The sequence below is a fragment of the Oryza sativa genome, chromosome 11 (assembly GCF_034140825.1).
Source record: "Oryza sativa Japonica Group chromosome 11, ASM3414082v1".
NCBI classification, from domain to species: domain Eukaryota; kingdom Viridiplantae; phylum Streptophyta; class Magnoliopsida; order Poales; family Poaceae; genus Oryza; species Oryza sativa.
Genome location: NC_089045.1, coordinates 11,444,293 through 11,516,065, shown reverse-complemented (window position 1 = coordinate 11,516,065; position 71,773 = coordinate 11,444,293). Strand labels below are relative to the sequence as shown.

The following is a 71,773-nucleotide window of genomic DNA, read 5'->3' as shown; positions in this document are numbered from 1 at the left end:
TAGTTTGATTTGATTTGAAAATGTACTCAGCAAGCTATGTCAACATTTGTAAGAATTTTGTAACAAAACTTTTGTATGTACATATCATTTTCCTTGTACTTTTGATCATGCATGCATGTAGATTAATTGGACGGAAAAATATGTAGTGCAAACCACATATGTAGTGGAAACTTGGAAAACTACCACTGATGGAGAACCCATTTTTACTCTCGGTTGGTAACCCCTTTAGTCCCGATTTTCTAACGGGGAGTAGCAATCCGGGACTAAAGATAGACATCTTTAGTCCCGGTTGAAATAACCGAGACTAAAGAGAGGGATCTTTAGTCCTAGTTGCTGTTAGTAACCGGGAGTAAAGAGGAATAGCGGCAGTACCAGATGGCCCACTTTTCTTTTCTTTTTCCTTTTTTTTCTCCCGAATCAAGTGGCATGTAAATCCCCAAATCAAACCCCAAATCCCTGAATCAAAGTAGCATCCCAAATTCACATCACCAAATCCACATCACAAATCTTAAAGTTATTTATACACATAAATCAAATATATCACAAATCCTAAAAAATTACACACAAATCAAATACATCACAGATCTTAAAAAGTTACACACAAATCAAATACATCACAGATCCATACAATAAATCTCAAATTTATACATCCATGTGAATCACAAATTATTTAAAAAAACAAACAAAGCCCCTGCCGCCGCTCGCCACGGCCGCCGCCTGCGGCCCCGCTGCCGCCGGCCGTCGGGCACGGCCCCGCCGGCCTCCGACCGCCTGCCCGCCACGGCCGCCGTCGGGCGCGACCCCGCCGGCCACCGGCCCGACAGATGGGAAGGGGAGGAGGGGGAGGAGGAGGAAGGGGAGGAGGTGGAGGAGAGGGGATGAGGAATAGAGGGTAGATCTGATTTGTAGGAGTGGAGGAGGAGAAGGGGGAGAGATTCGATCTGTGAGTTGTGATTGTGGAGGAGAGAATAAGGGATAGGGATTATATACTAAACGTTCAATTTTAGTCCCGGTTGGTAAAGTGGTGAGATCCTCAGCCTCCTGACATACATCTAACAGGGAATGAACCGGGACTAAAGATCATCTTTAAATCCAGTTGAGAACCCCAACCGGGACTAACGATCATAAAATAGCGATAGGGTTTTCAACCGGGACTAAAGATCATTTTTAGTCCCGGTTCTTTTTGGAACCGGGAGTATTGTGGTTTTGGGTCGACCCAGCAAAGATCATTTCTCCACCAGTGTACCGTTGGATCGAGAAATGGACATCCGAGATTCGTCTACGTCACCATGAGTTAAAATTTAACTCGCAGATTCACTCATGAGTTAAAATTTTACTGGGAGTTAAATTTTAACTCATAGTGACGTGGACGAATCTCGGACATCATTTCTGAATCCAACGGTAGTTTTCAAGTTTCCACTACATGTGTGGTTTGCACTAGATATTTTCCCTGAACCACACGTATTCAAGTAATCTCCAACTGTTAAAAAAAACTGTTTATTTTTTCCCACAAAAAAATGTTTGATGTTTTATTGTCACTAATGGTTGCAAATACCAACCATTGGAGGAAACAAGAAATCTGTAACGGTTGGTAATAAAATCCCGTTAGGCCTTGTTTAGTTAATTCTATCTCATGGGGATTGAAGTGGATTCAAAGGGTAATTGAAGTGGATTCCAAGGGGAATAGTTCCACATCTATTAAGGTTTGAGATACTACGGTGCTACACGTGAAGCAGTTTAATGTTACACAATTCTGCTGTTGAACCACTACTAATTACGCATACACACTACTCCCTCCGGCTCCATATTAATTGACGTTTTGGACAAGGTTAAGGTCAAACTTTTATAAATTAGACTATCAATAACTTTAAAAATATTTAGTTTAAAGGAACTAGAACAACATATATAGGTTTGTCTTTTAAAGTACTATAATAAAAGTAAACATGCATTTATTTATTATATATATTATAATAGAAAAATAAGGTCAAAGATGTATTTTGTAGACCGTGTCATTGTCTAAAACGTCAATTAAAATAATTAAAATGAAACCGGAGGGAGTAATTAATTTGTGCCGGTATATTAGATCGCAATCTGGCCTGAATTTACGAACTCCTTGCAGTGTCTAAATTAATGCAGCTTTACCAAATAGCTTCAGCAAGATAGTATACTCCCTGCGTCCAAAAATACAGTTTGTTTTAGTTTAAGAATTTGTCTTAAAAACCGCAATTTTAAGTAAAGTCCAGTAGAACTCTTTAATACTACGTACTTCATCATTTTCTTATGATTTTAATCATCCAACTAAGTACCCCATCCTTCTATTCACTTTCTCCCTCTCCTAATTTTTTTATCACATTAATATTGGATATAGTAGTATTTTAACCTCATGCTTAATATGTTTTTACTTCATCCGTTTCTAAATATTTGACACCGTTGACTTTTTAGCACGTATTTAACCATTCGTCTTATCAAAAACTTTTGGGAAATATATAAAACTATATATAAACATATAAGTATATTTAACAATGAATCAAATGATAGGAAAAGAACTAATAATTACTTATTTTTTTTAATAAAACGAACGGTCAAACATATTTTAAAAAGCCAACGGCGTCAAATATTTAGAAACAGAAGGAGCATTATCTAAGGGTGTTATCGGTTGCCGAAAAGCTTATTATAAACCGTAACGACTTATTAACGATCAGAAAATAATTTATGTGTAAAACTTTAATATATGTGTTCTGTGACTTAAAAGTCAATGGTAAAAAAGAAATTGCGTTAAAAATATCTCAAAATCAACATCAAAATTAAGTTGTAGAATTCAAATTTGGGCTTTGGCTTTACCTTTTTAGCCAACCGATGGGGCTCTAAAGGTGGGTTACATATTTTAAAGGAAGTCAATGCTTGTCAAAATTTCCGGGTAAAAGAGATTTTAAAAGAGTTTATCCATAAGGCCCAAAACGTGCCGCCAATCTTAACCCTAGCCCCCACTACCCTATTTGTCGCCCAAACCTGAACTCTCCTGCATCGGTGGATCTACTCTGCAGGTGGCGATGACTCAACTTCTCCTAGTGTTGTGTTCTGGAGGCAGCAGCGGTGGGGAGCGAGAGTTGAGGGAGAGAGGGGAGATAATGAGAGAGATGGTGGGCTCGAGATAGAACGCGACTAGTAAAGTACCCAATTGAAAAAAATAAAAGTAAGAGAGAGAGAACATGGCTCGACGGCTCGGCTTTATCAGTGCAAGGTCTCTTAAAAACCCGCATTGATGTGCCTCTGTTAACATCAGTGTTGGGTTTCTTAATGAACCGTACTGATATTTATTTCATTGGTGCCGGGTTTTTTTCAGAACATGCCGTACTGATTGTATCGTGTGGGGTATGACGGATGGGAAACCACTATCAGTTCTAGATGTAGTTAAATCGGCAGTAATGACGTTGCACTGATGTGCTGTTTTCTGGTAGGTAGTGATATTTATTCTTGCTGTTACATTATTCCCATTGTTAAATATTAGATTCTACTATTTTTAGGAGAAAGTTGATTTATTTGAATTATAGATACTTTGCACTAAAAAAAACCTTATAGATATATTTTTTCTCTCATACTATTATGGCACTTTTCAAAATGCCTCATAAGAGAGTAGGGGAAACAAAACACTTTACAGGACTGCAGAGGTATTTTCGAAAATACCTCATAAGTTCCTCTTGCTGAATTGTCTCTATGAATAAAGAAACATTTTGAATAGAAAGGCATTACATAAAATGTCTTGCCTTGCATCATGTGTTATTTTTTATGTTTATAAGAGAGCAAAGACATATTAAATTGTGGTACAAAAATGTAAAAAAAAAACAAAGTGAAAAGAGAGAAAAAAAATTATCCCCTACTTCCTTGAACTCAAGACCTCTTGAGTAAATCTTCTTTATCTTCAATGCAATAACAATCCCAACCTCATGTTATTGCTTATATATAAGTAATACAAGTCACACACACATATATATATAGACATGTGGTTGTATATTAAGATTGTGAAAAGTGTCTCTACCAAAGTTGTTGACGGCATGTTCGTGAGGGCCTTCGGCCGACCCTGCCGAAACACATTGCTTAGCATTGAGACGAGGCATCAAAGAGGCGGAGTGTCGAAGTAGCGTGGCATCAAGCTGAAGCGGAGCCAAGACCCCCTGTTGAAGGGGGCAAAGCAAAGAACCTTCGCCCGAAGGCGAAGGAGGTCGAAGCCCAACCAGACTAGACTTCTTGGGAGGATGGCCCATTAGGTGGCTCAGGAGGGAAACTATAGGGCGCAGAAACTGGGTAGATGGGCGAATTGTCTATGATTACCCTTGTAAACGTCCCAATTACAAGGGCGGTCATGTATATTCCCCAGTACATGAGAACCCTAGGGTTGTGTAAACTTGTACTGTGAAACCTATAAATAGACCGCAAGGTTGTGAAACAGGGGATCGATAAATTTTGAGCATTAATACATTTAATCCACCTTCATACCTTTTTGAGTGAAGCCTGTCTTCCGACAGACGTTATTGCCAATCGCCAACAAAAGTAAAATGGCTTTACTAATGAGGCAAATTGTAAAAAAATATGTTTCTATAAGTTAAAGTACAAAATGTGCTAAAAATAGTTTTAGAGTATCTATAAGGTGTTCCGGGTTAGACAAACTCCTTATTTTAGAGGTGATTTAGAAAAGTGCATCTACGTAAGGTTTTGGTTTAGTGTTAATTGGTGCCTATTGGCCAAAATGCCCCAAATAAAGAAAATATATAAAATGAAATTACCCAAAATGTCATTTTAGTTTTAAATTCAGCTGAAATTTCGATGTTGACTACAGTTTATTTACTATTTCACTTTAAATTGCATTAGTTGTATAAGAACCTGCAACTGGCACATGGGTACCACTTATCCAAAAATATAAAGCATAACACTTTTTAATCATGTTCCGTAATATATAATATTGGGTGTGCATACATAAATGTAATTAACTAGCACTTCCTACTCTCTTTTATTTTATTTTTTGAAATCTTTCGCCTTCAAAATCTCTAATTCTATTAGGTACCTTTAACCGTGAAATTCGGTAAGCACCGAATTCATCATTGGCCTAGAGTCAGTATCAGCTTCAGAGTCCTGTAATCGACCGTTGGAAATTATCAAGTTGCCAATAGTCGGATTCTTGCTATATTCGGTTAAAAAAATTAATCTATTCAAGGAAACTTATCCAGAAAAGACAAAGTTCAAGGAGGATGCGGTATGGCAAGTTATCTACTAATTATGAAGAGTATGTTAGTTTCCTTTTATCGTTAGGAAAGCGTGTTTAGTGTCCCCAATAAAGACTTTATGGTTTTCTTTTATCTTGAGGAAAGTTTCTTTCTTGTCCAATAAGAACTCGTATCTACCCATCGGTATAAATATGTACACCCGTGGTCATTGTAAACTATCTCAACGATCAATACAACTACTCTCACCGCATCGCCGCCCCCTTTACCGAGGTTTTCACTTATCATCCGGCAAAACTTGGCACCTAACATGAGGCTGCATCGGCTTTCGATCTCCGGCGAAGCGGTAAGTCCTATGTTTTGCTGGCCCTTGCAATTGTATTGGTTTCATCGGCGTCGTTCAAGGCTGCATCAGTACATTCGACCTCTTGGATCGCTCTGGTTCGGTTGATATATTTACCTACCTATTTATCACATAACTTTGTTAATTTAGTTTGGTAGCTTGATTTACTTGTATCGGCTGAGATTCGCTTTAGGGTTTATACCGGTATCGGCTAAATCGCTTTGCCAGATTAAATTAGCTAAGGTATCCACCACCCCAAAAATCAGTCAAAGGCTTGGTTGCCTAGATATTATGTTTCTTTTCATACTTAGTGATGCATCAGTTAAGTTTGATCTACTAGGTCAAGTTTAGAACCATAATCTCTAGCATGTTTCTTGATTGCCAATAAGGGTTTCATTGGAGTTTCAGCTGATGAGTTATCTGGACATTGCATCGGCTTATAAGGATTACATACAAGTTGGATTTAGCCGATCGCGATAAAGGTTTCACTGTTTATTCTATCGTGGATTTAATGACATCGGACCTCCAACCGATATATGCTTTAACCTTCGAATCAGTGCTTATTCCATTATATCATTATTAGCCGATTGGTTTCTACTAGATTATATGATTGTTATATTACATTATTATCAGCCGATTGTCTTTGTATCATTATCTACATTGGATATATAACCGATTACTTAAAACCCTGTCACTATCGGCTAGTATCGGCATCGGCTGGAACTACTCCATCGGCTTGTCAGTCGATCGGCTCATTGATCTACTATTTGCATATCTTGTCGGTTGCAGAATCAAACTGACTGGCACGCCCGTATCTCATCAACCTTTGGACCTGCACTGGAGCTAAACACATCTCCCAGGCCGTTGTATTCGTCAACTTAGTTCGTGCCAACACAGTCCCGGCACCATCGGCCGAGCGCGGATTTCTCGTCAACAGGTATATGCATTGTATTTATTGAAGTGATCTAAGTAAGTAAGGATGTGATAATAATTGTTTTTTAGTCTTTGCGTTGGAGATGGATATTCCTTATATTTTGGGATGGAGGCAATAATCGTCAATATTGACCAACGATTTGGCAACTATAATCACTAATAAATTTTAAATGATTAGATGATAAACAAAGTTTAATACTTAATGTAATACACTTCGATAAGATGAAATTTATTTAAGTATTTAGTTTTTTTTTGAAAAAATATGAATAATAAAGTTTAAATTTGAATAGTGCTAAGTGACAAGTATAAGGAAAGGAGGGAGTATTAGAACATAAAAGTCGAGAATTTTCTAATGCAGCAAGCAAAAATGACATAATCAGTACGCCATGATCGTTGAGTCATGAGAACTTTATTACGGAAAATGCGGATCGAATTTGCACGATATTTTGCAATAGAAGATAACTCTCGTGGAGCAATCCGATGAAAAGCACACGCAATAAAATGTTGTGTTGAATGAATAAATTGGTTGGAGTAATGCGAAGAACCGTAGCATTCATGATTAATATAGAATAAATTAGAAGAAATATACGAGATAACCTAGATTCAGGAGATTCGAACGCGGCCAGAGCTTCACTCCTGTCAGCAGCATTTCAGCTGAGCCATTCTTAAATCAAGTTGCAGGTAGCAGCCTTCTTTCAGCTAAGCCATTCTTAAATCAGATTGTGTTGCACTGTAACGATTGATTTTTAAGTTGTTGTAGTGTATTGCGCCGGCCCGTCAAATTATTACACAACCATAAACACAGTTTTGGTCGTTGTATGTACTACACTGTATATGAAGGAAATTAATTAAGTAATAAAAACACGCAGCTTATACTTGAACACGTCTCACTACAAACCAGTGTGGGGGCACCATTATTGTCTCCTCTTGCTCATACACAAGATATCCTGTCGTGCCATTGCATTACTGTATATCAAGATTAATTAGCTAGGCTTTGGTGTAATTAGTCCACATGATACACTCTGATGGTGATCAGCAAGTGCTGATTCTCTATATTTAAGACAAGGATTACGATGTTGGAGCTAACCCCAACTTGACGGACACACAGTAAATGGTTTCATTTTATTGTACTGTACTTTTAGTTTCTTCCTCACGAGTGGTTTGACCAAGAGCTAGCTACTATCTCTTTATCAGATCAACCTCACCTTAATTCAATTAGTACTAATTATGTTTGAAAATAAATTTACTTTTGTATATGAATTTATATATTATATTCAGTTTCATGTCGTAATTCACTTTCGTATATATACATGAATCTGAGTACAAACTGTCAGGACGGAGGCAGTATTTTGATGAAACTATTTTTTGGCTTGGGCTTGCCACGTCATCACATGCTTGTCACGTTTGCAAGAGGGAGTCCAAGTTAAGCATGTATGTCAAAAGGCTAACTAATACTTCTATTTCATTAAGCCATTGTAGAACATTTATATAGCAAAAGACAAAAGGCACCAGCCGGGCACCGGCCTTAATTTGCAATATAGTGACGTAGCTAAACGATAGATTAAGTGCTTAATTAATCTCATCCGTAGTAGCAGCATGCGAGTTGGTCGTGGACGTTTGTGCTCTGGTCTCCATGAACCTTATTTAGCTAATGCATGCTTGTTGTTAACTAGCCTTTTTTGAGGATTCAGAGAGACAATGATGATCAACTTATGTTTCAAAAAGTGGGGAATCCATCGCATTCATTGACCCACTCTTTTTCACTTTGGCTTTGATTTATTAATTAGTTTCTGGCGGGAATTCCACTGATTAATATTATTATGTCGAGTCGAGACAAACAAGTAATCTTAGTTCAGCAAATTAGACACAATTCGCCATGGATTGAATAATTAACAATCCCCAACTAGCTAATTTAAAACTTTTGACTTGACTCAGAGTAGGCTGTCCCAAAAGATGTTATAGCAGGGCATCCATAATATAGTGAAATAGTGGGTAATAAATATTGAATGTATCCTAGTACAAGATAAGATATATTGTGGGGATGGTAAACAACAACTACGAGGGTATAAGCTTTAGGGTATAAGCTTTATTAGCACTTTATGATAGGTCCCATCTTTTTTTTAATTGTGGCATGACTTATGTTCGAAGATGTTTTTAGATGCGTCTTACTCTATTACCTACTCTACACATACATACATTATGGTCTCTCTAACCTACTATTACCACCTGACACGAGCCCACCTTATTACTATACGTAGTTTTGCAATAAACATTACGGATGCCCTAAGAGTTTTGATGCACCGATCATCTGATTTAAATCTGATATAGGTTTTAATAGGCAAACAATATTATATTGGGAGTGTCATATGGTGACATATTTATTATGGGAGTGTCGATTTTATTTGGAGCTAGTGCTCTATGTTGGTCAATTTAGCATTGTCGTAATGGTATAGTTTTTAACCATAAAAAATGCCTAACATCATACAGGTTATCTTCATGTGTTCCAATTGGCTTCACTCTTGGTGTATGATGCTTTCACAGGAACAACAGGAAACTATGCGTAATGGTGCTACACGCTTGAAATTGATAGCCAAGGAACTTTTATTCCAGTTTGGATGACGTAGTACCTACAAAATTTCACGATAGAATCTACATGATTTTAAAAACATTATTTTAGTAGATCATATTATTGGCAGAAGTTGAGGGTTTGTCTCATCTCGCCTTTTTAAGCTCTTTTCTTTTCACTTCTGGACTTTTTGGCTGTGTGCTTACGGACAGAGGCCAGAGATGTAACCCATTTCCATTATCTAAAATATTTATTATGGGATTGCTAAATCGCATTCCCAAAAACTTGGGAGGGGGGGATTTCTTTCAGGTTTCGAGCCCTACAATTTTCTTTGCAATTCTTGCTCCTACGACCCTTTCTCCCCCACTTCCAGCGATGCCAACTTAGGGTTCTAGGTTGCTTATAGGGGTAGGAGGGGTGAGGAGAGGGGGAAGAGAGGGAGATCGTCATCGCCAGGCTTAGAGGGATGACGATGGGAAGTGTATACATGTGGGCAATGGGGCGCCAACAACGGCATCGGAACCATGAGGATAGAGGAGAGTGGTAGGTTAGCATTGGTGGTAGGGGCAAAACGAACTTGTAGTTACAAGGTGTCGACCAAGGACAGTGGACCCAACAGGATAGGGCACCTCTCTGTCACCGGCTTGAGGAGGAGGAAGGAGAAGAGACGGCAAGGGGGCACTTGCCAGCGCCATTGGCACCTTCTAGCCAGCTGCCAAGGCTGGGCGGTGGTGTCCTAGGGTGGGAGGTTGTAGAGGTGGTGACATCGATACCCACATTGAGAAGAGGACGGGAAGGGGGAAATAAGGTTCAGTTGTTGTATAGCATGAGTCTCAAACAAATCTGTGACGTCCAAAAAGTGACTGAGATCAGAGAGGTTTTTCTATCATATATGATATTCACTCCATCGTAAAAGGAACTAACTGCTGGATCTGAATCTGCATTATTTTCAGCTAGAAATTTGTTTTTACAGAGGATGCAGATAGTCCTTATTTATTTATAATTTTCAGTCAATTTTACACTGGCCATTCTAAGGCTATGTTCATCACGAACTTTTTCCAACTTATATTCTCTCGTTGCCCCCACGCACACTTCTCGAACTACTAAAAGGGGTGTTTTTTAGAAAAAAAAATATCTATAAAATAGTTTCTTTAAAATCATATCAATATATTTTTAATGTTCTTTTTGTTAATACTTAATTAATCCATACGCTAAGAACATAAGAGAATCCACAATATGCTAAATAGTGTTGTTGTAATTCGATATCGTAGAGGTAGGTAGTAAAGTGGATAGTAATAATATCAAGTAGTAGTCTACCAAACAATAATTACTAAACAAATATTAATCTCTCCTCTCTCTTCTCCATCCATTCATCATATCTTACTATATAAAGTTGATGCTCACTAACTACTAAAGTTTAACATGCAAGTGGGCCACATCATCACCCATAGCAATTATTATCTAGATTATCTTAAATCATATGCAAGTATGCCACATCATCACCCACTAGCAACTATTTTCTAGATTATTTTAAAGAGTAAAATAAATGGCAGGTTCTTAAACTTGAGCTCACTTAGTCCGTAAACTTGAAAATTGCACATTAAGGTTCATGATCTTGTTTTAATAAACCATAGCCGGTCTAAAGCGCGTTTGACCAGAGCTGACCATCTATGTGGCTCTCCACATAGGCAGCATTTTGCATCTAGCCCCCTCCGCATCTCGACGTGCCCGTAAATTTGTACTTACTCCCTGTTGCAATAGTAGTCGCCGAAATCCCCCCAAATCCCTTCGTCCCTTTGCATTCCTTATGATCGCCATCATCATCCTCGCCCTACTTAGGCCTCTCCCTCAGAAGTGCTTGGCGGATGCAAAGGGACGAAGGGATTTGGAATATTTTGGGGGATTTCAATGACTACTGTAGCAATAGGGGGTAATAGGGGGTAAATACAAAATTACCACCACGTCAAGATGTGGAGGGGGCTAGATACAAAATGTTATCTACGTGGAGCACCACGTAGGCGGCAACTATGATCAAACACACTTTGGACCGGCTATGCTTTATTAAAGCAAGTTCATGGGCCTCAATGTACAATTTTCAAGCTTACGGACCTCCCCCTCGCTATGTTAAGCCTCCATGCGTGGTTACAACATGTCCCTCTATTTAAGAGGAATCCGAGGATAGAGTCCGAGTCTTACTCTATTTTAACCGACTTTATACATATATTCGATACAAACTCTAACCGCTTGCGTAACATCTTCCTCATGTGTGGATGCAAGTCCATAGTGCTGCAAATTACATTTACACAGAGAATGTTGAAGAAACAAACATTTTCAAACCCGAAAAGAAAAAATCAGAATTTTGTACTACTGCTACTGCTAGTACTGACCCAGGAATTCGTATCGCACGGATGAGCTTGGAGACGAGGCCATCGGTGACGGGAGGTGGCTTGTGGACCTTGAGGCGAGTCCCCATCCGGACGAGGTCAACCTTGTTGCAGAACTCCCTGACGAAGTCCTGCGGCTTCTTGATGGGCATTGCCGTCGTCCTGGCAATGGCACTGCCTCCTGGCGGCCTTCTGCTCCCGGCTCTTGACAGCCCAGTCCTCGTTCACCTTCCTCTTCCTCAGCACTGTCTCCTGCACGTACAGCAGCTGATGCGTCCCCTCCTCTGCCATCATCGCTGAGCGAGCGAGGAAGCCGGGAAGGGTCGCCGGAGCCGAAGTCGCAGCGTTGGGCGTTTGGTTAGCTCGGTGGTTGGAGAGGAAGACTGAGCGATTTAGGTCGTGATTTCCTCTTGGGTCATTGGCCTCTTCACAAGGCCGCAAAAGGCATAACTCAACCCGAGGTGGGGCAGGAATCTTTGGGTTGCTAACAGATACTGTCTCCATAAAGAATATCTAATCTAATCTAATTTAGCCTACTTCGATAAAATGAGTAACTTTCCGATCGTCACTCTTGGCTTTTTTTTTCTCTCTGTTCGCGAGTCCAGCCACGTAGCTGGAGACACGAGAGACATCATTTTTGGATTTCTTAAGAGCAAGATAGTATAGCCAACTGCTGGCTGCAAATCATCTATAATCAACTTAACAGTCAATTCATACAATAGTTACCTATAAACATATACTACATAATTAATATCTGGTCCTACCTGTCATACATACATATAACTTGAGTGTTTAGAGCTGTAAATCTATAACCCGCTGCCCTTCTCTCTTCTATTTTATCTCCTCGAAATGTGTTTAGAGCTGGTTTATAGCCTGCTATTGTACATGCTCTAATCCGGATAGAAACCTCTTGATCCATGTGTGCTCCTCAGCACCATGGCATGTCAAACACCCATGCAGCCTATTGTTAATGGTCGTTAAGTGCAAACCATAACCATAAAAAATACAAAATATACGATCAAAGTTAGTGGTAGAGATCTAGTACTAACCATTTCCACTAGTATTGGTAAATATTAGTATCCTAATCAATATCAGCTTTATAAAATTAACATTGCCAAGTTATTTTATCATCGTTCTTACGAACTAGACAATTTCGTGTACTGTACTAAATCGTATCCACCTAACAAATTTGTATACCACCAATACAAGTTACTCATAAATCTGCTGCTGCGCTTTAGGATCAAGGGGCAACTATGGACGAAGGCAAGGACAAGACGAACGGAATCAACCCGGATTTATATAATCTTGCCACGAAGTTAACAAATATCACACATGGCATGCAACTTTGAGGTATAACTATCGTGCTAGGTCTGACTTATTAAATCTACTACAATAAAATTCTATGTACTCCCTCCAAAATGTTTCTATGTACTCCCTCCAAAATATTTAACGCTGTTAATTTTTAAAAAATATTTGACCATTCGTCTTATTAAAAAAGTTTAAGTAATTATTAATTTTTTTCCTACCATTTGATTTATTGTTAAATATACTTTTATGTTTACATATAGTTTTACACATTTCACAAAAGTTTTTAAATAAAACGAACGGTTAAATATGTTTAAAAAAATCAATGGCGTCAAACGTTTAGTAAATGAGGGAGTATTAAGGAAATCGACTACAATGCCAACTTTTAGGAAGCAATTTAACATATTATGCCATATAAGGTTTCTCTTTAACCACCACCCATGGGCATGGATTACAGGTGAGCTCCTGATTGCACCTGTAACATTTAACACGATATCTTGTAACATTGCAGCTTGAATTACCGGCTCAATCAATCACAAATGCGGATGAAAGCACGCCGAAAATCAGCAAAAATCAAAAATCATAGCTGTTAACGTAAAACAAATGTTAACATACAGAATACAGCTAACTACATGTCGTTGTTGACATGAGGTTTCTTTTTCTGCTAGCACTAGTATACATATATGAGCTGCATCAGGAAGCACATCGATGAGCTCAATCTGTCAAAACTTTGAGACGTACATGCCAACGTGCAAGCACATATCCATGACCCTGATATGATCATATCTGGTAGAGCTGTTCTGGCCATTTGGGGTAAGCGCGTTTGTAAAGGCTCATGCACACGGTATCATGCTGCTGGACGCTGCTATTGAATATGCATTTCATAGCACCTGTTAAGCAAGAGCACGGTGAGTGAAGGATCAGCGATGTATCAGACATGTCGAAATGGGTCTAGCAAACGTACCATGAGTGCCAACAGTCTCCTTGATTCGGCCACGTCGACCATGTTTCGTCCACAACTCTACAGGCTGCAAAACAATGGTGTTATTGACGTTGAATATATATGGAGCAGTGTATGAATTAGCTGTAAAACACTTGCCTTAAACCACTTGACATCTTCAGGATTGTAGAACATGTATCGCACTACTGCTTTCAGTTTTGAGACCCGTTGAGGATAACTGCATGAGATGTGAAGTCAGAAACATGACCGGCATAAGAAAGGACTAATCTTTTCCTCTTTCTCAAATAATGTAGTAGAATAACACTCAAACAATCGACACTTTAAGCATCAACATTATCTTCATAACACAACTTTGAGAACTAACTTCAATTACATATAAATATAGAACATTCTAAAATCATAATATTGCAAAAGAATTTTTCAAGACAAATCTACACCAATGATTTTTGTATGTTCATCATAAATATCAATAGCTAAATTTGTACAGATTTTGATTGGAAATCCTGAGTAGTTGATATTTTGTTTTCCTAGATATTATATAATCTCTGTCAGAACAAGAAAAAAGAGAAATCAAACTGGCACAAATTGTTGTAGAAATCCCCACTCCCCCACTTTGGCAAATCTGCCAAGTCAGAACAACAAATACCACCTTACAGAGCACAAGCACTTGTCCTCAATCCTAAGTTCTCTCTTTTCATTAATTCACCAACACAAACAACTGGCAAACAGCTGTAAGACAACAAACATTTTGTTGCGAACAGTATTATATTATTCCTTCGAATAACGAAACAACTTTTGAAGACTATACATGATGGGATGTTATAGCACCTATTTGAAGACTGTGATTGGATGTTATACATAACTTTTTCGATGCAAACAGTATTGTCATATTTTCTTCCAAATAACAAGATAGATTGTGTGAACATTATTATAAGAAATTTTTATCCACCAACAGTAATTATTTCCTAGAAAATATCGATAGAGCACATCAACATAAATTTATTGGACCAAAAAGGCAAAATGAAAATTGCAGAACTGTTTGCCTATTAAAGGATAATTCGAAACTTACCCAGTCAAAACAATTTTCTTAAGAATAATCCGGTCCGGATCCACACTTTTCAGTGAACCAACAGCAGCAATGGCAGGCTGCTCCCCATCTCTGCTCTTTAGAACAATAAGAGGGAGTGGAGGAAAGCAAATTGGAGCATATACAGAGGCAACAGAAAACCGCCCATGATGTAGAAACCTCTCCATCTTATGCTTATTGCAATTGATGTTGTCAGTTGAAAACAATGGCCTGTGATAGATTCATAAATAACCAATGAGACATTTCTCAATGAAAAGACGAGCATCTGTTTTTTCTGCATTAGCATGACTGAGCTTCCACTACCTACCTAGCAGTAAACTGCCGGAACCCAACATTGAAAATTAAGGAGTCCTTTGATTTGATAGGAGCTTCATAGGAGTCATGTTTCTTTATGCTGCAGCAAAAAGGAAATGTAATGAATGATCACATGATAGCATTATATTATTACTCCTTTTAGTCAAAAAAAAGAAATACTCTGGACATAGTCAAGTCATCTTTCAGAACTTTGAGCATCAATACACTTTTAAATATAGATATAGATTGGAATAATGGACAAATAAAAATAAGATGCACAACTCTTGAAAACTGCTTTCATGCATAACAGTTGTGTCGGTTCTACAAATATATAAAAATAGATTTTAAAATTACTGATTACAGATGCATTTTACAGACTTTGCTGATGTCATGGTTTGGAATACCACGGCATGAAAAATTCTTTTTTTAGAAAAGAAAACTAATTTTGTACCATTCTGGGTGGCAACACCGTCAAATGTATCTGCATTGAACTGCACCAAAATAATGTCAGCCTATTGTAATGGGAATTGGGCCAAAGGCCGAGGTCCACTGAGGCCAAGGAAGGGGCATAGACAGCCAAGGTGGTGCCTAAGGCACACAAGACCATGGCCAGATTTGGGGAAGGAGGTTTCCTTAGACATAGGATTTGATTAGAATGATTATTATCTATCAGATTGGATTGTTAAGTGCAAGCCCATAAGAGATTTTCGGCTAGTCTTTTGGAATTAAGTATTGAAGATTAATCTCATGCAGTCTCAGGTTCTTCACCCTCCACCTATAGTCCATATATGATCTACCAGGGATGAGAAAGGAAATGCAGCTCTCAATGATTGCCAATTTGGCATGAATCACAGAGCATAAGAAATCTTATTACTGATATACAGTAAAGAAACAACACATGCTAAAAGTTGGCCAAATATCATCAACTACTCCATCCGTCCCAAAATATAGCAACCTAGGACTGGATTAGATATATCCTAATACTATGAATCTTGGCGGGTCCATGTCTAATCTAGTACTAGGTTACTATATTTTGGGACGGAGGAGTACATCACAATTTAGTAGTGGAAATGACACCACAGCCTAAAACTAGATCACACGAATTTGTTGAGTGCAATGGGTAGGTGAATACCTGAAATGGAGAACCGATATTTTTGACTCATGTTGAAGAAGACCAGAAACAACCACAGGCAATCTCCTTGATGGATGAACAAGTTTTGAGGCAATCTCAGTAGGAACATTTTTCAGATGGAGCCTCACAAATGATCCTCTTTGAGCACAATCCTTCAAGGTTCCTTCATCTCGCTCTGCCATTTTAGCAAGAACATGCTTTTGTGTTCTTGTAAAGTTATCGAATGCAAATATTCTTGCATAATCCTGTGGCAGTGATTCCTACAGAAACAAAATGAAGAAAAAGAACCATAATAAATGACACGTGAAATTCATAAGGTCAAACTGCAGCAGCTAAAGATAATTCAATCACACTTACCTTTGGATCCCAGGATGATGTCCTAAATGACTTTAGCCCTCTGTATTTTGCAAATCGCCTTTTTGCTGGGACATCTAAGGGTGTCTCCACCTCATCGGGAAATTCTGAAACATTAAATGACAATTGAATATGATTCTTTGAAAATCAAATAATGCAAATGTACCCTATAGTAAAATCATAATATGTCCACTGAATAGCTATTGATTAGAAAATGAAGCATTTGAGCATTTCTAATTTGTAAGGTATATTCCATAAATAAATAGTTTGCATTTACGTTCTTCTCAGTAAAGTTTAAAAAAACTACAGATACTTGTCAAAACCATAACAAATACTCAGCACACTTACTAAAACCACTAATTTTTCCACTGACAGGTGGGTCACAGAAGTCAGCTAGAGGTTAGCCCCCCACATATAAGGTTTCTGTGCAGTTAGAGGAAATCAACAATGTGTGAAGTGTTACATCAAAGAATGCATATTGTAATGAAATTTAAAAACAAGGTATGTGTATTTCTATAAAAGATTACTGAAGTGAAACAATAAAATTTCTAGTAGCTATGATGACATCAATGTCATTTTGCAGAATTGATAAAACATGAAACTCAAAAGGCTACCACCAAGATTCCATGGCATGTTTTTGCAGAATTGATAAAACATGAAACTCAAAAGGTACCAAGATTCCATGGCATGTGTTATCAGGATTTCACCATTATTTACAGGAAATACTGGCAACAGCCAGCAATTAAGAATTAAGAAAAAAATCAGGAACAGGTTGTATTTCAATATATTGCACTTTTTGGACGAGTTACATCCGTGATTATTGGCACCCATACCTTCGTCTTCAGCGTTAGCTTCTTTTATTTTCTTAATCTCTGCCTCTATCTGCTCTTTGGTCAAATTTTCATCGTCCTGCCAATGTACAATGGACCTTACTTAAAGTTGAGACAGATTAAAGCATGCATATTCATCTCATGCTAGAAGAAGAAAACCAGATTATACAGAAAGAGAAGAAGAATTCGACATTGGATAAAAAAGCATGCCCTACGAATTTATAAACATTGCACAAAAGGCATATCTGCTATCTCACTACTCTAAGAGAAGGCAGTGGTGGTGATTGTTGTCAATCTGACGCCTCACTCTACATTGCATTTTTGTGTACTACTCCTGAAACACCTTCATTGCAGAACACTTTTTCCACATTTTTTTTATAAATTCCAAGTTAGCCTTAGTGAATCCGAATATATAGTGTGGGAAGGTCCAAGATGAATGAATTGCCAATGTTATGTAGTATAGAAAGCTAAGTTACTAGTATTAGATGTGAAAACATTGTAAGTGTTCAGTTTTCCCTATAGCAAAAACATTAATGAACATGTTCAGTTCCCAACAAAATGGAAATGTACATGATTCTTTTTATGCATAATAGCAGTCATTTAGGTGTCTTTTAACTAGTACAACTACACACTAGGGCAAGAAAAATCAAAATATAAAAATGATAGACTGCAGCTATAATTTCTCTGTTTTGCCCACTAATAAGTTCTTTGAAAGCAAATGCTTTATAATGTATCAGATTGAAGGAATAAGGGAACTCACTGCCATCTCGGTACCCCCAATTGTTTCTTCATCAAATTTCTCCGTAAAGTGAGATACCACATCCATATCTGAACCATCACCTCCATTGTCTGAGTGATCTTGCTCATCTATAACCATTCCAGCACCATCCTGGTTGTCGTTCTCAGAATCACCATCTTCATCATCTGTATCATCCACAATCCAAGCAGCCTGACAATAGCATTTGAGGAGAATTTTTCAATAAGTAATTATTAAAAAAAGTAAGCAATAGGTAATATAATCTTGATAAGCATTGTGAACCTGGTATTCTGAAGTGCCTCGAGGAAGCTTTCTTTTTAGCTTTCTCTGTTTGTTGTTCAAATAGGCTTCTTCCATCTCAGCTTCTGTCGGCCAAGTCTAAGATAATAATACAAAAGAGAACTTATTCTCAAATATAGATATATTGATATAATTTAATTTCACTAATTCACAAGAGAGCAAATAAGATTTGATAGGATGAAACAAACATAGGAAACATAATGTTTGGTTCAGTAAAATATGACAAATAATGAATGCAATCTGAGCCAAAAGAAACAGATTGACAGCAAAGGTTTCCATTAAGCTAAGCGAGTCTATTCTATCTGATGACATATGTTGTATTTTTAAGAAAGATACAGAGCTTAATGAGTATGTTAAAAGCAAACAAACTTCTGACTTCATCTAAGAGAAGAAAATAACACAGAACAACAGATGACAACACATTGAAAATAAAAATAGTAAGTCGTGACATCAAGAATATTACCAACATTTTTTTTTGTCAAACCAACACTAAGATGCTTCACAGTAACAATGATGAAACTTTTTAAAAGTCAATGTGCTATTATAGAAACTGTGCACTAAATCCAACTTTCTAAGAGTAGGACTATATGAAGTAATAGATAGACCCCTTGTATTTTCCCTTCAATACCAAAAGGTTTTGATACGACAGAACTCAAAACAATGGCTTGTCAACATCACATCATTAAGCCAAATGGGAGAAAGATCACCTGCTCCCCTTCAAGTGGATCTGGGGTGTTTTCAACAAGCAAAGGCTCTTGACTTGAAGGGTCTGGAACAAAGGTGTCAACAATCTGAAAAAGGGCCAAATAATGAGAAGTTTAAAAGGTGTTATCAAAATAAATGAAACTGAACATGTAAAAGATAACTTAGTCATTGATTATTATGCTTATTATGATACTAAATAGCATTACTTGCATCAGATCATTCTAATGTAGTTGTGAACAGTATAATTCAGTTTGTAAAAGTGAATTTATGATGTATAACAACCTGAATACCACTATCTTCAGAAACCATGGCATTGGAGTTTTTCCTCTCATTAATAGGAAAAGGATCCTTGAGGATATCAATTTGACCCAACTGAAAATCACCAACACCTGACAGATGGACCTTTTGAGTGGCAAAGGTGTTAGAAAATAGGAACAGAAAATCATAAAATAGCTCACTAGAAATAAAAACATAGATCACCTACAAGCTGGTTGACAGAAAGATTGTGGGCACGTAAATATCCAGACATAAGCAATGTGCACAGCCCTGAACTGTCATCAGGTTTTATGCAGGCCTGAAAACAAACATCTTATGTCAATCAGTTTTAAACTGAAAGAAAAGGCAAAGCCAACATGACTTGTAACTTGTGAATAATCACCACTAGCACTGAATAATGTAGGTTCAAAGCCAACTTAATATATCATTACATGGAAACCTAAGGTGATGTGATGCATGTGCTCACAATCTCGCATATGCCTTGTCAAAGATTTAACACACCTAGGAAAAGTTCACATATTATTTTAATTTTAGCAGAACCAGTCTTAATTGTCAAGCATACTGCACAGACAAATTTTCAAAATGGGAAACATGGATGTGATTTTGGGCCAAATATTCTACACCAAGATACAGCTGTCAACACTCAAAAAAGAGAGATAGAGTATCAAATCATTCAAACCTCCTCAGACATAACATAAGGCCTCTGGTTTCTCCAATGTGGACATGAAAGGTGCTGCTCCTTGAAAAGCCACATGAACTGAAAAGATTTAAGCATAAATAATTACATTACAGCATTGGAAGGATAGAAAAGGTGAAGAAAAATATAAATATCATTTCATTATTTAATAATATATGGTTCCAAAGAAAACCTTGTGCAAATCATCCTTTGTGTCAGCTGCATAGAACTTGCAATCCTCAGGTAGCTCTGGAGAAACAAAAGAAATAGCTGTTTTCTTCAATTCCTGCCTACTTTTGTTTTCTGATGGAAGATCCTGACAAGTACCAATGTTAAAAGATGGAAGTTGATAACAATTATACAATGTCTGGCATGACAAATGCTTATGATGGGAACTTACTCGAATGAAAACAGCTGTACTAGGTAAGCCCATGGCCCGAAAAACAGACAAGCATTGTGATCCAAAATCATCAATTGGACTGCTCGAATCACAATCGTATAATGAATTTGCTGATAGTACAAATGCTAGCAAATCAGCAACCTATGTAGGAAAGATATAGTTTGCAAGATCCAGATTAGAGGCAAGAAATTTCAACAAAAACAATTATGACAAATTGATTTTGATTGAATGAACCTTTGCCAGTTCCATGCATGATGTAAGATCACCATAAGGTGCTTCAAGTACCTTCAAGAACCATATGAATATAAAAGCAATGTTATCATTCATGTCGTGTGCAGATTCAATGAATGGAAATTAAGAAATTAACAGCAATATATATAAAGAACAACTAAAACATGAGACCAAGTGCTGATACAATGGTTCAAAGACCTATCTATAGTTCAACACATGCACATCAGAGAGATGATACAATGGTCATAATTTTTTGGTGAACGTGAAAATAGAGATATTACTAAATAGTGTGTCCTGCCTACAGGTATGTGTGGTACAACTGTATTTAAATTAAACTAACCGTGGTTCGAAGTTTATATGTAGGAGAAGCAACAGTGGAAGAAGTTGGTTTCTCTTCATCACCAGAAGCAATGGTTAAAAGGTCTTTGGCAAGTGATCTGACATTTGCCGACGAGGAAAGGCCAAAAAGAACCTGCAATAATCATCAGTTACCCCAAGGAAATGTCTATCATCTGACCGTAGGAAACAACAAAAGTGACAATCAAAGTAGGACAACAAGAGCTAAGTTCATAAATACTAACAACGACACGGGGCGCACTCGAAGATCCAACGGAAGAGCGCTTCTCCTTCAGCAAAGCAGCACGTTTCTGATCACGGATCTGCAACCAAGCAAAACCATTACAGTAAACAAGAAAAAACTGATGAGGCTAGAAAAAACAAGAGCTCTTAACAAACCAAAACATAATGCTCAGCGACCATATCAGTATATGTAATCCAAGTTGAGCAGAGATCAAAACAGAGAAAATGAATTAAAGAACAAATAAATTGGATGACAGTTGGAAGACATGCTTTGGAGCCATCATAACTAGGACAAAGGAACATAGTGGCTGCACGGCAATTTGCAATACTTTCCACTTTACTGTCTAGCATGAAAGGAGATGAATCAAAGAAATACAGAAAGAATAACTAACTATATGTTGAATGAATTTACCATAATAATAAAAAAAATAGTACAAAACAATGGTTTCTTCAAGCCAACCAGAAGAAACACTTTCAAGATCTCTGCATCTAGCAAACTATTACTGTAATAACAAATTTTCCAAGAATCTGGATGAATAGAGAATATGCAGAGATCAATCTGCCATCTAACATAAAGAAGGAAGTGATAGTTTTGTTCAAAATAAACATTAGGATACATCACTGATCATACAAAAAGCCCAGCCTTGCTGGATCCCTCCTTGCGTTGCAGGCCACTTCCTGTCTTGTGTCAGTCTAGTTCTGGAAAATTATCATGTTTCTATCTTCACAAATAATCAAGATGCTGTTAAAGTAGATGTTTGCACCATTGGCCTCTGACACCAGCCTATGAGGCTTGCTACCCAACAGTCAACAATGCTTCAGTAGATGAATGGTTGAACATGCTGAAGGACCTTACAACTAACAACACTGAGGACAGTGAACCAGGATAAGCAAAAAAAAAAGTACAAATTCCTGTTTTTACTTTGTAAACTACTTGAGTTCGTGTTGTAATGAAGATATCCATGTCCCTTGTCCACCTATCATAACACAAGAACTAAAATAGCAAAAGCTCATTTCTTGTTAGAAAAGTTTATATGTTGTTACACTCCAGTATAATGAAAATCAACTTCAGATGCAACACACAGGTGCACTGTTGGTCTTCTAAAATTTTATGGGAATGCTATAAGCTGTACAAGCTGAAGGTTGAAGTTCAGCTGTGTAAGCTGAAGTTTGGACGGTCCACTAGCCATCTATTTTTCAGATATCATTTTAGTCTGCACTGTCAAAGATTAATTGCCATTCACTCTGAGACTGAGTATACTGGCTGTCAGATGTGTTCCCTATCATGTCGCAGGTATTATTATTGATTTATTGGAAACATGTCTTATTTCTTGGAGTACTTAACAATTTTAATAAACATTTGTATTAATTGGCTGCTGGTCTTATCAATATGCTTTGTGCTTCACAAAATAAACATCAGAAGAAAAAAAAATAGCTCCATACAGCCACCCGAATCGGAATTAGCCAGCTTTGACATCTACCCAAAAGTCACAATCAGTCAAGCACATACTCTAGCTAATAACCAAGCACAAAAGTAAAGGTGCGATGCACTGCGAGAGCTGAAGCCTCACCGCCTTGCTCCGCTGGACGCGCGCGGCGCGGGCCCCCTTGACGGCGGCGCGGTGGCTGCCCTCCGGCTTCCCGGTCCTGACCTTATCTGCCGAACAACAAAAAGACGCCGCCATCCATCAGCGTAAGGCAACGAAGAAGAGGAATGGGATTGCCGGGGGCGGGAGGAGGACGAGGAGAAGGAGAAGGGGAGACCGCCATGGGCGCCGTACCGATCTTGTGCGCGTGGCGCGACGCCTTGGAGGCGAAGCGTGTCTTGTGCGGCTTGTTCACCTGCGCGCGCGCGCCTCCCATCGCGCGCCGTGTTCGCCGCCGGCGAGGGGGTGTAGAGGGTGGGGGGAAGGGCGGCTACGGCGCTCCCTCCCGCGTGCGGAGCGGCCCGCCGCCAAGCTTACGCACCGATCCCTCGCCGCGGCGGTGGTCGCCGTCGGCTGCTTCGGTCGGCGGCGGCGGCGGTGGCCTGGCTGGAAGTGGGCGCGAACAAAGGGAGGCGGCTGCGCGTGCGCGGATTGCTGGTCGGTACAAGGGGGAGAGAGAGAGAGAGAGGATTTTAGGGTTTAGTGCAACCCGTAGCTTCACTTTGTTTTGGCCCACTTGACGGATTGCTTGATGGGCCAACATTTTGAGGAAGAAAGCCCAACCCACTCTACGTATAACCCAGAAAGAAAACGTATACTTTGACTCCCTCAACTATCTCCCGAGTATGATTCATGTCCTCCGACCACAAAACCGGTATATCGACTCCTCTAACTATTAAAACCGGTGCAAACTATGTCCCTCGGTGATTTTGAAGATGGTTTTAGCTGATGTGGCGCCTATGTGGTGGTCTTAACTGGGTCTTTGTCCTATGTGGCGTTTATATAGCTTTAGAATGTATCTATCTATATCTATATACCAATTATAAAAATTCAAGAAATTCAAGGTGTTTTTGTCTAGAAATTTGTTACGACACATCCGTGTTAGAATCGATTTTAATTAAATATGTTTCCGTATCAGAATTTTGGTTTTATCTGTATTTGGGGGGGGGTTTGCCCCTTGGCGTAAAAGGGGTGAAAAAATGTCCGTAAAAAAAGAAAAAAAAAGAGCGAAAAAGGTCCCCAAAAGAAAAGTCCGATTCCCTGGAAAAAAAAGTCGTTCGTAAAAAAAATTAAAAATGCAAAAATAAGATCCGATTTGTATGCAACGATAAAAAAGTAAAAAAAAAAAGCAAAATACGTAAAAAAAGCGAAAAAAAGGCCGTCGGAAAAAAATAAAGACTGAAAAAAGGCTGTGAAAAAAACTATATCCAAAAAGATAAAAAGGCGAAAAAACAAGAAAAATAATAAGAAAGGCAAAAAATATGCCTTCCAAAAAAGAACATAACATTTCCGTCATAATCTTTACCTATCTATCAATCTATCTATTCTTTCTATTATATACTAAAAATCCATTAAACTTCCTACAAACGCTCCTAAATCGACATGTGGCATCCTATAAACGCTCTCGAGTCGCCACACGTCACTCTATTAAAATAGAGAAATCTGACTGTCGATTTTCCTTTAAATTGGTGGACTCATTAATTTTGATGGACCTTATCGTTAGATTTATCTTAAAAGGAAATCAAAATCTCGATCCATCCGTCCAACGCAAGTATGATCCCTCCGTAGCGTACGTACTATCCATGTATCCATCTGACCTCCTCCGTTTCCCCTTTGTGTGTGTACGCTTTTCTTTCACTTCTCATGCCGGCGGAGAAGAGAAGAAAAAAAAACACGTACACTATTTGACAAAAAGAAAATATGTACGTACCCAGTCACATACGAAAAATATAGAGAAAAAAACACACACACGTACGTACCCCCGGAAAAAGAAAAAAACATAACATGTACTCCCTCCATTTCAGTCTCCATTTCACAATGTAAAACTTTTTAGCATTACCTATATACATATAGATGTTAATAAATCTAAACACATATATATATCTAGATTCATTAACATCTAAATAAATATGAGCAATGCTAGAAAGTCTTACATTATGAAACGGAGGAAGTATACTATTAGACCTGTGTTTTGAAAATAAAAAAACCCAGTTATAAATAGCACTCTCAAAAATTACTCACTCCATACTGTAAAAAAAACTAATATATCAAAATGAGGTTAGTAAATTTATTATGTATTATTTTTTCTTTATTTATATATTATTAGGAATTAAATATCAAATATATTATTTTTACATCGTGTCGTTGTCATTTATCTCCTACTTTAAACCTCGTTCGATCAAAGCTTATTGGGTGAGTTTATTTAGGCACTCAGAATAATGCAAGTCATTAGCACAGGTTTAATTGAGTATTAAATATTAAAAAGCGAAAATAAATTTAGTTGATCTTTCTAAAAAAAACTTTTATATAAAAAGTATTTGCAAAACATGCACCATATAATATACTGTTTAGCAATTTCAGGAAACATGTTTAGCAATTTCGGGAAACATGTTAAATATAAATAAGAGAGTAGCCAATCCGATAAGCACTTTAGAACACAGTCTTAAATTTGTTACTTAGGGTACTAAACATATGTCCTCACTTATCTCCATATATAATTCTATATACAAACCATTGTCCACAAATCGCTAAATAATATTACTTACGAGATATCCATGCACAATGCACCGAACGATAGCTGATATATGAGCACGTGTGTCATCCAGCACCGAAGATAAAGGGTGATACTAAGTGCGCAACCATCAACAAATTATAGGTAAATAGAATATAAAAACAATATACTATAAACAAAGTTGACTACAAGTACATTACACCTATGAGTAATACTATTCCTACACTTCTACAGATACTCCTAAGATGCCACGTGATGCTCTAATAAATTAGAGAGAATCTATGAAAAATTATATAAAAAGGTAAAATATTTATCCATCAGTTTACAATTAAATCAATGATCCATTATTTTCAACCATTAAATTAGATATTCTAAACTAATCCCTATGTGTTAAAAACTATATAGTTCTATGCATATGTACACAACTCCTACGTAAGTATGTACATAAGAGATATAAAAAGAAAAAAAAAAGAGTGTGTGTATATTATCCGTCCCATCTGGTAGTTTTCTCTTTCTTTCCAGCTCTAAGATTTTCCTAAATTGAAGATATATAAATGTAGCAACTACTCCAACTGAGGTGGTAAAACAAGCCATGCCATATGCAACTGCCTTACGCCACCCTTTGCTCCACTCTCTTCCCATCGATTTTCTCGAAAGTATTCTTTTTACTAATAATTTAAAAGACAATCATATGAACTCATATAAATATGTGCATAAGCACACTTAAAGTACACATGGGTACATCCTATCCCTATGTTAGAAAAAATTTTGTCCAAAAAAAAAGAAAAAACAAACGTATGTATGAGAGACTACTATTCCCCCCCCCTAAAAAAAAACGTACACGTAACTACATTATATCTATTTTTTTGTTGTTCTCATCCAAATAGTGTTAACAAATTAGCACAAATTCCAACGTATATTAGACCCTACGTACATGCATAGGTGAATTAGATGTATAATACAAGTAAAAAAATATCAAAACCATATGTGTTAGCAAATGATCATCGCGAGAGCATGTATTTTTTACGTGATCCTCGCCACTGAAGCTATTAGATAGTCGAATGATCAACTGTGCTAATCTTTTTTAAACAATATGCCTTTACTACTAAAATTTAGTACCATTCATTAACATCATAAACACATTATGTCTACTCTATACATAAATCAACTCAAGACACAAAAAAAAACCTTTTTTTCATTACCTCCATCTTCTTTCACTCATTCCCTAAAGGGTGCCGAGCATGGATCTCAATTGGCTATGTTGTAGTAAGCTATGCAGGAGTATGCATTATTTGGTTGAGGTGGTCTGATTTTACAGGTTACCGTTGAAAATAGAGCTTAACTGGCTTGAGGAGCACGACTATATCAATACGAGACCATGAATTAAGGCATTAGAGAAAAACCCTTAACAGCTATAGTCGGCTTCACCCGATTGTTAGAGAGGCATTCTTATATAAGTTTAACGGTTTTATCCTATTAATTGATAGAAGCAGTATTTTTAAATATTTATATATAGATTTGGACACATGTGAGACATAGGCACTTGGGTATGATGTGGAGATTTAACTTTTTCTGGCATTAATGGTTTATTGGGTTTACTTTTAGGTATAACTGCAATTCTATCTATTAAAAAGATACTCATATTTCAAGACAATAATAATAAGTAGGGGTGATAGACGAATTTACATATAACTGGAACAAAGTGATTTTTTGTTTGGATATAATACACATTCTTATCATTTAGTATATCAAAATCTATTATCTATTTCTTATAGTGAATATAGTGAGATAGGGCTTCTTTTAATATTCTTTTTATAGACAATAAATAAATTGCCCGCACATGTGCGCGGGCTTCCTTCCTAGTTATATAAATTAAAGATGATTTTATACTCATCGTATTTTCGTCCGTTGTCCTTTCATTTTAACAAACCGTCCTATTCCGATTTAGATCCGTTTTTAGCGTTGTGACCATATTTACGTTTTCCTTTTTATATCCACATCCAATATGTTTTTGCACATATGGGCCTAAAATTGTAAAAGGTCCAAATTATTGCCCATCTGTTGACGCGAGGCTGTCTCGGTGAAAAACATTGCCCATCTTCTAAGCATATGTCACATACTATTTATTTCAGATTTGTTTGTGTTTATTTCAATAATTTTGCACACATGCAAATGCAAAACATACTAAATTTTGTATGGGCGGCTTTCATGCATGTCCATTTATTTTGTGAAAGATTCATCTAAGCATGATTCTTTTTAACATCATTTTTCAACATATGATTTCGTTCGGCTATTTAGGATTAAGTGATTTATATTATTAAAACTGAAGTTGTTTCCACCGATAGTTTTGGTACGTCGTCCGTATTTAAGTTGGTTTTAAAATTCGTTCGCTTTTAAAAATAGAAGGGCTTCAGATTGGATATCAATCTCAAAATAAAAATCCCATATACTTTTTAGACAAAAAAAATATATCTAACAATAATACAATTAAAATTAGACTTCACCCGTTGCAACGCACGGGCTTTTTTTCTAGTAAAAACAAAAAAAAATGTGAGACCCATATATCATTCACACAAAAAATGCATTGTGGAACCCACTAACACGTCGACCCCACATGTCAACCATTACTCTTCTCCTCCTCTCTCTCTCCACCTATCTAACTCTCTCCTCCCGTCCTCCCAATAGCCGAGATGAAGGGCCGGCGACGGACGAGGAGAACCAAAGGCGTGCGGTGGCCCTCGTTGGCAGCAGCGAGACAGGAAGGGGGTGGCGGTTGGCGGAGAGAGGAACGTGGTGGCTGACGGCGACGATGCTCCCTGGGTAGCGACAGTGTCCCCACGGCGAAGACAGCGGCCGGTCGTCGGGACGGAGAAGGGCACGGAGCTCGGACGATGGAGACGCGCTCGATCGGTCGAGAGAGGCGGCAGGGATCCGAGGAGACGCTACTCTCCCTAGGCGACGGTCGGGTCCCCACAGTGGCGCCGGTCGGCGAGCTTGCCCGCTCGTCGGAGGAACGCCTTCTCCGCCCTACCGTGGCCACTGTGCTGCCGTTCCCGACCGCTGTCCCCACCGCCACCACCGCCGCCGCTCTAGCCAATGTGAAGAGAAAGGCCGAGGGAGGGAAAGATAAGGGAGAGAGTGAGGGAGGGAGGAGGAAGAAGGGAAGGGGAGGGAGGATGACATGTGGGTCCCACAATATATTTGGTGTGAATGACATATGAGTCACACATATTTTTTTATTTTTGCTTTTTATTTTAATGCCACATAGAACAAAGACCCGGTCAAGACCACCATGTAGGCGCCACGTCAGCCAAAACCACCAAGAAACATTGATTGCACCGGTTTTGATAGTTGAAGGAGTCTATATACCCGTTTTTGTGGTTGGAGGGCATGATTCATACTCGAGCGATAGTTGAAGGAGTCGAAGTATACTTTTTCCCAACCCAGAATTTTCAAAGTCATTTTTCAAAGGAACAAGTTTACTTTAGGTTCTACTTGACGTGGAATTTGTCCTTTAACCGTAATAATATATATAGGTCCCCAAGCAGTACCAGTTAAGGATGGAATTCAAACTAAATGTCTAGATGAGAGACCTAAAGTGAACTTATTCCTTTAAGGAAACTAGTAATCGTGCACGTGCAATCCACGTTTCCCACAATACATAAACGTCCTCAAAGTTTAATGCATTGTTTTTCCAACAATATGCATATCACACCGCACATACAAAGTACTGATATAAAGTACTGAAAGTATAAAAAGAGTAAAGTGCAACTTGTAGGGTTGTGTCATCTAGGTCCCTAAACTCTCAAAATGCAGATCCAGGTCCCACAACTTGTCAAAGTGTATCATCAGGTCCCAAATCAACATAGCCCCTCTAGGATCCTATGTGACGATGATGTGTCTTGCCACATAGACGTGATGTGTCCTTTTCTTTATTTTCCTTCTTCTTCTTCTTCTTCTTCTTCTTCTTCTTCTTCTTCTTCTTCTTCTTCTTCTTCTTCTTCTTCTTCTTCTTCTTCTTCTTCGTTTTCTTTTCCGTTTTCTTCTCATTCTTCTTTTTGTCCTTTCTTCTGCTCAGGTCACGGATAAAGGAGAAGGAAAAAAAGAGGAGAAGAAAAAGAAAAAAAATTAAATGGGTCCCATTTGTTAGTCAAAATAATGCCACGTCATTTCTGCGTGGCATGCCACATCAAGCCACATAGGATCCTGAAGGAGTTGTAGCGATTTGGGACCTAGATGACATACTATAACAAGTTATGGGACTTGGATATGCATTTTGAGAGTTTAGGGACTTAGATGACATACCCCTACAAGTTTAAGGACCGCCCGTGCACTTTACTCTATAAAAAATGTCTCAAAATAGTACTTCAGTATATAACATTTACATGATCAATAGCAAGTGCTCAAAATAGTACTTCAGTATATAACATTTACATAATCAACAGCAAGTGCATATCTTCTATAGTGTGACCAGTAGAAGTTTATATGGTATGCAAACCATAGAGGTTTATATCTCAGTTACTCTTAGGACATTGTCTCATAATAGTACTCCAGTCAATTGTTATCGGAATAGTGCTCGACGTCGTTGTCTTAACTGAAGTGCAAAAAAGGAGATGTCGTGTGTGAACATGCTGGAAACATCTTAAAAATTGAAATGACAACTATGCATTTCTGGTATGGACTTACGGACCCCATGAGCATGTCCATCATCCTAGCAGTTGGGCACTGGAAGGGATTTCACACTGCACATGTCCATCATCCTAGCAGTTACTGCCAAAAAATACTGCTCAATCTCGGCTTCTAGCTAACTTCCCAGCCATCCGAGGGTGACCCATCGTAATGCTGGTTTAAATTGATTTATGAAATCTGACTTCAACAGAAATACTGTAAAAAAAAGCCACATCCTGTTTCTGGAAAAAAAACTGAAGTATGTGTTGGAAGTAATGTGTGGATCAGTTGATTTTGTTGAAGGAATAACAATATTGGAAAAATACGGAGCACAATAAAACTTCAGATAGAAAACATGATAGAGAAAAAGGATCGCATTACATTGGCTGGCAAATGGAAAGGTTTATGGAAGACAGCAATATGTGAGTATAAAGCTAACTGGATCTATACCACAGCTAGGTTAGTAAAGAAAGCCATGGCTGCATACATATAGAAACAAGTAAAAAAGTGGTAGCCATTACTTCATTCCTACATGTAAATGTAAAATATGATGGCAGAAAATAAAACCAATAAACTGCAGAAGTGAAATGAACAGTCCAGTTTAAGAACCTTGGTGTAAGATTTAAAAAAGGCACATGATTCCCATCAGGGAAGAAATATATTGCCAAATTTGAACTAAAAAGTAAATAAAATCATTAAAGGTGGTCCAGATAGTATTATTTGCACCCAGTAATCCTAGTTATCAGCAGGTGGGCTATTGGAAATGAGTTAAAGAACTGAAATTAAATTAATGGATTAGCATTTGATAACAAGAAACGATGAGAAAGATTGACAGGGATAGTTGACATTCAATAATACAAGAAACTGTTAGATGGACCGATATGCAAATTTAAAACTCTTTTCTAGCTATCTTAATGTGTCTTTTCTTTCTATCTAATTCCTGGACCTGTTTGTGAAGAAATAAAACCAGTCTTTTATTTTTCTTGTTGTCAGCCTGGATGCCCTTGTTTTCCTGTAAAATATTCGCTTATTTAATAGAAATGGGAGAGGCTAACCTCTCTAGTTTAAGAAAAAAAATCTAATTCTTTCACATGATAAGAATAGACACAAAAATTAGCTGCAGGGGTAAACAAGAGAAAAATATCCTGTGGTGCATATAATAGAATAAGTGGTTGAGCCTTCTACAATAAAAGGTTCAGATATATGGTGCTGACAATTAGGAAAAAAAAATCCAGATATTGAAACAAACACTTATACAACTTTGGTGATAAATGTACTCTCCAGCTCCACTGTCCGAAACCAGGGATTGACCATTATCTTTGTTTGTAAATTTTCTAAATTTTAATCTTTGAAGATTTCTCTGAAATTTCAGGATTCACATGGTCTTCTATTTTTGTCAAAACTATTGCATGTTCTTCTACAAATAAAACTTGATTGAGAGAAGATTTTCTACATGACATATTTGGGAGTTGTTTGACAGTATTAATTAAAAAACATTGGTGCTAAAACAGAACCTTGCAAAATTCTACAAGCAACAATAGGGGCAAAGAGTAAAGACTAAGATTTATGTATAGAAAAACCTCTGAGTTATTCCCTGCACCTCATGAATCATGACGGAACTCCTGATCTATAGAAGCATGCAAAATAACATACAAAAGAAATATGATTAGGTTAACACTAATTAGTTAAACAGTAGCAGGAACTACTTCTAATATAATATGAAGTAATTGTTACTTGCACACATGGCAACACATTGTCCTTGACAGTCAAAGTGTTGGATCATGATCACTGCCTTCATTTGATCTCCAATCAAATTCAATATCCAGATAGTGTTTCCTTCACAACAAGCTGAAGCAATTAATCAAGGTCCCTCGATTAAAAAAAATGTTTGGATTGCGTAAAAATAAAAATTAGCATTCATGTCAAGAGATGCAGAATGATTAACACATTTGTATAAGCATTTTGTAGGCAATTTCCTGATATAGATGCTAATGTTATCCGTAAAGCAAACAATAATGTTGCTAAAATCAAATCATACCAGCACCCAAAATCAATTTGTTAGCAACAAAAAGGATTGATTAATCAATTTACTCCAATGGTTAGATAATTACATTCAGGCACAAATAGCTAAATCTTCAAACTACATATGTAATTCTGTGAGTTATATATTATATAAATATATTCACCGTAGGACTCTCATACAGTATTTACCTTAAGAAAACAGAAGATCAATGCTTTGTCCAGTGCAAAGCATCTCTTGCCAATACATTTTTTTTGTGTGTAGCTCCCTTGTCCTCTTCAAGGGTATGGCCAGATTCCAGCTAATTAAAGTACAAAGTTTTATCCTAGAGGAAAGCCAAACAATCATATGAGCAGCTGAAATTATGTTTCAGGAATTATGCAATCTAATATATATGCAGTCTAGATTAATTTAATATATGCTCCTAGGATATCAAAGAGCAGATTGATCAGATCTGTGACATACAAAGCCATAGAGCACATGGAGTGTGACATACCTATCAAACTCTCCAAAGAATGAGGATGGGAATCATGTCACTCCTCTGTGCTCTCCATCCTGCAAAAGTTTCATGAACTGGAACATGATATATTTGATTTCTATCCATGATAAATGGCATCAATCCAAGTAATATCACACTACTTTGGCACAATTTAATTTTTAACGAATTTTAAAACTATAAGTTGGAAGTGTAGCTAGCTAGTGTAGCAGCCATAAAGGCACATTCGCTGTATGATGCAGGAATTCCCTGACTGCCACAACCAGCACAGGTTTGAAAGTTGTTAACGTCACAAGTAGATGCTTGAAATACACCTCGCTAGCCAACCAGACCAGTGGCCCAGGCGCTTCCTTGGAGATGGAGTAGGCAGGGGGCAGCGTCTTGGGTGGCTAAGCAAGCCTGAATTTTCTGCTCTTACGGAGTACACGTATTTTCCCTGAGAACACAAGGGAACCTACAATAGCTTCAGACCTGTACCATAACACAACCAGGGGAGGAGATTAAATGCAAGAACATCGTCAAATCTACAATATTTACCAATTTGATTTTAACTTTTTCTGCAAATCTACAAACAAATGGTTGGGGTTACAGTACTCGGATTCATCCATACGAATCCAATTCCTAACCGTCAGATTTGCACTATGATCCAATCCCTAACCCTCGGATTTGCACCATTCACTACAAATTAAATTCACCAAAATGAAGGGGAGCTTGCAATACTTACATCGATGGGTTGGGATATGGTCGGCGGACTGGACGACAGCGACCTAGTAGGGCACCTTCACTGCACGGGGGAGGATCCACACGCCGTCGCGGCGGGGGCATGCGAGGGGGCGTAGGAAAGCGCAGCGGCTGCCGTAGGGACTCGCGGGGTGTCATCGCGCGAGGGCGCACGTGGGGATAGCGCGGCGGCGGGCATCGGGGCGAGGATAGCGCTAGAGCAGGCGACGGCATTGTGATGGATGGGATCGGATGAATAGGTGATACTCGGATGGACGGTACGGATAAGTAGATATGCAAATGGACGCTAGGGATTGATCGGGTGATTGGGCAGGTAGGATTGGAGGAGGCCAACTCCTCCTTTTTATATTAGTATAGATATAGATGGTTTATTACTTCCGATCCAAATAGACCTATTTTGTTTGGAGAATATCAGAATAGTAATAGGTAGCTTTTCAAGGTAAATTCTTTAAGAAAAACTGCCAAGATGAAATTGCAGAAATTTTACGAGAACCTTTTCCTGTTCGAAATGTTTGGGCCGTTGCGTAGTCATCATTGCCAGTCAGGTCCTTGACAAATGGTCTCGATTAACATGGTGCATATGCTAATGATCTCATTGTTTAATCACTCTAATGAGCACACAATGAGAGGGCTAACATATCTTGAAATTAACGAAGTAATCATGAGCGCCTTACTGTCAACGGATACATCGTCTAACACTGTAAAAATAATTAGCTATAAATATGAGCACACGTGTCTAAGCTAGGACTTTAATTCGAGTAGGCTGGTTTCACCAAAGGGACCTAACCAGTTCATCTATGATCACTTCATATAACGATCTCATTGTTGCGCTAATAAGCCCTAGAAAGTAAATAATAATAATTGATGGGTAAAATTTTTATATTCACATTCTTAACTATTTAAAAACCAATACTAAAACTAAACTATGACGAAAACCTCAAAAAATTTCTAAATTAAGTTGGAAAATTTAAATTTTGGTTACGACTAATAAGCCGAAAAGCAAACGATGGAACTGAAACTCTCAACTAGGCTGCATAAAATTTCCTCCATGTTGCCACACCTGACTATCCTTCCTAGCAATCGCATTATTAGGCATATATAAAATGTAGAGTCAGGTATAGTCTTAGTTAATACATATCACTTAGAAACTATACTCCTATAATAATTGAGATAACAAAAACTCTTAACCATTAATGCACCAAAATATTTTTTCTACACTTCTTTCTTTTTCTCCACGCCCATACAACAAAATTTTCTTTAACAAATGTTAGGAGTCAACTTCGAACCATTGTCATGTGTAGCAACCACCCCCCTATCTCTCTTCCATGTCATATATTTTACTTACGTGGCAACGAATAGAGACCGTTATTACACACCGTTATACGTGCCCTTAGTTAGCCAATTTTAATTCTGAAATCCCATGAGATCCAACACCCTAAATACTTGGGACGTTCAACTTTCACATGAGACGAAGTTTTCAAAATTTTGAACTATCGAATCAATACTGAAAAGAACCAACAGATCGATAATCCGTTGGAGCATGGTGACAAACACCCTTGATCACGGACACGTTGCTTTTGTTGTGAAAAAAATGCGCCGCCCCACATGGAGAGGGATTATATTCCAGGAGTCATGGAAAGAAGGTTGTGACTTGTGAGAGTTGAACTGAGCTGAACCAAGCAAATTTGCCATTTGCTCCGGCCTCTGGTTTCTTGAGCAAACAAGCCTTAATTATATGCCCACACAAGTGATCAAATGTAACGTAAATACGCCAAGATTTTATACTCCTACGTCATGACCTCAATCATGTACGAATCATTGTCTCTTTGTGTGCTTTGCAAAGCTGAAATTGATTTTGAATTTCAGAATGTATTTATTTTAAGGGTTCTTTTGCCACTCTCACTACCAAAGCTCTCTTTTCACGATTTTTTTTAAGATAATGAGCTCTCTTTTCACGATGGATAAGAAAAGAGAGTAAAATTCAATTCTTCTAAAATTATTCTTAAAAGTCGAAATTTAGAATTTTAAAATAGTTTTAGCTTTTAAGAAAAAGCTGATCAGACAAGTAGGAATTAATCTTTTTTTCATATAATACCTAATAGAATCCCATGAATATTATTTCCTTGATGATATATCAATCTGGAATTCTGGATGCATTTCTTACATGTTCTCTTTCAAAAGATATACACTGCAAAGTATAGACTGATCTATAACGACACAATACATGTTGTATAATCTTATACACACAACACAAGCAGAGTATTCAGTACACATCGATCCTCATTAATTTGGCCACCTCATCAAACTTAAGCTACTTACGCTGCATGCCCCTTCTGTATGCTCTGCACCAACGACGTCGCCGACGAGGCCGTCCCGACCACGGCGAGGACGACGCCGGCGGCGATCATCGCCGCGTTGAGCGCGACGGCGGGCCGCGACACCCGCCCCCACCGGATCTTGAGGTAGAACGCGCAGGGGAAGATGATCGAGATGGCCACGCTGACGAGCGACCCGGTGAGGCTGAGCACGTACTGGAAGTACGGCACGGAGAGCGCCAGCGCCAGGATGAGCAGCAGCGCCGCCGAGCCGACGCCGCCGCGGACGAGCGTGCGCGCGCGCGGCGACATGGCCGCCGGCAGGTGGCGCTCGAGCTGGATGGCGAAGGGCGCGAACTCGAGCGCGTACTTGGTGACCGGCGTGAGCACGGTCGCCCAGAGCGCGATCCTGGTGACGGCGAGCCCCGGCGGCATGCTGAGCGTGATCTGGGAGCTGACGCTCGGGCCGAACATGCTCGCGCCGACGAACGCCAGCGCCGTGTACAGCGCGGTGACCACGGCGAAGCTCGCGACGGACACCCTGGTGAACGCCGAGGGGTCCTTCATGGCGGCGTGGATGTTGGGGAACACGATGTGCCCCGCGTAGCTGAACATGTACAGCCCGGACACCGCCGGGATCCGCTCCAGCCGCAGCGCCGGGATGTACCCCCCGAGGCCGACGCCGCCGAACGCCGCCGCGCAGACGACGGTGCCGAAGATGAGCAGCGACATGACGATGCCGGCGAAGGACAGGAAGGAGATGGTCGACAGGTCCCTGAGCCACAGGCTGGGGAGCGCCACCAGCACGGCGGCGACGGTGAGCAGCTGCGTGGCGGTGAGGCGCACCCACGGCAGGTGGAGGTGGGAGGCGGCGCCGGCGAAGACGAGCGGGAGGTTGTCGCTGAGGGAGATGGTGTAGGAGACGAGCGCGAAGAAGATCTCGAGGTAGATGAAGGCGGAGGCGACCACGCGGCCCTTGCCGCCGAACGCGCGCTCGCCGATGTCCTGGTACGTCTTGGAGGCCGGGTCGTCGTCAAGGCACTTGCCGATGAGGTGCGCCGTGTACGCGCACATCACGCCGAGGCCGACGAGGAGGAACACGGACGCCCACCCGCCGTTCTCCAGCGCGTACGGAGTCGACAGCTGCCCAAGTCCTGCAAAATATTATGAATATATATCATTATTAAAACCTATTAATTTTTCGAGATATTATCATTTTGATGTGAATTATGACATCGATATTGACATAAAAAATTAGGAGCTTAGGATTCTGATAAGCAGCTTACGAGTATAATTAATGCTAATTAAAATATTAAGTTGGAGTTTGAGAATATAGAGAAATAATTTGGATTATACGAAGCTGAAGATTTTTGGGTGGCCAGAAACTTGTTGTACCTATGAGCATTCCGACCATGTTGATGACGGAGTGGGCGAAGGAGCTGGTCGGCTTGCCATGGTGAACGGCCTCCACAGCCGCGACCCTCCCGGCAGCCGCGGCCTCCGTATGTTCCTCGCCGCACTTGCACGGCTTGCCGGCCTCGACGTCGACGCAAGCGGCGTCCCCGCCGCCGCCGCAGCGCCTGGCCGCGGTGAGCCGCTGCAGCGCGAGCTGCGCGCCGTGGACGCTCTCGCTCGCCACCTGCTTCGGCTTGGCGCACAGCGACAGCCCGCACCACCACCCGCTCGCCGCCATTGTTCGCTAGCTGCCGGAGTGTGCGAGCTGGAGCTTGTTGCTGCTACGAACTAGAGGTAGCTTGTTTAGGCTTTGGCTCTTGCTGCATAGGGATGCCAAGTTCGTGCCTATTTATAGTGTGCTGGAGACTGGAGTACGTTGCAGGAGGCTGCAGGGCAAGTTGGGAGGAGGTCAGGAGGGAAGATGGAATCCATGAGTGACAATGATGCCACTAGCTAGTGGTTTCAGGATTTGGGAGCATACACAACTACACAAACACAACTACACAAGTACTCACTCTGGATTCAGTGTAATTGGTGGTTACTACTACTCCGTAGTTGGTTAGTTTGGTTTTCACGGCCAGCATATATCCACATCGATCCCATCCCTCTTCCGTTGAACACGTACGTCATACTTATGATGTTTCATTAACCTAAACCTTAGTGCATTTGCTAGGGTTTAAATCTTACTGCTTAACGGATCAGTGACCGGTCTATGTGTAAATATAAGCATGTCTTAGGCTACGTTCGGTTCGGCTCAACGGCTGAGATGCTTTCCCCTTTTTTTATGAGAATGTTTCCTAAAATGTTAAATGGTGTTTTTTTTAAAAAAAAAGATCTAGATAAAAGTTACTAAAAAGATGAAATAAATAAAATTTTCAATTAATTATATGTTTATGGCTTGTTTTATTTCACGTGTTGCTGAATCTCATATTATCCTCTCATTGTCTTGTATATGCTCTAAGCGGTTGCGAGGGAGAGGGACGGTAAAGGACGGACGGTATCTTGGTGTGGTTAATTGGTGAGTCGATGATGGTACCACTAAAACAACATTAAGGGAGATGGTTTGCGGCGTGGTTAATCAGTAGGATGGGTAGGTTGAAATATTACAAAGGGAACCTTGTTGAGAATATAGACATATAATGATTTAATATATTCTATACATAAATCATGACATTACGGACGTATACTAGCATTAACGCATCATTAGATCTACACATGTAAACTAAGCAGTAAAACATGAACAGATCAAATATGCGCAACATGTCGAACACGTACTGAGGTGGCGGAAAGACCGGTTGCTCGGCAGGAACTACTCGCGGTTGCGAGCATCGACGAAGGCGCGAAGCACGCGAGCGGAGAGAAAGGTGAGCCGTCGCGGACGAACAAGGAGCAGTCGCGCGAAGCACTTCCCAAAAACCTTATTGTCGTCTTCTCCCGGTGCAGGACGACGAAGGCAGAGGTTTCGGAGACCTGCTCTCCCGATCACCGGTGCACGCCGGCGAGCGGGATGGAGTAGTCTACAAGCGACGGCGCAGTACAGAGTAGGAGGCAAACCCTAGATTGATTTCGCGTGTGTTGCGTGAAGGCGGCAGCTCGGTTTATATAGAGATAGGTCGCTTGATCAGGGCGCCCGCACGATCTCCACTCCGCGTAACCGAACCGGATAAGCCGCGCGTAACTTATCCGGACTCCACGCCGTTTTCACGCACAGGATTTTTCGGAATGTTTCCAACAACAAAACAAATCCGAATTTTCCTGCAGCAAAACAAAAAAGCAAAAGGAGGCTGCATCTGCGCAAGGGTGAGGAGCTAATTTTGCGGACCATTCGACGCGTACGTCGTGCACGCGCGCCGCCGGCCCGGCCCGGCCAGGCGAGCGAGCGAGCACGCGCGTGTGTTCCCCCTCTTCTCTCCACCACACATGCTTCAAGTGGCTAGGAGGGCATCCTCCCTTTTAAGGAGGTCCCCCTCTCCTAGAATAAGCAAGGTGGTACTAAACTCCACATGCATGCCATCCCATGAGGTGGGTTTTTGTGATTTTCCAAAGAATTAATCTTCGAATGGGCCTTAGCCCATCTATTAATTCCAACAATCCCCCACCAAATCTCAAAATCCCACTGAGATTTGCCTTTTCCAATGTATTGTTTATATACCAGCAGTTCGATGGAGACCGATTAAGGTTGAACAACCACCTAGAACTCCAAGCTACAATTATTCACAACTTGAACAATGGACTACGCCTTGAATTGCAAGTCTTGTGCAAGCAAGTTTCACTCAAAGTCTTATCTGGTACTAGACCGTCTGTAGACTACCCCTCGGGTGGAGCGTATAAGTCATACTCTTAGGTCTTTAGTAAGCTTCCTAGAAGATTCACCCAAAATCTTCATAGACTGCGACCAACAGTCAAGCTTACAAAGGTGAGTTCTTTCAAGAATGCTCTGCAGGACAGCATCTTCGCTAATTAAAGCCAACAGAACTCATTAAGGCATAGCCAACCTGCCTTGCAGCTCACGAGAGTACATGCATCTTCACTTAGAGAGGGTATAGATTGGTACTCTCCTCTAGTTTACTAATGGTTTGTTCTTCCCAGGTTCTAATTCACGGGATCTCCGATCACATAGACTAGGTTACCACCATAGTATTACTCACATGGGTCTCAAACCCATCTCCTTCAATGCATTATCTATCACATTTCGTGATAGTACCTTCGTGAAGGGATCTGCCAGGTTTCTAGCTGTTTGGATGTAATCCAACGTTATAACTTCGGAGTTTCTCAATTTCCTGACAGACTTCAATCGTCTTTTCACATGTCTAGACGATTTCATATTATTCTTAGAACTATTCACTTTGACAATTACCGTTTGATTGTCACAGTTCATAAGGATAGCCGGCACCGGGTTTTCAACAATAGGCAAATCCATTAATAGATCACGCAGCCATTCTGCCTCAACAGTAGCAGTATCCAGTGCCGCCAGTTCTGCTTCCATGGTTGACCTCGTCAAAATAGTCTGTTTGCAAGACCTCCACGAAACAGCACCACCACCCAGTGTGAAGACATATCCACTAGTGGCTTTGATCTCATCCACATCAGAGATCCAGTTAGAATCACTATATCCCTCCAGTATCACAGGATACCCAGAATAGTGAAGCCCCAATTCCATAGTACCTTTCAGATAGCGCATTACTCGCTCAAGCGCACGCCAGTGATCATCTCCCGGATTAGAGGTAAACCGGCTCAACTTGCTCACAGCAAAGGAGATATCAGGCCTAGTTGCACTAGCCAGGTACATCAGCGAGCCAATGATTTGGGAGTATTCCAGTTGATTCCTAGCAATTCTCTTATTCTTGCGAAGCAACAAGCTAGGATCATAAGGTGTTGGAGAAGGCTTACTATCAAAGTAGCCAAAGCGATTCAAGATCTTCTCCACATAATGGGACTGCAAGAGTGTAATCTCATTCTCACCTCTAATTAGTTTAATGTTTAAGATAACATCAGCTACTCCCAAATCCTTCATATCAAAATTTTGAAACAAGAATGATTTAACCTCATTTATCACCTCAAGGTTTGTCCCAAATATCAGTATGTCATCAACATACAAGCACAGAATAACTCCCTCACCCCCACCATGGCGATAGTACACACATTTATCTGCCTCATTGACAGCAAAGCCTGCAGATGTCAATGTTTTGTCAAATTTCTCATGCCATTGCTTAGGAGCTTGTTTCAGACCATACAAAGACTTCAACAATTTGCACACTTTGCCTTCTTGACCTTCAACTACAAACCCATCAGGTTGATCCATATAGATCTCCTCATCCAGCTCCATTAAGAAAAGATGTCTTAACGTCTATTTAATGAACGAGAAGACCATGTGAGGCTGCTAGGGAAAGTAGCACACGAATTGTGGTCAATCTAGCAACAGGTGAGTAAGTGTCAAAGAAATCTTCGCCTTCTTTCTGAGTATAGCCCTTAGCAACAAGCCGAGCCTTGTACTTTTCAATAGTACCGTCAGGCCTGAGCTTCTTCTTGAACACCCACTTGCACCCCACAGGTTTACACCCATAGGGTCGCTCTGTCACCTCCCAAGTCCCGTTAGCGATAATGGAATCCATTTCACTATGGACAGCCTCCTTCCAGTAGTCTGCATCAGGAGATGCGTATGCTTCTGAAATTGACTTAGGAGTGTCATCCACGAGGTACACAGTGAAATCATCACCAAAAGACTTAGTCGTCCTTTGTCTCTTGCTCCTTCGAGGAGCTTCACTGTCATCCTCCTCAGTGACATGTTCATGTGTATGTTCAGTTTGTTCTGGTGGTGTGATTGAACTGGGAATTATTTTAGAGGGTTGGCTAGAACTACTATGTGTATCCTTCATTGGGAAAAAGCTCTCAAAGAAGGTTGCATCACGAGACTCCATAATTGTACCAACATGCATGTCAGGTACCTCAGATTTAACTATTAAAAATCTATAGGCAATGCTGTGGTGAGCATATCCCAGAAAGATACAGTCTACAGTCTTAGGTCCAAGTTTGCTCTTCTTCGTTATTGGTACATTGACTTTCGCCAAGCACCCCCATGTGCGCAAGTAAGAAAGTGATGGTTTTCTCCCAATCCATATCTCATATGGTGTTTTGTCCTTATTTCTGTTAGGAACTCTGTTTAACACATGATTCGAGGTCAACAATGCCTCCCCCCACCATGCCTTAGGTAGTCCGCGGTGTCCAACATGGCATTCACCAAGTCAGTCAGTGTGCGGTTCTTCCTTTCAGCAATCCCATTAGACTCGGGAGAATAGGGAGGCGTCCTCTCATGTATAATGCCATGTTCCTCACAGAATAAGTCAAACTCGTTTGAGAAAAACTCCCCACCACGATCAGACCTAAGTCTTTTTATCTTTCTGTCAAGTTGATTTTCAACTTCTGCCTTATAAATTTTAAAATAGTCTAGAGCCTCGTCTTTCGTTTTCAACAAGTACACATAGCAAAATCTAGTAGCATCATCAATCAACGTCATGAAATATCGTTTTTCACCCTTCGTCAACACCCCATTCATTTCACAGAGATCTGAGTGTAGGAGTTCTAGAGGTGCCAAGTTTCTCTCCTCAGCAGCCTTGTGAGGCTTGCGAGGTTGCTTTGATTGTACACAACTATGGCAGTTAGAACCTTTGACAATGGAAAACTTAAGAATTAAACACATGCTGGAAAGCCGAGACATCAAGCCAAAATTAATATGACATAAACGTGAGTGCCATACATTAGCCTCATCATCCACACTGCCACAAATATGGTTCACAGACTTATTGCAGAAATCAGAAAGGGAAAAGCGGAACAGGCCTCCGCACTCATAACCTTTACCAATAAAATATCCATGTTTAGACACGACTACTTTATTAGACTCAAAAACCAACTTAAATCCGTCTCTAGTCAGACGGGAGCCACTAACAAGATTCCTGTCGATAGAAGGGACATGCTGCACGTTCTTCAGCTGCACGATCCTTCGCGAAATAAACTTCAGATCTACCGTGCCAACACCATGAACAGAAGCATGTGACCCATTCCCCATTAGGACGGTGAAACCCCGTGCGACCTGATAAGAAGAAAACAATGAGATGTCAGCACAAACATGTACATTGGCCCCTGTATCAATCCACCAATTAGTAGACTGATTAACTGAAAAAATAGTAGGTAAATTACCATACCCGCTTCCATCTCCAGTGTTGCCAATGGTCACATTAGCAGACTTAGAGATCTACCCTGCAGGTGCCTTCATCCCCTTGCGTTGTGGACACTTCCTGGCGAGATGGCCAGGTTGACCACACACAAAGCAAGTCCTCTCATCCTGATTAGGATTGTTGTTGTTGTTCTTCTTCTTGAAGTTGGTGGTCTGCTGAGCTTTGTATTTCCCCTTGCTCTTGTTCTGGGCCTTGTGCACAACATTGGCAGTGGACTGCCCACCATCGCCCTTAGACGTGGCATCTTTTTTCTGAGCTTTCTCCTCAACATCAAGAGACGCTATCAACCCCTCAACGGAGTATTCCTGTCTCTTGTGTTTGAGTGCAGTACCGAAACCTCTCCAAGATGGAGGTAGTTTCGCAATAATGCACCCGGCCACAAATTTGTCGGGTAAGACACACTTAAGGAGTTCGAGTTCCTTAGCCATGGTTTGTATCTCATGAGCCTGTTCGACTACAGAACGGTTGTCAGCCATCTTGTAGTCATGAAACTGCTCCATGATATACAGATCATTGCTAGCATTAGTAGCATCGAATTTAGTATTCAGTGCATCCCACAACTCCTTAGCGTCGGTCATATGCATATACACCTCGACCAGACGATCGCCAAGCATGCTAAGAATGCATCCCACAAAGAGAGTAGTGGCCTCATCGAATTCTTTCTGCTGATCAGCATTAAGAATGCCCATAGGCTTGCTAGTACTCACCCAGAAGCATTTCATAGCTGGCAGCCACAGAGTGACCCTGATCTGCCATCTCTTAAAGTGCACACCGGTAAATTTATTCGGCCTCAGTGCATCGGCAAAACCAGCCATAGTAAAATCACAGCGCCTATAATAAGGTTTTTGGATTGTTGAGAATATAGGCATATAATGATTTAATATATTCCATAAATAAATCATGACATTACAGATGTATACTAGTATTAACGCATCATTAGATCTACACATGTAAACTAAGCAGCAAAACATGAACAGATCAAATATGCGCAACATGTCGAACACGTACCGAGGTGGCGAAAGACCGGTTGCTCGGCAGGAACTACTCGCGGTTGCGAGCGTTGACGAAGGCGCGAAGCACGTGAGCGGAGAGGAAGGCGAGCCATCGCGGACAAACAGGGAGTAGTCGCGCGAAGCGCTTCCCAAAAACCTTATTGCCGCCTTCTCCCGGTGCAAGACGACGAAGGCAGAGGCTCCGGAGACATGCTCTCCGGATTGCCGGTGCACGCCGGCGAGCGGGATGGAGTAGTCTACGAGCGACGGGCAGTACATAGTAGGAGGCAAACCCTAGATTGATTTCGTGTGAGTTGCGTGAAGGCCGCGGCTCGGTTTATATAGAGATAGGTCGCTTGATCAGGGCGCCCGCACGATCTCCACTCCGCGTAACCGAACCGGATAAGCCGCGCGTAACTTATCCGGACTCCACGCCGTTTTCACGCACATGATTTTTTGGAATGTTTCCAACAACAAAACAAATCCGAATTTTTCTGCAGCAAAACAAAACTGCAAAAGGAGGCTGCATCTGCGCAAGGGTGAGGAGCCAATTTTGCGGACCATTCGACGCGTACGTTGTGCACGCACGCCGCCTACCCGGCCCGACGAGGCGAGCGAGCGAGCGAGCGCGTGTGTTCCCCCTCTTCTCTCCACCATACATGCTTCAAGTGGCTAGGAGGGCATCCTCCCTTCTAAGGAGGTCCCGCTCTCCTAGAATAAGCAAGGTGGTAGTAAACTCCACATGCATGCCATCCCATGAGGTGGGTTTTTGTGATTTTCCAAAGAATTAATCTTCGAATGGGCCTTAGCCCATCTATTAATTCCAACAAACCTAGCAAATGGACCAGGTATCATCAATCTCAGTCCAATCTATTTAATTTAAAATATAAAACTATTTTAAAAGTAAAATAGGTAAACATTTTCTAATAATGGATAAACCATCCAAGACAATAGCTAGAGCTCAAAGGCATATTAGTACAATAGCCTAGGCTGTGTTTTTTTCCCATGGGTTCTGACCCATTTCCCTCGTTTTTCGCGTGCACGTTTTTCAAGCTGCTAAACGGTACGCGTTTTGCGAAAAGTTTATATCGGAAAGTTGTTTTAAAAAAATCATATTAATCTATTTTCAAATCTTTTATAGTTAATACTTAATTAATCTTGTGTTAATCTATCGCTTCGTTTTTCGTGTGGAGGGAAGGGTTCTCAACCCTCCAAAAGAACATAGCCGGGGATAAATAAAGGGCTGGTTCACTTTGCTATTATTTTCAACCTTACCAAGTTTTGGCATTGCCAAATTTTAGTAAGGTTGCCAAAATTTTGGCAAAATTTCATATGTATTTACTAAAATTTAGCAATAAATTAAATGTAGCCACTTTTTTTAACTTTGCCAAAAAAAAAAGGTAAGATTGAAAATGGTAGCAAAGTGAACAAGCCCAAAGCAACAGGTTCTTAGCAAGATAATCAAACACCCAGTCTCAATTTACACAGTCCGGCCTGTTGCTAGACCATTGTTCGTATAAATGCTATATGCGCCATAAATTCAACGATTATCTTGGGATAAATTTGTATCTTGAGATGCAATTGGAATGGTGACATGGCCGGATATTGGCGCTACGTGTGTGAGGTGTAAACGTGTGAGCTTGGATTCAGATACGCCAGGAATCGATCCAACATAGCTAGGATAGAGAGCTGGTGATCGATCGATCTCTTTAGTGATGGCGTATGAATCATGTGGTCATAATGGAATTGGAGGCGGCATGGCATACAACACCAGTTGCATACATATATACGCAGTATAATCAATTTGTGGAATCATATTCCACGGAGCCAACGAGCAAAGGTACGATTATAAGCTATTGTGGTCCGTTTGTTCTAGCAATGTGGCCAAAAGGGCATGGGGGATGAGATTAACCACTTCATTCTAGTGGGAGAGAGAGGGGCAAGATCAATTCAAAAAAATGTATTGATAGTCCTAGCCCGGGTAGTACACATATATAACTAGATGAATACCCCGCTGCATTGTTGCGGGAAATTAAGTTGCATAATATATACAAGTAAGATAAAATATGAATTAAAACTAAAACAAATTAATTGATACTCATGAATTTTGAGGCCTAAAAATGATTGAGATTACTTGGTGTTATGTGAGAAAAAAGAAGAGATAATTTGAACCATAGATCTATCATCCAATGGCTACAAATAATTAGGGTGATGTGGTTTAACGAGAGAAGAGAAAAATAGTATTAACCACACTTAGTGGGGATGAACTATATAAGTACATAGGATTAGGGATTGGCTGGGTGGGTGGATTGAGAATAAAATACTGGATCGTGGTCACACACATACGAAGTGGCGGACGATCTCCTACATGGTAGAAATGTGTAAGGAATGAGACGTTTGAGGAGGACGGCGCTTTTAAAATAGTTATAGAGATATTTTGCATGTCTAATATATATGCCTTACATATTTATTGGGATAACACATATCACAATACATGACATATGACATATGTACGCATATAATGATGATGCACATACACACGTTTGTGTGATTATACATGTCTAGCGCACGGTTGACACATGTCAAGGCCCATGTTCTGCCACGTGTGTTTGATTATCGATGCCGGCTACTTGCCCTGTATCCGTTGGAAATGCGATTGTTTTTTTAAAAAAAATTTATGACACTATAGTTTTAAATAAATAATACTTTTAAGTTTGTTATCACCAATTAATCTAGTGTACAGTTTAATCCAGAGTGCGAAAATAAAAACATTTGATTATCATCATTGGCACAAACAATGCACACACATACACTGCCTGTAACGGTGAAGAAAGAACACCGAAAACGGGAATTATGCACAAATCATATTAGACTTTATTCGGTTAATGCCTATTTTCACGATCTTTAAGTGGATCATTTCCACGTCTAAATCCTCTTCAATATTTTTGTGAGAGGAATTAACCGAACAAAGAGGCCTCAAGCACACACGTTGTCCTGGGTTACGACGTCAGCGGTGGAGAATGTGCTTTGTCGCCGGCCTTAGCTAGGGATCCCAGAATTTGTACTCGTGAGTGATGGCTGGCTAGCTTTGGCATACGTCGTGGGTGGAGGCTGACCACGAAAACGACTACTACTAGATGGAACATCGATCGATCGTCGCTGGAGATGCGTATCGTCCTCACTGCTTGGAGTACGTTGGAGGAAGGCTGCTTGATAAACAGTTGTGAACGTGTTAAGCATGTATCTATGCGTGTGCCCTTGATTTGGTGCCGACATATTAACATTGGACGCAGAAGTGATAAAAACATATTAAATATATCTATTCTAAAAAGGACGGCTTTCATTATGTCATAAAATATGTGTGCACTCCGGCCAGTCATACCTTCAAACCTTAAAAAGTTCATTAAAAAAAATTTAGGATTAAAAAATGAGTGTAGCTCAATTGGTTAGGTTCCTCGTATTTACAGCTATTTATTCGTTCTTTCAGTGATAAGCAATGTACTCGTCGATAGCGAGATGTTTGTGTTTGTACTATATTTCTCACAAAAAGAAAAAACGTATAGTTTTATTTGTAGCGAAACACTTTCCGTGTTAACTTTGTCAATATAAAGATATGGCGCACGCATGCGTTTGTATTATGTTTCTAAAAAAAGAAAAGAAAGATTGTGCAGTTTTATTCGTAGCAAATAACTTTTTGTAATGACTTCGCTAATCTTAAGGTATGTTGAGTCTCTGTGTTTGTGCTATGTTTCAAAAAGAAATATATGGTTGTATTCGTAGCGAAACATTTTTCCCTTCGAAATATTTCCTATCCATTGGAATAACTTTGCTTAATTTCCTCACAAGATATTCTCCGTTTCACCTTCCATTTAGCTATACATGTGTAGTAGCACTGACACTGAGAATATGGGTTGACTAACAATGCTGCATTCTTGGTCTGTGGCAAATTCTGCCATAATCTTCTTTTACTTTTGTGATACCCCTGCATATATGCTTATGTGGAATCTTCCTCCACTACATATGTGAAAGAAAGTTGCATCTTCATGCATGCTGGAATACATTTAATTACTATTGCTATCTGCTCATGTCTGAATTCCCTTTCCTGATGGCTGGAAGTAGGACAGCATCTCATTTCAAGAACTTGAGGTTTGAGTGGCTGTCCTGCCTCAGAGGAGCCTCATTTGATTCCACTGTAACCTGGCTTTGTAATGGCCATGGAGAAAATAGTTCTCTGTCATCATGTTGGTGGGATTCCATTATGCTGTGATTCAATTGCGCATCACGGAACTATTCTCGGGTGAATCGCACCTTACATGGTATCCTAGTAGCTGCACAAATGAGTCCCCTGTCATATTGCTAGTAAATTTATTCCATCCATATCTTTGTTGTATATGGAATTGATTCTTCTACGTAGACTACCATACCATGGTAGTAATATAGGATTTTTGCAAGTTTTCATGAGCAAGAGCAAAACCGAAACAATTTCTACAATAAAAATGATTAGTATCTCCTTCCATGAATATCAGGTTAAAAGGAAACTAAAAGACTTTGGTGCCCATGATAAAATGAAGGCTGAATGTGGGTGAGAGGGTGGTGGAAGCTGAGATGCGAAAAGGAAAAAATGATCTTTAAACACTTGAAATGGACATCCTAGTTGCAAAAATAAAATTATCCCAAAACTTTAAGGACAGTTTTTAACACTTACATTACATTACATAAGTAGTTGAGTGCAAAGCATTAGAGTTTATTTTATTATTTTAGGATATATGTGTTGCATAATTTTTGTAATGAACAGGTGATACGATAGACCCATGGCAAAACACAATATGTATGGCCAACTTTTGAAAGAAAAAAAAATTGATTGCTACATCAAACTGTGAGTTCTCAAAAAAAAAACATCAAACTGTGCAATTATTTTGAACATTTTTTTTATTTTTCACTACAAAGGTAATAATTAGTGCTAAAGTAATTGTCTATTGCTGTTTAGGCATATTTTATTATGTTCTCCATATTATGCAGAGTTATTTTCAGCATATATAAGGCACCTTAAGAACTTGCTTGTACTTAATAAGCTATATCATCAAGAAAGTAATAATCCTAGAGCTGAATCATAATCCAGTGATTCTTAATATAAAATGCATCATATAAGCAGATTCTTGCAAACGAAGGCCGAAGGTGACTGCTGGCCTGAGGGTACCTGAAATTTTTTTCTCGGAGCTAAGAACGAATACCCAAGCACAGCCAAAAATACGGTGAGATTCACTTGATATTGCACTAGTAAGGTATCTGTGGTTTTAACCCATGTTCAATTCTCAACATGTTAATTTTTTCTCCTAATCATTTAATAACTAAGTTTTTTTTGTCCTCATTTTTTAAGTAAAAAATATGATCAAATTTGGGTCAGGGGCTCAGGGCTTCAATGATCAAGTTAAAACAACAAATATTATAATTCACTCATAGTCCAGAGTTCAGTCTCGAATTTTCTTGAAGCTAAAAAGGAACAAATTAAAGCTTAGAAAAAAAAACGAGTGATCAGAATAGGGCCAAGGCTGCAATAATCAAAGCTAAAACAGCAGAAATTTGCATTCACTCATGTAAACTGCGATGATTTGTCATCATATCTTTTACGAAAATTTAATTCCCAAACTAATAATTTGAAGCTGTATGGAATTTTCTAGCAGGTTCATAATTTGTGCTAAACTGATTAATTATAGGTATACTCAATCATTTTTTTACGCAGACAATGATTAAAAAACAGCATCAGAACTCCACTTGCCAATCATTATCCCGGTGGTATGCGAAAAACAATCATTATCCACAGAATGACTCCCAACCTGAAAAAAAATTTTGGCAGCAAAAACTGTGATGCGTCGTGTTCTTGCCCAAGTGAATTCAGACATCATCATTCAACCAAATATTTCAAGTTTAGTTACCTCCAAGCTTGCCACCCAATGAAACTTGGAAATTTCGCACCAAACAAATCAAAAGTTTGGGAAGCACCCCTTTGCTAGTTGAGTCGTAGGTATATTACTCTACCCAAATCTTGATAACCACAAATATTACACATATATAGATGGGTTTTCAACATGATTTTAGTGTTACTAGGTTTCCATCTCTTAGAGCTGTTGGGTTTTCGTCTCTTGGAGCGAGTTTTAGGGCTAGGGGTGGTAATGGGCCTAACTTTTTAGCCTACAAAATATAATGACTGAGTAAAAAAGGTTGAGCTGAAATTTAGTATATTTTTTATTTAAATATATTTAAATGTTATTTGGATGGAGGCTAACTTTGCTACAACCTCATTTGCGAAAATTGTGGCAAGTCACACTTTGTGTTGCCAACGATTTATTTATACTCTACTCTACAATTTATTGGCCACAATCTATCTATTATATAATAAAAGTCCATTAAACTTCCTGCAAACGCTCTTAAGTTGCCACGTGGCGCTCTAATAAATTAGAGAAAATCCTAGAAATTCTAAGAAAAAAGCAAAACATCTACCCCTTTATTTTCACTTAAATTGATGGGTCCAATATTATACGCCGTTAGATGAAAAGTCCATTAAACTTCCTGCAAACGCTCTCAAGTTGCCACGTGACGCTCTAATAAATTAGAGAAAATCCTAGAAATTCTAAGAAAAAAAGCAAAACATCTACCTCTTTATTTTCACTTAAATTGATGGGTCTAATATTATACGCCGTTAGATGAGATTGATCATAAAATAAACAAAATAATATGGGTCCCACCTCTCCTGTTTCTCCGTGCATAGGTCACGTAGTAGGTACATGGATACGTAGTACGTACGGTTCCCTCCATTTTTTTCCCTTTTTTTCTTCTTTTTTCCATTTATACAATTGATATATTTTTTAAAAATTTTACAAACAAAGAATATACCATCATGTAATTCTTTATAAACACATGTAACTAAATTAGCTCTACAATCTTTGAAAATAAAATTTATTCCATTATACGTTTACCCATTAAATCAATAATGTAAGATAATTTCCACTTAAACCGGTGTACTCATTACTCTGTACTATTATTTTCAAATAATGCACTATTTTAAAATAAAATTTACATAATTATATTGTGTACCTATCAAATAAACAATTTAAGATCCATATTAACTAATTTATACGTGCGCTTAAACAGATGGCCCCATTATTTAAATCATCGGATCTATTTTTTATTACTTTGGACTATTATTTTCAAATAATGCACTGTTTTAAAATAAAGTCTACACCATTATATTGTGTACCCATTAAATTAACAAATTAAAATTTATATTAACTAATTTACATTTACACTGAACCGGTGAACCCATTATTTAAAACGTCGGATCTATTGCTAATAAATAAAGTGTCCGAAGTTCTCCTTTTTTTGGCCCACAGCACAATGCATGTTTGCACCTTTGCCTTTCACACGTGTGACAAAGCGTTGTGTCTGAGGCATCTAAGGTGATCATGACCGCTGCAGCGCTACCGCTTTGCCACACATCAAATCATATATAGAGATGATTGATTTTGTTAATAACATGAAAAGAAAATTAAAGGTGTGATGCAACGAGAGAAGAATTAAGCATCGTGGGTTGAGTTTATCCAACACTTAGCTCTATTTAAGCTGAAACCAATAGTTGATTACATAATAATTATAATGTATTGTGTTATGTTGTATTTGTATTTTGTATTATTTATTCATACAGTTGAAAGAAATCTTTATGTATAAATGTGAGGACAATATTAATGAATATCAATAGAACTCTTACTAGGACAAGAGTGTTATAAGGGAGTTTAACGGCCTATTTTTTTTTCCTGATTCCATCTTTTGGATTTTTGTTTGCACGCTCCACGCTTTCCAAGTTCCTAAATGGTGCTTTTTTAAACAACTTGTTAACTTTCTAGAAGTTAATTCATTCATTTATAATCTCAAATAGCTATCATATAAATAAGATAATTCATCAATTTTAGTTGTCGTAAACCCTAAGTAGTATATTTTTTTTTCATGCGAGTCATGGTGATCAACATATAATCAAGATCGTAAGATGAATCTGTAACAGGTACTGTAACGCCCCAGGTAGCCACGTACCTGGAGTGCCACACTAAAAAAACACTCAAACCACTAACTTTCAAAATTAGAAATTTCAGCAGAGTCTCCCCTGTAAATACGGACATCCACGATAGGCAACTGTAAGTTAAACTAATAACAATATCATTCCCACAATACGATCCATCCTTATAATTCATGGGGAAGAAACTATTAGAAATCTAAAAGATTATTACAAGACCAAACCAGGATATAATTTAAGTGTCATTATGGACCTAAGCAATATAGTTTGATAGTGTGAAAGTGGATGTGTATATAAGGGTGCTACTTCCCGCCCATGCATGTCGGTCTCAATATGTACCTAAAACCAAATAAAACACAAGAGTGAGTATAAAAATACTCAGCAAGTACAATATGGAACTAGAAAACACATATACACAATATTGGCAATAAAGCATGAACAGAAGTCTTTCTTTCGTTGATACACCAAGTCAAAGAAGATAGTAGTTCCCATCTCGGGCAGGCATGAATTGAAATAGTAGTTTCCATCCCGGACAATAGTGAATACATCCTAGCATTTGCCGGCAAAGCCGAGTAAGCGTGATCAGCGCTTACCCATAGGAAATTGAATAAAGAACCAAATTGCACTCCCATGACTACGCATGGTACTTGAATAATTGAAACCGGAATCAAAGAACCAAATTGAAACCATATTGCACATCCATGGCAAGCAGGGAACTTGAATTATTTATGCAGAACCAGAATCCGGAATATTGAAACAAGAATAACGTCGTAAACATAGGATAAACATGAAAACCTAAATGGCACGAACAACAATATGAATATAAGTGGTCACATGTCACATAGAAATATATCTAAAATAAATAGATAGAGCAAACAATCCATGAATTACACAATTAGTTCGTCATGCACTTGCCTCCAATGAATGGTTGGTATCATGCATGATCTGAAGTACCACCACCTAATCACAAACAAAATCTCAGCAAACACATTCAAACATGCGTATAAAACAATGAAAAAAAGTGAACCTACTGCCCTATCCCATCACAACGCAATAACAAGGAACGCCGCTTGGACTATAAACAAGACTGCTGCTTCAAACCTTTATATCTTGAAATATGAAATGGCTATGACCGCAAATAAATACATTTTGGAAATCTGAAGAACAAGGCCTACAACTCTTATGTGAAATCATATTTTTATTATGCCATTTAAATGGTCTAATTAGCGCTTGAAAGCAGGCTTCAGAATCTGTCCAGAATTTCAGACTGTCCACACTAAAACAACCATAACTAGAGTTCTACTCGCCCAATCAAAGTGTACTTTACCAATATGGAAAGCTAAGAAAAACCTCTACAACTTTGTCTAGAGGCGGCCCAACTGATTCCGCTGTTTAGCCCCTGCAAAAACAGTTTTTCAAAGGATTTTTAAGATACCTTAAGAAAAATAGAACCCTTAAATTATTACAAAATAACATTATCCGAACTTTAGTTTTTCCTTAATCTATGAGACAAAATTTTTGAACAAAGAATACAAATCTTACTTTTCAATAATATAAGTGCCCGCGCATGCGCGCGGGCCACCTTCCTAGTTATAATAAATTTTGGCTAGAAAATATGAGTATGACGCGTGTGCCAAAATACTAATAAAATATGACTTAACCCAATTATGACATTTAATCAAACACTAACCTAATAAATTGTGACACGACTAAGGTTTGGTGTGCAAACTGTAGCCACCAACCAAACATACCCTTAGGCCTATGGGTCCATGGGTCCTAACCAATTACCATCCTTAGTTAGGGGATACATACGGGGGTGTGAGTATAATGTTGTGGCTGTATTGGTATGTCGATTTTGCTATACATCACTCGGGTTATTCTTTGCATGATATTTGACGTTTTTTCTCGCTGCTATTATCTCCAGGGTGGGGTGGGGCCCATACGGCCAGGATAAAGCAATGCATGCAACTCCAGTGGGATCATTAGAATCCGATTTTGCTATAGCTTTTGCGATTTTGCTATACATCACTCGGGTGATTCTTTGCCTGATATTTGACGTTTTTTCTCGCTGCTAGTATGTCTGCGTGTGCCTGCCGTGCATTCGAATTTTTTTTTTGAAAACCCAGAAAAAATCGATTTATTTTTTCTTGTGCTCCCAACGGAGCGGAAGCTAGAAATGAAATGCCAGCCCAGAAAACCAGGTGGGCTTATCCAGAGCCCACGAACCGGCCCATATTCCTTTCCTTTCCCCGCCCCGGCCGCCGCTTGCAAGGTCGCCGCCGACGACGCGCGGAGAGGAGAGGAGAGGAGAGAGGAAGAGAAAATCTTCCGATTCCGGCGAGGAGGGGATGGGGTCGGCGCTGCTGCCGACGCTGCGGCGGAAGCCGGAGGTGGACGCCGCCATCCGCGACACGCTCGACAAGGTCCTCGTCCTCCGCTTCGGCCGCGCCGACGACGCCGCCTGCCTCCACCTCGACGACATCGTGAGCGAACCTCTCCTTTTCCCTGTCGATTCCACGCGATGCGATTGCCGCTTGCTATGGGGGATTGATTGGTTCATCTGCTCGTGCAGTAGGTTTTTAGGCCGCCCATGGTCCTGGAAGATTTTTGCTTGCTCGAACAGTATTATTTACTTGTGGGAGGCTGGTAAACCTAGCAGAGCTAGAAACGAAATCGACCTACAATTATGCATGTCTGTTAGTTACAACTATTGATGGAATGAATTGGAAGCATGTGAATGGAGAGGAAAAGAGAGCGGTGCATATCCTTGTTAGGTATTGTTCGTTTAATCCCCCATCCTATGGGACTGAGGGGGGATTTGGAGGGGATTAATTGCAAACCTATTATGGTGTGGAATTATTCCCCTCATTTCTCTCCAATCCCTTTCTCATGGGGACTAAACGGACAAAGCCTTATTGTTCCAGTCTTACACTATGGGGTGGGATAGTGTGTGCAAATTTGTTATCAATCCTTTTATTTACAAAAAAAAAAGAGAAGAAAATGTATATGGGAGTTGCATGGCTTCTGCGTGCTGGTTAATTATATTTCCCTGTTTTTCCTTTTTTAACAGCTCGCTAAATCTTCTTGGGACATATCAAGGTTTGCGACGGTAGCATTGGTCGATATGGATTCTGAGGAGATGCAAGTCTACATTGACTATTTCGATATCACTTTGGTTCCAGCTACCATTTTTTTCTTCAATGCCCAACACATGAAGATGGACTCAGGGTATAAGTTTGTTGTTTTGTGTTTACCTTAGTGGTGGTATAATGTTATTTGGATCATTGGATGTGGCCTTATTTTCAACTTGCTTGAGTTCCTTACCATCGTTCAAGTCTTGTCTCTTAAATTCTAGTAGTCCACCGTGAACATAATTTCTTATCAGCTATTTATGTACACTATACTATCGCTGCAGTTACTAATACTTGGTTTTCACATGTCATCCATAAGTCATATCAACAAAGGTTGAAAAATTAGTTTATACTCTACTCTATAAATTTATGTTGAAAGTGCTAGCTTCAGGAATAGCTATGGACAAAATTATAAATAGTATGAATTTATAAAAGGGTTACTGGTCAGCAAAAAGACTCAGTGGAACATATCGAGCGAAGAGTAAGAATCAACCAGTGTCTCCTTGCTTCAGTAATTAAGCTCTACTTTAGCGTGATTACTGATGACCAAGACTTTTTGAAGTTATAGGAAAATTTTTTGAGATCTTAAGATCTATTAACAAAAATATGAGCTACAGTTTTTTTTGTAAGTTTTAATGCTCTATGGGAATTGTGTGGTGAACCTAAATGACACCGTGAACATGTATTTCTTTCTAAAATTTGAATATGCTTGTTAGAAAAAAATGAAAGCTACTGACTTCGGAGTTTTGATGAATATTTCTGCTTCCTTTTTTAAAGTCAACTTTAAGTAGTACTCTAACTCTTCTTTTTTATTATGAAACGTATGGAATTAAATTTTGTGAAAACAAGTGAATAATGAAATAATGGCTGCAATTCAGAACAAATTCAGTTCCTTTGAGTCAATTCTTAAAGAATGTTGTTTTCTTTGATATTGAGTGATATGCACCAACAAAAATATTTTTCTCATTGCACTTTTCTTATTAGTTGTTTTAGGGTGTACTATAGCTGCATCACAAATATGCCAAACTTATTGTAATGTATATACGCAGGACACCTGATCACACAAAATGGATTGGCTCTTTCAGCAGCAAGCAAGATTTCATTGATGTAGTTGAGGTGAGTGGGCCAATAAGCTTTTCATGGGATTAAGATTTAAGAACAACCTTTTTCTTTGTCAATTGACCAATGTTGTAAATCTCGACTTTGCTTTTTTCCTTCTACTTTGTCATCCCGGTCCAGGTTAGGCCAAAAAAAAAATGTGATGGCGTATGAATGAGGCCAATAAATTAATAGTTGTGAAATTTACTTTATCTTCAAAATGATTCATAGAGTACATAACTAAAGAATATGGGAAACAATAATGGACATCTATAAGGTGAAGGAAAATTGAGATGGTTCACTCTAGGGGAATCAATTTGTGGTTGTTCTAGGAGGCCAAATTTTCTTTGACTGCCTTTCGGGTCACCTCAGTACTGGTTATTCCAGGATGCCCCCTTTACCTGCCCAAGATAATTCACAAACCTTTGAAAGTTTTAATTTGGTCTCTTGATCTTTTATTCTTTAGAATGTTCTTGTTTATAGCAGTCCACAAGGCCTAAGGTACAACCATACAGCAGTTAGATGTATGCTTTGGTTTGTACTTGTTCACCAGGAAGGTCATGATGTGCCATAGTGAACAATTTGGCAAGGGTATGGATTGCTTTCTGTCTGAAAGCAATGGCCAGTTACAATACAGCAAGTGGTCCAGCATTCCCTTCTGTTTTATGAAAACTACAACTCTTAGATCCTTTCAGATCTCATGTGTCATGTGAGATCTATATTCAGCACTGTCTGTTTTGGAGCCGGAGGAATATTTTCTCACTGTAGCGTATCTTTTGGTACGATTTTCCTGTTCTTGTAATCCTTACATTTTAAAGTAGTTCAGCAGATAAACTGTCAATTTTAACACCGCTATCATATGGGATTTATCATCATCTGTGCCATTCCTCTCCACTAATTCAGCTAAGTCAATTAATCGCAGCTGTGCTGTCTTGACGATTGACATTTATGAAGTTCAACTCCTGCTTAATTTAGCAGTTTATTGGTTCATGAATAACATGTTAAAACAGTAGTTCACTTCTGCCTTCTGATATCTTAATGGCAGGCAATATTTAGGGGTGCGATGAAAGGTAAACTGATTGTTTCTTGCCCACTTCCACCAGAGAGGATACCCAAATTCCAGCTCCTTTTCAAGGATGTTTGAGCAAGGAAAGTGCTCATCACATGCGCATGCTAAAAGAGTGTCTTGGTCATGGTAAGCAAAGTAAAAACATGCGACAATTATTTAAGTATAAACAACCACCTTTGCTAACTACCTTTGTGCTTACTTTTGCACTTATGTGCGACAGATGACAGAACTATATGAAGCTATGTTCAGGCAGAAGAGTTTGTGAAGATCTCGTCTCTCCAATTGGTTTGTCTCGACTACTTTCATTTATGTAGTAGTATATCACATGCTGTGTTGATATGTACCAGGCATGGTAGCTTTTGTTCTGTACTTCTATAGGAGGCAAACTGAATCGATCAAGAAAAGTGCATATCTGACATGGTGCCGCATAGTAAGCTTTTAGTAATTAACACAAGTTAGAATGACACTTTGCATGTAGTTTGCATTGCACTCTAAATACAGAGAAGGGTATAAAATATTATTGCTCGTTAATTGTGAGGTGGTAAATCAATAATCCATTTTACATGTTCCCCAGACTATCCATTTCAAAGATACCGGGAGTCTGGGAGACATTTCTGGTCTGGAATAATGTGTGAGCTATACCTGAAAAGGTGCTAAACACATCTCCTGGAGCCTAGAAACCTCAGTTTCCGAGGCAACTGAATCATAACCACTGCAACAAATAAATTATACAGTGAAAGAATTGCACCGTATGCACCACCTGTAATTCCTTCCCTCCATCTAAAACTCAGGCCTCGAATCTAATCTCTAACTCATCCTTGTCAACCATGAGGTAGTGAGACCCTCTGTCGATCACCTTCTTGCCGTCTTTCCTTACCCTGCTGAAGTGCTCACATGGGCTGATGTCAAACCTGATGTTGGCCTTCTCCCCTACCTTGAGATGCTGGCTCCTGAAACCGATCAGCTGGGTTGTCGGGCGGCCGCCCTTAGCATTCGGCCACCGGAGGTACATGAGCACAGAGTGCTTGCCATCCATGGGGCCATGGTTCTGCACCTCCACAACCGCCGGGAACTTGAGCTGCTCACAGCCGTCAGTGCCGATCTCTTCAATGTGGTAGCTCTCATCACCTTCTGATGTTGTTGTTGTCCTCAGACTAGCAAGTAGGTTGGTGTAGGACTCTGCTGGCTTACCACCAGAGACCAGCTGACGTGAGTAGCTGGAGTAGCTGAGACCGTAGCCGAACTTGTAGACGGTCTTGCCCTGGTAGAAGCGATAGCTCCGGCCAGGGTAGCCGGTGGCTGGGTCGGCACGCATCCGCATGTCCGTCATGGGCACCTTGGTGAACTCTTCTGGGTACCATGTCACTGGCAGCCTCCCACCGGGGTTGTGGTCACCGAAGAGCACCCTGGCGATGGCGAGACCACCAGCTTGCCCTGGGTAACCAGCCCACAGGATGGCGCCGATCTTTGGGTTCGTCTGCGCGAACGTGACGTCCACCGGGCCACCGGTGAGGAGCACCAGGATCACAGGGCGCTTCGCCGCGTCGGCTACGGCGGTGATGAGGCTTTGCTGCTCCCCGGGGAGCAACAGGCTTGTCCTGTCGCGCCCTTCGCTCTCCTGCTTCTGGCTGAGCCCCATGAACAGGAAGACATAATCCGAAGAGCTCGCTACCGCAGCAGCTTGGTCCGTGGCGGCTACGTCGCAGGCCGCCGAATTGCAACCAGCGAGGAACCTCACGTTCTTGATGTACCCCAGTATGCCGTTGAGCGGCGTCGTCGATTCACACGGCGGGCCGAAATAGTTGCCGATGAGGGCCAGGCCATCATTGGCATTGGGGCCAATGACTGCCGCGGAGGCCACCGCCGTCCGGTCGAGCGGGAGGATGCCGGCGTCGTTCTTGAGCAAGACAATGCCGTCCATCGCCGCCTCGAGCGCGAGGCTCCTGTGCTCCGGTGTGCAGATGTCGGCAGCCCCGAGCCCGCCGTACACGCTGTTGCTCCTGGGATCGCCGTCGAAGTGCCCGAGCCGCATCCGGATGGCGAAGAGGTTCTTGAGCGCCTTGTCGATGTCCTCCTCCGTCAGCTTCCCCTGCTGGATCGCCGCCGTGGCGTGCTGCTGCATGTAGGTGCCACAGTTCATGTCCAATCCTGAAATTCCCAAATCACTTAAAATTAATCCAAATCTGTCCAAGTTATTTTTGGAACAATTAAGCTTCTGATGAACCGAATTGTTTCTCTGTCCAATTGGCGTTGGTTAAATGAATCAGTCCAGCTTTCACTTTATAATACTTAAGCTTGTCTTCTTTAGGGGAAGAGGATTTTGATCCCTCGAGGGGATATCCCCTCGTTGTTTGCATGTCACTCAAATGGTTATGAAAAAATTTGAAAAAATTTAAGAAGATGTATTAATATGTGATATATCACTCCACAAACATGCAAGTAAAAATTCAACTTCTATATCTCGCAACGAAAAAAACAAATTTGACTCTGAATATACGTTAACTAGCTGCGGTTCAATTTGTTTTTTTCGTTACGAGATGTAGAAGTTGAATTTGAACTTGCATGTTTGTGGAGTGTTATATCACATGTTAACACACCTTTCTAATTTTTTTCAAATTTTTTTATAACCATTTAAGTGACATGGAAAGAACGAGGGGATATATATCCCCTCGAGGGATTAAAACAGTTTCCTTCTTTAGGTAAATGCTATTGGAGAAAGTGACGAATTGACCATCGTCATCACGAGCCAGCACGTACCGGCCTTGAGGGCGACGGCGACGGCGTCCTCCGGCGTCTGTGTGTAGCGCTGCGCATCACGCATGATGGCGACCGCGTCGCAGTCCGAGGCGATGTACCTGCAGCAAGCAACCAGCCCCAAAACCAAAACCCAAGACGCATCAGCACTCGTGATGACATGACTAAATTCATCACGGAATCAAACAACAACGAAGACATGACTTGACTCACGTACCCGTCCAGGCCCCAGTCTCCCCTGACGGTCTTGGTCAGGAGGTCGGCGTTCGCGCAGGCCGGGACGCCATTGATGCCAGTGTAGGCGCACATTATGCACGTAGCCTTGGCGTCCACCACGCAGCTCCTGAACGGCGGGTTGTATGTGTCCTCTAGATCCTGCGCCGTCACCTAAAAAAAACAATACCAATAATGCACGGTTTCGAACCGTCACTAATGACCCGTCTGTCTATATATAGTAGTGTGACGGGACTCACTTTTGCGTTGAAATTGTAGCGTTGGACACCGTTCCAATCCTCGAGGTCATACGCGGTGACGTGCTTACAGCACGCGGAGGTCTGGAGGATCGCCGACGAGTTCCCCTGCATCCCCTTGACAAAGGCGACGGCGTACTTGCTCGCCATGGTGGGGTCCTCGCCGGGGGTCTCCTGGCCACGGCCCCACCGCGGGTCCCTGAAGATGTTCACGTTGGGGGACCACATGGTCAGCCCCTCTGCCTGGCCAATGTTGTACAGCGCCCTCGCCTCCGTGCCGATGGCCTACATGATGGTGTACACACAATGTGCCTTTTCGTGATGATTATATTTCGGCCAAATGTGTGCATTTCACGTGGCACGCAAATGCAATAATCCAGAGTGAGTGATATGAGCTGGTATATGCACGCATGCTTGCAACACACGATTGGTGACCACATGGTGAGACCCTTTTTGCAAAGAGAATACCGAAAGTATTAGTGAAGCTAATAATGAAGCGCTCCCTGTTCGCTTTTTGCCTACACCTGATCGATGAAGCTATGGAGGTGAAATGAAACTTTGTGAAATATTTAAGGTGCCAATGCGGCAAGAACGTGAGGCCCAAGGGTACTGGTTGTGTAAGTGCTGGGATGGCTTTAATGGCCAAATCGGAAAAGAAGAGCATATGTTCATTTTGTCTGACATAGTTTCAATTGTACGAATGCTAATAAATATTTCTCTTCAAAAGTTTCACCCATAAGTTATTTTTAGTTGCTCCATTTACATGACATTGGCTTATCAACCGTATCTCAACTGATTAGATCGATTTGTAAGGAAGATGACAAATGCCCACCCTAATATATAGTTTTTCTACGCCATGTGTTGACACATTGGTTAATGCTTACTTTTTTAAAAAAAAAACTTATTAATGCTTACTTATTAATAAAGCCATAAATAAGCCATTGCCAGCTCTTAGGAAAGAATTTAAAGATTCATAGCATGTGGTCACTCCATACCCACGGAGAGGACTCAACAAAAAGATTAGGTGGTAGGTACAGTTGCAAAGGTCCGATCTACATACTCATACGGATGCATGTACCAGTCACATGTGACGTCCTAACACGAGAAAAAAGTCGCCTCTTTTCTCGCAGAAACATTCTGCTGCTTGTCTTTGGCACGAACCGCACATATTCACGTGTGGTGTGGCCGCTACATCTTTAATTCCTAGTTGACCCCAGCAGTTTGTCCCAAGGTTTTTGGACATGGAATAATAGTAGTGATAATATATTAATTAGTAGTATTTGGACTTGGTAAAGCCCTGTTTTATATGCGAAAAATCTCCCTACAGAAAGAAGTATATAAGGCCAAACTCACGGTGTATTTTTTATATGCCTATAGGATCATTGCTATCTTCTCTACCTTTAATCCCTAGTTGAAGCTTTTCTAGCCTAAAGGGTTTCAATGTAATTCTGTATTAGCGCAATATGTATAAGCGCAACAGCTAGACTGCATTAATTTCTGATCTCCTAATATAATCGGCAAAGCTTTTGCCGCTTCCACTTCAAAATAAAAGCCTATAGGAAAGTTATTTTAAAATATCATATTAATTTATTTTCAAGTTTATTTTAGCTAATACTGAGGCGAAGTTCCCGACCACCACCTCCGAACACACCCTATCAATGTTGGGTAAGAATATACATTCTAAACGGGACAAATTCCTTATTTTGTCTTTGGTCCAAAACCTAATTAAGTGCACTTCCACCAAACCTCTATGAAGAAAAAACAAGCACAATTGGCATCTAGCTTAGTTACGTTGATCAACTTAATAGTCGCAGAGGTTGACTTACAAGTTTCCACAAATTAAGTTGTGTGAACAATCAACACTTCCAAGTTCCACGACTCGATTTTATTAAATTTAAGGGAGAAATGCTTTTGGTGTGACCATAGAGCCATAGGTGTGTGAATTCAACCAATCCAGGGATTCAAATGCTAGGCAAATTTTACACACACGTGGGTGCGCTCACTAGACAGATTTGTTCCTAACAAAATAATTAAAAGGGGTGAGACTTCGAACTTAGATCGGCTAGCCCACCAACTTGTGGAGCTAACCGGAAGACCCCTGAGTGTTTCTCACATATTTGTTTCTAACACGTGTGTCTTAAGCGGTTATACCCATTGATACGCTGTGCGCACATGTCAATAGAATTTATTAGCTAGTATCTCTATTTCATATATATGATGATACTATTAATTTTACTTATCATTGGTTTGCAATTTTGATCACTATTTTTTTTATTAGACTAACGATAATATGTAACAAAACTCTAATATTGTAGAAGTACTTGCAAAGAAACATTCTGCCATACTTTAAGAGCTATTGGTTGTTAAATTCTAAAATTTCGAATAAACAAAATCAAATTTAAACAAGGAGGGAGTAGCTAATAAATTAATTTGCACTAATTTACAATTACTGTTGACAGATCGATCCCAGATCCCACAGTCACGTCGACGAGTAATTCTTAACATAACCCCTCGCCACTTTGTCCCTTTTTGTCACGGATCACAAAACCCCCCGAGACCGCAACGAGCTAAAAAAAAAACCAAAAAAAAACACCCCCAAAATGCTCATGCGTCGTGCATGGCGCGCTCGCGCGCCTTCGTCCACGGGCCCGGCGACCCATAATGGCCGCGGCGGCGGCGCCGCCGCGCCGTCGGATCGCCGGTGCGGGCCGGGAAAGGCGCGCACAGTTGCGGATACGAACGTACGTACCTGGCCGATGCGGAACCAGAGGTCGTCGTCGAAGGCGGCGGCGGTGAGGAGGACCTGGGGGAAGCTGGTGGCGGCGCGCGCGGCGGAGCCGGGGGCGTCGAAGTGGAGCCCTCTGCCGGAGGTGGCCAGCCCGTGGAGCGCCTCCGACCACCACTTGTACGCCGGGACGCCCAGCCGCGGCACGCCCGCCGCCTGGTCCCCGAGCTGCGCCACCTTCTCCGCCGCCGTCAGCCTCGCCACCAGGTCCGCCGCCCGCTGCTCCGCCGGCAGCGTCGCGTCGCAGAACGCGTACCCCTGCCCGCCGCCCGCCGCCGCCCCGCCGCACGAGAACGGCGGCTCCCCGCCGGCGACCACCCCTCCCAACATCGCCATCACCACCACCACGATCACCACCATGCCGCCGGCGCCATGGCAGCATGAGAAGGCCGCCGCCGCCATGGTGTCTCCTCCTCCGACGACGGCGATGTGTGTCGCGGCGGCGAGGGTGTTCAGACAGACATGGCGCGCGCGGGGGCGCGCCTAAATAGGCCTCTCCAACCAATGGGATCGCGCCACGTGGCCCTCTCGGCTCTTGCGTGCGGTGTACTGCACACTGTGCTACATACTAGGAGAAATGACTAATCCGGTTGTGATGCCTAAACACATCCATGGAATGTTCTTTCCCTTTCTGCGACGATTTCGATATCGATATATTCGAGATTAGATTAGATCGATCGATTCCATGTAACTTGCGTGCTGGGTGTTGTTTCCGTTTCTTGGCGCCGGTTAATTACTCACGTTAGTTACATGGATTAAATTAGTGCATCTCATCCGTTACTTTGCTTTGCAATTAAGTCGTCTAATCTGTTCCAAGGCCTAACTTGGCACCTGCCTAATCTGTACTGCAGTAGTGCCTAATGGATATGATAATCTTTGACAAATTAAGTTGCAAATTAATTAAGTAGAATGATCGAGCTGGCGCGAAAAAGATATATATACTACTCCGGGCCGTGCACACGGGCGTGCGGCCCGTGCGAGTGTACGGGGCATCCAAATTTCTAGGGCCTCAAAAAATCAGTCCAATCGAAGAAGGCCCATGTATTCATGTGAGGCCAGAGCGCCAGAACCCCGTTCGAGTCCGCGTGTGTCTCCGCGTGGCGACTTCGCGTGCCTGGCGATTCCTATTCTCGACTCCGAGCCCCGAGGCCCCACGGTGTTTTGTATTCTCTTTCGTTTTCGTATCTGTGACTTATTCAGTTCGTCTCGAGTCTCGATGTCCGAGCACCAGGCCGCCAGCCGGCTCATCCAATTTCATATTTTCATTCAACCAGCGAATAGCAACTTAGCAAGCAACCAACAAGCAAGGCACTAGGCAGCAAGCCAGCAACAGCAACGAACATTCTTCGTTTTCAGTTTGACAGTTTTTGATTATGCAAAACAAGAGTTAAAAAATGTACTATTCTTGATATATCGCATTTGCTTTACAGTATATATATTATTTTAGCCATATTTGGTACTTTATTTAGGCCTCACTTAGAGCCTTGAACAGGGCCTACAAATTTGTCGGCATGGCCCTGCTACTCCCTCTGTTTCATAATATAAGACTTTCTATCATTGCCCATATTCATATAGATATTAATAAATCTAAACACATATATGTCTAGATTCATTAACATCTATACAAATGTGGACAATGCTAGAAAGTCTTACATTATGAAACGGAGGAAGTACTATATATTGATAGAAATAATTAGGCTGCATGCATGTGCTGCTTTTCTTTTGATCATTAAGAGTGTACGTGGGGAGTGTTTCCCTTGATCATCCAAATTAAAACACAATGTTCATGTGGTACGATGCTAGCTTATTTTGCAGATAAAACAACATTCTTGAGTCACCGACAAGGTGGGTCTAGTCCCTTTGCGGATGCGAATAGAAATGTGCACAAGTGGTGTCCTTTGAATTGGAGAAATTTTAAAGGGACTGAAGTGAATCCTACAAAATTTCTATAAAATTCCCGTGTTCTAACACTAGAACGGATACCCTCATCTCAATCGGGCGGTAAGCCCCATCTCAATCGAGCACAGCGTCCGTCACAGGCTAGAAGTCACTGATGTGAAGAGTTATCTCAATCGGACAAACGGCCGTCACGAATGAATATATCTCAATCGGGCCCTAAGTAAAGCCCGTCACCGATAGCTTTGAGCCAGACGACCAGTCAAACTATAGCCCGTGACAGATGACCTATCTTTATTGGGCCACAACTAGCGCCCGTCACAGATGACTACTAACCTTTATTGGGCCTAAACTAGAGCCCGTCACAGATGATACTTATCTCAATCGGGCCTAAACTATAGCCCGTCACAGATGACTGATGACCTTAATCGGGCCTAAAATAGAGCCCATCACAGATGACTACTGACCTCAATCGGGACTAAACTAGAGCCCGTCACAGATGACTACTGACCTCAATCGGGCCTAAACTAGAGCCCGTCACAGATGACCTTATCTCAATCGGGCATTTAGTTATGACCTGTCACAGATGACTATAATCCAAAAAAAAAATAAATTTTGTTTTTTGGCTAGCCTTAGGCCTTTGCTAGCCATGCCCGCTGCAAAAATGACAGAAACAAACACATATATCCAATATCCCCAGCTCCCCAGCATCACCCATTCATATACATATGCATTCACATACACAGACATCAACATATTTCACACAACCACACATTCACAGCCATCTCATATTTCACATCCATTCATATATTTCACATCCATTCAAATATTTATCATATTTCACCTGCAAAACCGAGTTAATTGGATCAAATATTTATTTAGCAAGTCTTAACATAAACATATGAAATATATACATAAATATAAGTATCACAGTTACATCATCACAATTGCATAATAAGTGTTCATCATTGCCTAAACATAGAAGTTCAACATTATTCATCATTTTAGTTTAAACCTAAACATTCCTTTGGGGTTAATTATTTCGCGGAGGATGAAGCTGGCTATCTCCTCGCGAACCTCCTCAAAGCTGGTAGGCAGAGACTTGGTTATTATGCCCTACATTGTCATAATTCCAGATTAGTTGATCGATCATATATAAGTACTAAAATGTAGTTAGTCTATCACAATTGAGACCACCGACCTCAAACTCAGCCAAGGTCTTCACCTTTTCTCTATACAAAAGGCGCATGTTGTGGCACACATGGAATCCGCACTGGTCACCTATTTGTTGCTTCACCGGAAAGTCTTTTTTGTGGATGAGGGTGTCATGTCCTGTCTTCCTGAGGCCTCCTCTTTGCATGTATTGGGCCCACGCTTCATCTATCGCTTGTTGAATTGGGGTCCAATCATATGCGTTCTTATCAATTCTGGAGTTCAGGTAGTGAAATGTACTCCACTTAGGTATTATGACCAGAAGGATCCAATGGGCACTGCGGCATTAATATAGTGAAAGTTAATTAAGTACTCAAGGAATGTGTCATGCTGTTGCGTATATTTAGATAACACACTTACTATTGATTATAGGCGCACATAATGTACTCCTTGTCTCAGCGGGACCACAAGGTGTCGTAGATGTAGTTGACCATTCCTTGACGGTCATTCTGGAGATTTGTGACAGTGACCACTTGTGGATCAAGGAAGGCAACTTCCGGTGCATGCTTTTGACACCATTGCCAACTTAACCTACACACAGGATAAACGATCTTGTAAGCAAGTTAAACCGATTGTTATTATCAGATTGAGTTGGGCGACAATACTTACAAGGAGTAGCACTTAAGGAGGCTTGTGTCCACCGCTCGGAGCTTGTAGAGGTCGAAAAGATCCTTGAAGTCGACCACGATATAATTTGTTGGACCAAGGAATGGCTTTCTATCGTGCTCTCCAAGGATATCGGTAGCTTTATTCGGCTTCTGGGCGTTAGATTTCTCCATGTAGTATAAGTGAAGGTCCTTGCAAGCGGTGCCCATTGCGGCAAGCACGTCATCTCCAACCAATGGCATGCCTAGTTGGAACTCCTGTGGAGCGACGTATTTCTTCTTGACCTCTTTGCCCTTAGTCTCTTCCTGGCCCTTGCCCAGATCTAGCTTCCTTGGAGCTAGAAGCGAGGCCTGCACCTTTCCTCCCCTTCCTCTCCCCTTTGCTTCGGGTTTATCGAGAGTAATTCTCTTAGGGGAAGAGTGTGCCTTCCTGCTCTTCTTCATCGGTGGGGGTTCATGAATCGCCTTGCTGTCGGCCTCCGTTCGGTCCTCCGCAAAATCCGTGTCGTACTGCAACTGCACACCGTAAGATTGTGCATGACGATCTTGAGCAGGAGGGGCTGAAGGAGCAGAGGCGGGTCTCTTTGGTGGACGACCTCCTGGTGCAGTGGTTGGCCTCGTTGTAACCCTGATCTCAATGAGGTCCTTGGGCCATTGGATGAAGGTACCACGGGCATTTCCTAGTGAGAGGACCTTGTCGTTCGGTGGATACTTCAGAGGGAACAGCTCGTATTCGGGCTTCACCGAGTCGACTTGAACTTTCGCACAGTCGGCCCTGAGTTGCGCTCCATGCACTCTTGTCTCTAGGGTCGGCTTGTACGCAAGTCCCTCGGCTGCTGGAACCGTGAAGGTCGGCATCATCCTAATTGTGAGGGTGCAGCTCGTTGGTTCCTGCGATAGATTAATCAATTTTTTTAGAATATTATATATCATATGGATTCGTTAAGTTTTTCATGTATTGAGTAAGTTCACTTTTACCGTTATGTGGTCGACGGCGCTGTCGACCGATGTTGGATTTTTCGCCAACTCAGTTGATGCGCAACTGCTGCGTTTTTGGGTGGGACTTCCTAACTCTTCGTGCGTAGCAGCAGCGATGGCCTGGGGGTTCTGTTGCTCTTCTCGGATCTCTTGCCTAATCTTGGCCCTCATCGACTCGAGCTTTTCGTCGAATTCAGATGTCAGCTCAGCTCTTATCGACGCCCGGATCTTGGCTTCAAGGCGTGCATCTTTCTCCGCCTTGTTGGAAGTCCGCTTCTTGTACTGCCACGCGTAGTCTGGAAATCCATACTTCCAGGGAACAGAAGACCCAACGCCCCGTGTCCGTCCATGGTGTTCCTTGTTGCCCAATGCTTTCGTGAGGAGGTCGTCCTCGCGTCTTTGAGAGCAGGCCTCTTGCGAGGCTTGTTTCTCGGCAACCAACTCCTTCTGCATTACAATTTAGTGGGGTTAAATAAACTGCACGATGGGAAACAATGCGAACATCTAGTTTGACTAGACACTTACTATAGATTCGTATACTCGTTGATCTTCTGCATTTGGCATGAAGATTGTGCCATCATCATTCTTCTGGTACCTGGCCCTGGCCCAGTTCCTAGCCCGAGGGTGTGGGATATCGCCAAACACGAGCGGTGTGTTCGATTCCTCCGCTTCTTCATCCTCACGCTGCCATTCCTCTTCCTTACCGGCATATCCGGCGGTGCCAAGCCGGTGTAGATGTTGGTTCCTGGTCTGGAGCAAGCGATATGTCTTGCTTCTAGCTCTGGACTCGGGGGTCGACTTCTTCGCATGGAATTCCTCCCAGACCTGTTCCGTGATCCAAGGAAATTTCTCTCTTGGATCTGGATTCGCCGGGTTGTAGACGAACTCGCCGACTAGCTTAGTCTTGAAGTTCTTCCAAGCATTGCCCATAACCTTGAAAGCAGCCCGCCTGAGACGGTCCTCATGCTCCGTAGGATAATCGAAGCTCTCCTTGAACGTTAGCCAAGCAATGTCCTTCTCTGCGGCCGGCACGAGCTTGATGTCATCTTGCAGAATACTGAATTTCTGCCTCCCTATGACCCCGCAGATAGACCTAAATCGGCTCAATATTTTCCTTGGAGATGTCGGCAACCCTACGGCGTCCACCGCTGTTATGTGGAACCGTTCCTTAGGGATTTTGTTCCCTGTCCTAGGAGTACGTGCCCTTGAGGACTCACTAGTTGTCGTCGACATTGGTTCGCCTTGCTGAGACATCGTCTACTTTTTTTTTTCAAAATAACAAAAATACACAATTGAGTGCTACAATCTATTACAATGAATTGAATGTCACTTATAAAAATAAATGAAACATATAAATAAACTAAATTGCGCATCTCACAGTAATAAAACGAACCACATTTCATCTATTTACTAAATTCATTAATGCACCATGTATAAATAAACGAAATTGCACATCTCATAGTAATAAAATTAACCACATTTCACAATAATTTCATTAATGCACCACATTTCATCCCAACATAAATAAACCACATTTCATCCCAACATGAACCGCATTGCATATAACTAAAGTTAAATGAACCCATTTCATCAATCACTACAATCATCTATCACAAAATTCATAAATGCACCACATTTCATCCCAACATCAACATGTCTCACTCACAGTTCAATCACATATCATCCACATCCACATTTCAATGACATGTCATTCACAGTTAGCAGAGGGCGGCGCGATGGAGGACTCACCTGAGGATGGCCGGTGGGGCTCGGTGGCGGCGGCGCCGGGTTCGGTGGAGGGCGTCGCCGGTCGGTGGAGGCGGCGCCGGGCTCGGTGGAGGCAGCGGTCTCGGCGGCGGCGGCGGCGGGCTCGGCGAAGGAGGAGTTCGCGGTGGCGGCGCCGGGCTCGGTGGAGGGCGGCGCCGGTCGGTGGAAACGCCGGTACCGAGCAGGTCGGCGCCGGGCGGGCGGCGTCATGCTCGGTGGGGGTCGGCAACGTGCGTCGGTGAGGACGCGGGCGGCGACGACGAGGAAGGCCGACACCGGTCCGGTCGGTGTAGAGGCTCGGTGGCGGCGGTGGTCCGAATGGAGGGCCGAGGAGGCTCGGTGGTGGCGGCCGCGGGCTCAGCGAGGGAGGCGGCGGCCTCGGCCTCGGCTATATTTCCATTTGAAATCATTATGACTAATAAAATGTATTATGACTAATAAAATGAATTATTATACACCAGCTATATTTGTTGTACTCACAAATATAAAGACTTGTCTGGAAAAATGGAAAAATAGTCATCGGTGACGGGCCTTAGTTCAAGCCCGATAGAGATTAATCTATCTCTATCGGGCATTATCTTAGGGCCCGTCACAGATGAGTCATCCGTGATGGGCCTGAATGTCATCTCAATCGGGCATTAGTATGGAGCCCGTCACCGATGAGTCATCTGTGACGGGCCCTACCGCAAAGCCCGATTAAGATAGATTAATCTCTATCGGCCGTAAACTAAGGCCCGTCACCGATGACTCATTTTCCATCTTTCATTTGTTGTGAGTGCAAAATATATAGCTGCTGTGTAATAATTCATTTTATTAGCTATAATACATTTTCGGATAGTAAATGATTTCAAATGGAAATATAGTCAACAACAAAGTTGTAGAGCCTTTCAAGATCTACTAGTTTTATTTTGGTCATTTTTCTATATAATTTTTTTCCCAACAGCTTGAAATCGATTTCGACAATATGACAAATCTAATTAACAGCATTTGTAAATACTAAATGATTTCAAATTGAAATATGGTCAACAACAAAGTTGATCCTCTCATCAGGATCTACAACTTTTATTTTGGTCATTTGTAATAAAACAAAATTAGCCATATTAATGACTACGCATATCAAGTCCAATAAAACAAAATACTTCATTCATTACAATAGATAAGTACAAATGCATCAGTCACAAGGTTATGCCTTCCGTATGATCTGAATGAGCATATGCAACAGGCTCTTGGGGATCATCGTCAAGGTCAATGTGAGGTCTTACATGAAGATTATGGTTGTATTCTTCTTCATCGACAACGTTGTCAACTCCTACAATTCGGCGCTTTCCATCCCTCACGATGTGCATCTTCTTGTTTGAAGGGTCTTTTATGTAGAATATCTGCTCGACCTGTTTCACAAGTACAAATGGTTCATCGGCGTATCCCACCTTAGATAGATCTACTAAAGTGAAACCTTCCTTGTCGGCTTTGACACCAGTGCGTAGATTCACCCAACGGCAGTGGAACAAAGGAACCTTGAACTTGACGTACTTTAGCTCCCAGATCTCCTCAATGCGGTCGTAGTATGTGTTTGACCCAACTTGATCCTAGAATGCATCTATATGGACGCCGCTGTTTTGCACTGTGCTTTTGTCATGTTTGACGGTGTAAAATGTGTATCCATTTATATCGTATCCTTGCCATGTGTCTACGGTCCAAGACGGTCCCATCCCCAACAACTGTACTGTCTCATTTGGGACATCCGTGGACATTGTCACACGATTCTTGAACCATTCGTTGAACCGAGAATTATGTTCTCTGTTAATCCATGCATCAGATCGCCCCAAGTTCTCATCTCGGATTTTCGCTAAGTGCTCCTCAAAGTATGGGCCAACTTCTGCCATATGTTGGAGCACAGCGTAATGAGCCTACGCGTACGACGCTTGATCGGGCCTAATTCTTTTCCTTCCGATTGTGCCAACACCTGACAACCTTCCCTCGTGACGAGACGCAAGAACTCCGATAGGATCGGCATCGGACATGTAATTGACATAGAACTCA

The 71,773-nt window shown here is 40.8% G+C and overlaps 4 protein-coding genes and 1 long non-coding RNA gene across 8 annotated transcripts; 1 reads left to right on the top strand and 4 right to left on the bottom strand.

Moving 5' to 3' along the window:
- Positions 1–13,242: 13,242 nt before the first annotated feature.
- LOC4350322 (uncharacterized) lies at positions 13,243–23,421 on the bottom strand. The gene is made up of 21 exons (XM_015762353.3): positions 23,111–23,421; positions 22,901–22,986; positions 21,332–21,409; positions 21,091–21,222; positions 20,754–20,804; positions 20,520–20,660; positions 20,313–20,435; positions 20,123–20,200; positions 19,652–19,741; positions 19,450–19,569; positions 19,170–19,253; positions 18,445–18,540; positions 18,166–18,354; positions 17,409–17,484; positions 16,579–16,682; positions 16,222–16,481; positions 15,103–15,189; positions 14,778–15,005; positions 13,847–13,925; positions 13,712–13,775; positions 13,243–13,637 (listed from the first exon to the last, which is right to left on the bottom strand). The coding sequence occupies exons 1-21, from the start codon at positions 23,190–23,192 to the stop codon at positions 13,528–13,530; spliced, it is 2,358 nt and encodes a 785-aa protein (XP_015617839.1). The 5' UTR covers positions 23,193–23,421; the 3' UTR covers positions 13,243–13,527.
- Positions 23,422–30,177: 6,756 nt separating this feature from the next.
- Positions 30,178–33,642, bottom strand: LOC107278483 (uncharacterized). Of its 3 annotated transcripts, none has more exons than XR_010737332.1 (7): positions 33,396–33,642; positions 32,986–33,142; positions 32,672–32,730; positions 32,367–32,500; positions 31,890–32,003; positions 31,736–31,782; positions 30,178–30,409 (listed from the first exon to the last, which is right to left on the bottom strand). It is a non-coding gene; the product is annotated as an uncharacterized lncRNA (long non-coding RNA). The 3 variants fall into 3 exon arrangements; XR_010737333.1 differs by having other exon boundaries at positions 30,178–30,257; XR_010737334.1 differs by lacking the exon at positions 30,178–30,409 and adding an exon at positions 30,537–30,634.
- A 1,836-nt stretch (positions 33,643–35,478) lies between these two features.
- Positions 35,479–37,505, bottom strand: LOC107276021 (amino acid transporter AVT1H). The gene is made up of 2 exons (XM_015761110.3): positions 37,123–37,505; positions 35,479–36,881 (listed from the first exon to the last, which is right to left on the bottom strand). Exons 1-2 carry the CDS (start codon positions 37,418–37,420, stop codon positions 35,728–35,730), a joined length of 1,452 nt encoding a protein of 483 aa, XP_015616596.1. The 5' UTR covers positions 37,421–37,505; the 3' UTR covers positions 35,479–35,727.
- A 16,666-nt stretch (positions 37,506–54,171) lies between these two features.
- LOC4350321 (uncharacterized) lies at positions 54,172–57,797 on the top strand. Of its 2 annotated transcripts, none has more exons than XM_015762480.3 (5): positions 54,172–54,451; positions 55,039–55,196; positions 56,149–56,215; positions 57,301–57,392; positions 57,487–57,797. In XM_015762480.3, coding segments are annotated over exons 1-5 (453 nt in total). In that variant the 5' UTR covers positions 54,172–54,316; the 3' UTR covers positions 57,488–57,797. The 2 variants fall into 2 exon arrangements, with proteins under 2 accessions (XP_015617966.1, XP_015617965.1); XM_015762479.3 differs by having other exon boundaries at positions 57,243–57,392.
- LOC4350320 (probable beta-D-xylosidase 7) lies at positions 57,763–63,888 on the bottom strand. The gene is made up of 5 exons (XM_015762478.3): positions 63,240–63,888; positions 60,494–60,775; positions 60,238–60,407; positions 60,024–60,121; positions 57,763–59,414 (listed from the first exon to the last, which is right to left on the bottom strand). Exons 1-5 carry the CDS (start codon positions 63,675–63,677, stop codon positions 58,054–58,056), a joined length of 2,349 nt encoding a protein of 782 aa, XP_015617964.1. The 5' UTR covers positions 63,678–63,888; the 3' UTR covers positions 57,763–58,053.
- Positions 63,889–71,773: the final 7,885 nt, after the last annotated feature.

Excerpts from the sequence above, each read along its gene's own strand:
- LOC4350321 (XM_015762479.3), top strand. The coding sequence starts at position 54,317 with ATGGGGTCGGCGCTGCTGCCGACGCTGCGGCGGAAGCCGGAGGTGGAC. Across the intron at positions 55,197-56,148 it reads CACATGAAGATGGACTCAGG|GACACCTGATCACACAAAAT; the intron begins GTATAAGTTTGT and ends GTATATACGCAG. Across the intron at positions 56,216-57,242 it reads ATTTCATTGATGTAGTTGAG|GCAATATTTAGGGGTGCGAT; the intron begins GTGAGTGGGCCA and ends TCTTAATGGCAG.
- LOC4350322 (XM_015762353.3), bottom strand. The coding sequence starts at position 23,192 with ATGGGAGGCGCGCGCGCGCAGGTGAACAAGCCGCACAAGACACGCTTC. Across the intron at positions 20,805-21,090 it reads CATATAAACTTCGAACCACG|GTACTTGAAGCACCTTATGG; the intron begins GTTAGTTTAATT and ends TGGTTCTTGAAG. Across the intron at positions 19,570-19,651 it reads ATCTTTCTGTCAACCAGCTT|GTCCATCTGTCAGGTGTTGG; the intron begins GTAGGTGATCTA and ends GCCACTCAAAAG.
- LOC107276021 (XM_015761110.3), bottom strand. The coding sequence starts at position 37,420 with ATGGCGGCGAGCGGGTGGTGGTGCGGGCTGTCGCTGTGCGCCAAGCCG. Across the intron at positions 36,882-37,122 it reads CATGGTCGGAATGCTCATAG|GACTTGGGCAGCTGTCGACT; the intron begins GTACAACAAGTT and ends AATATTTTGCAG.
- LOC4350320 (XM_015762478.3), bottom strand. The coding sequence starts at position 63,677 with ATGGCGGCGGCGGCCTTCTCATGCTGCCATGGCGCCGGCGGCATGGTG. Across the intron at positions 60,408-60,493 it reads GCTACAATTTCAACGCAAAA|GTGACGGCGCAGGATCTAGA; the intron begins GTGAGTCCCGTC and ends TGTTTTTTTTAG. Across the intron at positions 60,122-60,237 it reads GGAGACTGGGGCCTGGACGG|GTACATCGCCTCGGACTGCG; the intron begins GTACGTGAGTCA and ends TGCTTGCTGCAG.